The sequence below is a fragment of the Aulonocara sp. 'chitande type north' Nkhata Bay genome, linkage group LG3 (genome assembly GCF_057382095.1).
Source record: "Aulonocara sp. 'chitande type north' Nkhata Bay isolate Kocher_YH1m ecotype deep benthic linkage group LG3, A_spYH_male_GT1.1, whole genome shotgun sequence".
NCBI lineage: Eukaryota > Metazoa > Chordata > Actinopteri > Cichliformes > Cichlidae > Aulonocara > Aulonocara sp. 'chitande type north' Nkhata Bay.
The window spans coordinates 37,937,183-38,009,271 of NC_141346.1; the positions used below are offsets into that span (position 1 = coordinate 37,937,183).

Sequence of the window (72,089 nt, forward strand, 5' to 3'; positions counted from 1 at the left end):
CATTTGATGATGGACCACAGGTTCTCAATGGGGTTCAGATCAGGTGAACAAGGAGGCCATGTCATTAGTTTTTCTTCTTTTATACCCTTTCTTGCCAGCCACGCTGTGGAGTACTTGGACGCGTGTGATGGAGCATTGTCCTGCATGAAAATGGATGCTTAAAAACAATATATATTTTTATATTGCACTTTCTCTGGTCATAAGATTCTCAGGAACTAAATCCCTTTAGATTTAGATTAGTTTAAAAACAGTTCAAAGCACTAATTTCTAATAAACAGTCATTTCTTCTTCATCTTAGCAATCCCATCAGACATTATGACTTCACCTAACAGGAATCGCACAGGTGCTACTAATTACATCAATATGGCAGCTCAGTTCTGGTCACTTGCATCTACACCAGCATGAAAGTGAGACATTGAATCTAAAGCAGCTAAATGAAATTCAGCTGGGAAATAAATCTATAACATCTATGACCCAACAGTGTTGCATCTCATCCCCTTTTCTTTGCGTGATTTAAAAAAAATCCCTCGTGTCCTGTTGTTTCCCCTCTCTCCCTCTGGTCAGTGGGCTTCTTAGGAATGCAGCTCTGAATATTTTTACGAGCTTAAGCACGACACTTGTGTGAATCTTGTCAAAACAAGGAGACATCACTTAGTCCATGAGAGCTTTGAGAGCCAGGTGGGCTTGGGGCCTCCACTGAGGTCTCTGCCGTGAAGATTACCTACCAATTAACCTCTGACCAGACAAGGATGTCCCAACACTTATTTCTTAACCTGTTTTTCCCTGCATTAATTTAATGCACGGATCAGTTTAATTTTGGTCATTTTGCTGTTACAGATTTGGCGACTGTTCTGAGAGGCTCTCATAACCAAGTGAGACACATCTGTTTGGAAGGCGATATTTTTGTTTTGAGGGTGGATTGATTACCACGGGTCTTCAGCAGTTGGAGCTAGCTGAGGAGATTGACACATAAAGTCCTTCTGCGAGGCTGTTTTCTATCTATGTGTTGCTATCACCCCGCTCTTCATCTGCTCAGTCAAATTAATCCAACCACAACCTCAACTGCACGACCCCTGACCCTGCGCACCTCTTTGAAAGTCACATGACCATGCAGGTGTGGAGGGGTCCCTGGCCTGGCCGACCCCCAATTAGTGACCCTAATTAGTGGAGAGGCCCCCTGATGGGCTGCTGAGCTGCTTTATCAGAGGAGGAAGGAAGAGGGAGAAAGGATGGAGGGATGGAGAAAGGCGAGCGGGGGCAAAAAGGCGGGGGTGGCAGGACAGTGAAGCATTCCTGAAGATCTGTGGACCAAACGCACACCCTCATTCTCACACACACACAAACACAAACACACACTGTGCATATTAAAAGAAAAACAGAGCCAATGTGGAGCTGAAGGTTCATTTGTTGATGCACAACAAACAGCTTCTGAGTGGTGATGTGGAATTGATCTGATGCTCACTTACATGAGCGTGAGTGCAGACTTTGTAGCCGTTTTTCCTTCTTATTCATTTAATCTCTCGCTCAGACGTCTTTGTAAGACAGGCTGCTATCAGAGTAAAAGAATCAAATCAAGTTTAAAAAATCATCAAGATCACACAGTTTAGATTTAGAGGGTTTTTGTTGTTGAAGGTTTTCATTTGTCTGCTGAACTGTTGTTCCTACGTCACTGGTGGAGACGATGGTATCGTCTGTATGTAAACACACATTCTGGTGTTTGGAAAAAAAGGTCATCACTTCACCAAACTCTAGTTTTCATTAGAAACTTGCCTCAGTGTTTGTTTGTCTACATCACCAGGAGCTGAGAAACTAAAACTATGACACAGCTACAACTCACACTCCTGGAAGTACTTATGTTTGTCACATATAATGAAGTGGGGCTAAAATAAACTATTTATAACCTTTATGCCTCTTTAGTTTATTATTATAAAAGCTATGTATGACAAATTTAATGACAGCAACATCAACAGAACTTTCATTATGTCTTTTATATTCAGATGTCATCAATGGGCCATAGTCAGACAGAGTGTCCAGATTATAGAATCAATAGATTCCATAATCTAGAATGGGCATGCACAAGCAGTCTAAATATACAACTATATTTCCTACACATATAAGCCAGTGTAGTTGATAACAGATATTGCTTTAAGCCTATAAGAGTACTTAGGCTGTATAATGCAGCACATTACATATTGATTTGAATTGATATGTTATGTTTTGTTTGTGTTTGTGATGCTAAGGTTATTCATTTAACTGAAAAATGTGAAATTACTCTGTGAAGCACTTTGTTAAACATCAATCTGTGCTGAAAGATAGAAAAGCAGAGCTTCAGTATCACAGTCAAGGTTTGACTGCAGCTAAATTAAAAAGTAAAACAAGATGTGGGGGAAAAAAACGTTTTAGTTGACAGAAAAAAAATAAAGAATAAACTTAAAAAGTAAGAAAGAAAAGAAAACCAACTGAACTTTGTGAACTTACAAAACAAAACAAACAAACAAAAAGCAAAGTTACAAATGAAATCTTCTTAGTTTTAATTATCTTTATTGGTTTGGTAAAAATTTGTCGGTGTAACCAGCCTTTACCGAGGCCGGCATGTTTACATAACTGTGAGCCAGCTGCCTTTGTAAAGAGCTGTGTTTGTATTGAAGCATCCATTCTGCTTTGCCTAAATATTTCCACTGATAAAGTCTCTCCATATAATCATAATTAGAAAGAATAAACTGTAAGCTAACAAAAATAAAAATAAAACAAGCAAACTCACTCTGAAAACTAAGTGAAACTCAACTGCACTGAAAACAAAAACTCACAAAACAAATAAAATCAAAACTTATTAAAAAATGAAAATAAAACTACAAAACACAGAACTAAAACCAAAATAAATAAACCAAAATAAACACACTCATCATGTTAAGTGACTTTATGAAGTGTTTGAAGTGAAAATTCAGTGAAACAATAAGCGCACTCCTCAAACACCACGGTGAAAATAACATTTAAAAGTAACCAAATAAAGCATTATCTGGTTTTTAAAAATATAAAAATTCCCTACTGTTTAAAAACGTGTAATTTACACACCTCATCTACCTTACAAAGCTTTTGTACTACTTTGCCTTTGATGTTTAAATATTTTTCTAATGTTATTTTCTTAAAATCTTCACATTTTTTAAATGTATTATTTAAAAATAATTAAAGTAAGAAAAGTATGAAAAAAATTACAAAGTTTGTTCACTGATTCTTTTTACTATAATTCTTTCACTGTTCAGTGATTATTCGTTTGAACTAGTGCATTTTAATTACTAATTATTGATTACTATTACAGGCATTATTGGCTCAGTTAAGCTGCCACTGCACAAACTAAAATAAGCCGCTTATTAATTGTTATGAGTCAAACTGACAGTTTGATAATAGTTTTTGTTCTATTTATTTTTAGTAAAATACTGATTTTTATTTTTCCAACCATGTGTTTTTTTTTTCCAGGCAAATAAAGTTAAATGCAGCAATAATTATCCTTTAAATAGCTGTTGATAAAATTGCACCAATTAAAAACCATTAAAAACCAACAAGTTCAGCCTTGTTGCTCCTCCCTGGAAGCTGTTTATCACCAAAGTTTCTTCCCCCGCAGTTACTCTCCATCCCCGCCCAGCTCTGCCCTCCCCTCCTCCCAGCCCCTCTCTAAAACAGCCCACCCATCTGGTCTTCTTTCTGCTGGCCCTCTCGCTTCTTCCTCGCTCAAATAAAGGTGCCAATCACTATAATTGGCACCCTGCAGATCGATTGTCCCTGTTTGGAAAGGTGCCCCTCACCAAAGTCTGGGCTTACAGGGGATATATGTGGTATTTTACCTTCACGGCTTTGAAAGAATTACAACTTGTTCTTTCTTTGCACATAATTCTTCACACTGACATGTAATTTGGGGGACTTTTGGTAAGAAATAATAAAAATGTGATTCATGTGACATGTCTGCGTCCGCGTGACCCAGCGGTAGGTGCTACATCACAAAGGGTTCATAACAATCTTGGTGAATCTCAGACTGCCCTCTGTGAGGACCAAACATGTTCAGTATCTTTAAACTGGAAAAGCTAATCACAGCTATTTGTCATGACTGAAAGATCTTCTTTTTTCATTAGGGAATAAAAACGGGTTACAGGTGGGTGAAAAGTAGCTGTAAGTCCAGTTTTTGTGGGTAGAAAAGGGGATAAAATAAAATAACCCTTACACATTTATTGAATTATTCTATGATTAGATATTTTTCCTACTTATTTCTTGCCTTTTCCTTTATAAATATACGCTGGTTGTTAGGGCTTACCATTAGAACATGGTTACACTGGCTTTAATAACAAGAGCAATAATAATAATGCCAAAATATACCCTCACTGTACAGAATCTTTTAAAGCACTGCTCTTTGCATTTAAATCCGAGGTTTGTTTAGGGAAAACAGACCAATGAGTTTATAAGGTGTCAGCAGCACTCTTCCAATTCTTCCTCTAATTTGACCTTCTCCACTATAGTAAATATTTTTGCAATTAAAAACATCAGATTATTATTTCATACAGGCAGAATCACATGAGTCATTTCACATTTCGTGAAGTATATTCTCATCCAATTAATGTCCCAAGGACGTGCCAATTCAGGCTTTGTGCGCCACCATGCAAACCAAAACATAATTAAAGTGTGAGGAATTTAAAAGGCAGCACCTCCACAGAAAGGCCTGGAAAAAAAGAAGAAATGAGCCGTCCACTGCTTTGATTTGCCAAGCGAATAGGGAGAGGCCAAGGTTTTTAATAAAGCTGTAAGCAAGCTAAGGCACTTTCAAAATGCTCGGAGTGGATGGAGGAAGCTCAAGCACGCAGATGTTGGTCATGTTTGTTCACTGACAAAGACAAACGAAATAAGCCTCTGCAAGGACTGTGGATTACAAATACTATCACTCACAACAAACTGTGAAATAACTTGTTTTTTTTGAGGGGGGGCATTTATTAATTATTATTTTCTTTATATTCACTCTTTAAAGTTGCATTTTTGGCCCTGAGGCAGGCCAGAGAATGAGAAATAAAACAGAACACAGGAGGCAAATTACATAGACATATATTTATATGCATATGAATAAAAATACATATACATATTGTACAATATCTTGGCAGAGCGTGAAAACTGCTCTGTCAGCCCAGAAACAGAAAGTAAGCCTCTTTAAATAAGTGCAAAATGTTAATGAGACAAAGAATTGTAAAGCATATATAAAGTCTTTTTTTTCCGAACTTTCTTTCACATTTTGTTTTTCCTGTTAAAATCACACGGAGCAGACATGGAGATAACTTGTGCAAAGACCCATTTATATATATTTATATATAAATTTATATCTATGTACATACAGTTTGTTCATCATAAGAAGTAGCTGGTGCCATTAGCTTGACATTAAAGTACTGCTCAAAGAAAAGAAGTTAGGGCCTCTGCAGGACCTAGGCTGTGCATAAACCAAAGAGTAAACCAAGCAGAATCAGTTTGTTGTCTTCAAAATAAACGGAACATTTTTCTCACAATCTCAAAGGACGAGAGCCGCGAGGAGGCCCGCAATGTTCCTGAAATGGTGGTCTCGCTTAAACAAGTGCAAGATGTCACACACGCAACAAAAGCAACACTTCCACGCTTCAGCTGGAACGAGAAAAAGAAACTAAGACGAAGGCTTTGTTGAACTGATGCAAAGCTTTACCCCATTTCCTTCTGTCAGGGAGAAGAAGGGCCGTCTCACTTATCCGGCTGTCCCCCCTCAACCTGAAGCCTGCATCTAATGAGCTGAGGACGCATTACAGTAAGTCCAGAAAGCATTCAGTGGCTGAAAGTTGAGGGAAAATATGGAGTTTGAGATTTCTTTTGCAACCACTGAACATTTTCTGTCATCTCACATTGGATGGGAAATGAGCTAAGAAGTTCAGTGTCTTCTGTCTTGTGCAGCTTAATGCAAAACAGTAGAAACACTTTTTTTTAATATCCACCAAAAAAAACAAAAAAACAAGAGAGAGAGACAGCAGAGGAATGAAACAACCTGGCTGTGAGAAAAAGACAAATAAACGAAAAGACTACATTGGCCCTACACGAGAAGCAAGCCTCCTGACCTCTCAGCTCCATCTCTCTGCTCAATATTTGATGCCAGAGCATGTGAATTATGGATGGTGCTTATAGAAAATAATACAGTGTTCAACAACATCACAGGTGCACTGCTACAGAAACCTACGAGTAGATAACAGGGGGATTTTTTTCTTTCTTTTTTTTTATTGCATCGCTGCTGGGCTCTAAACACAGGAGCAACAACAAATCACCAGCTACTGGCTGCTGGTACACGGGTGCAAAAAGGCCCGGTGAGCTGAAGGTCAGAATCTTTCCTGCACTCAGAAAGAAATGTATGTGCAGCCAGAAACATGCCCGGCTGTTTTAAACGTAGCCCCGGCCTTTACTTACAGGCACTCTTTTTCTTTTTTTTTTTAAATTGATGTCATGGCAGTGTCCTTTTTCTTTTTTTTAGCACATGTCAGGCCATCTTCAGTGAGTGTAAGAGAAAGAGAGCAGGAAATAAAACTCACAGTGAGGTGAAATTTAGAAATGAATAGATACATGGGAAAACAGACGAGAGACGGGAGTGAAAAGGGGGCAATAACTCATCTGACACGCACAAATTGAGGGCAAACTGTTTCGAATAGCAGGCTCTCGCGGTTGATTCTGATTTGCTTTGGACAACAAGGAAACCTGGACAAATGGCATCTCATGGGGAAGAGAAAAATGAAAAATACAGGTCATTCAGCCACTTCCTTCCTTCTCATTCAGCCCTGAATGAATCAGACAAATGCTCTGTTAGTTCTAACACGAAGAGGGGAATTTAGCTTCAAATCAATCAATTAAAGAATGCAGCTGAAAGAAAGCTGCAGATTATTTCAGGAGGGGAAATAACTTAGGATGTATTTTTCCTGGCTTTAATTCTGAAAATCACCTTCCTAAGAAAATAAACTTCTCAGGAAGGGTGAGGGGGTGAAAGTGGAGGAAATACAGGATGATGTAGAAACGCCATAAAAACATAAAGTGCTTTCAATGAGTGGTGAACGCAGACAGGCTGAGGTAAAGTGTAACAGGAGGGCAAAACAGGGCGGCTGAAGGAAAATCAACAGCCTGAGATTTTCTCATGTAACGCTGCGGCTTACTGTATCCTGAAAAGGTTCAAAGAGATTAAGATTAGGGATGTGATGACCCGGTAAAACAGTACTTAGGTAGCTTTCATGTTGTTGTAACATTTCAAAAATAATAATTAAATAAACAAACCTGAAAAAATAGAAAAATTACACTATGGGTTATGAAACAGCAAATCCTACAGCTGTCAGGAAATCCAGCTGTAGGAACCTCTCAGAGCAACGGCCAGGTGTTTGGGGTGTTCAAGCGGATATCCTCTTTCATCCATTCATCATAGCCGATAAATTAAAAGAAGCTAATAAAAACTAAGGGATCATCACTACATAGCCAATGATTCTGCAAACAAAGACCTTCTTTTATCCTCTAAATGGACCGTTTACCTCGGTGCGAGCAAAGCAGACCTCGAGCAAAAACCAGAAAGTTTCCGGTACCAAAAATCTGCATATTCATCAGTTTTTTAATCCAAACTGCAGCTGCAGCTAACGTTTTTCATCATCAGTTAATCTGACAAATGTTTTCTCAGTTCTTCTTTTAGTATGTGAAAGGTTAGCGCTGCGGTCGCTGTACCATCACAAATCATCTCGTTTGAAAAGCTGAAACCAGAAAAAGTTACAGGTTTGTTTTGTTGTTTGTTTGTTTTCTTTTGCTTGAAAAGCGATGATAAACAAGTTATTATCAAAACTGTTGATTCATTTTAATGTGTGATGACTTAACGATGGAGATGCAGCTTAAGCGCAGAGATCTCTGCGCTGAGAGTCGGTGCTTATTCTTTACGCCTCTGAAAACTTTCTCGGTCTCAGCGTCTTGAAGACAAGATTACAAGGTCAAACTGATACCGCTGGCCCGGGTTCAAAGGTCATCTCTCTCAGCCCGACCTCCACTTACTTCACCGGCCAGAGAACGCACGTGAGGCACTTCTCGAGGCTTTATCTGTAAACGCTTTGGCAGACACTAACCAGCCTTCTTTTCAGCTTTCTTTTCATGTTAAACTGTTAGATCTAGATATGTGATTTTTGCACCATTTGTCCAGATCCTACCACATTATGTTTCATACACAAACACAACCAAAGAAACTTTTACAAAAACTACAGCTGGACACCAAACAGACTGATATTAAAATGCTACAGTTCTTTTTTTTCTTCTTATTCTTATTATTATCGTGAAAACACATCAACTAAAATCAAACATGGCCACGTGTACAGGAATAGAAATGTGTACATAAAGCTCTCTTTGAAATACCGCTCTTCTCATTTTTTGTTTTCTTTTTCTTTTTTTAATCCTGAACAGTAAATGAAGGCCTGTATAGAGAGAAAAATCACACACACACACACACACACACACACACACACACTGGACAAAAAGTGAAGAGTCGCTTAAAACCACTGCAAAGAGAGTGGTGATAAAAACATCTGCCTGTCGGAGTTCACGCAACATACACACATGGCATTTTTTTTTTTTCAAAAATCCACAAGTTTGTTTTTTTATGTGGGAGGGTGAAATCATCACTTCCTACCACATCAAGTCCTTTTCACCATTTTGTGTCAGTGTGCCAAACAGTGCAGTGGCACAAAATGGTGCTGTAAGAAAGCGACTTCCTCTCTTTTCTTTTCTTTTTTTCGCACTTCTATGAACCGGGCTGCTTTCTTGCCTCACTGCAGCCACTCAAGAGTCAAACAGGTGGCGGGGAGAGAGACTGAGGAGAAAAACTCTTCCAAAGACGAGCCCTGCTCCCCCAGTCGTCCCCTGAAAGAGGGGCATTACACTTAAGAAACTGTCTTCTTCCCACCCAGGTCTGCCTCCTTCCTGTCCAGCCGCATGTACGGCTCAAATGCTGAAGAGCCGCAGCCGTAGGAGGACGACAGTTCATGGTGAGCGCTCCCCAGGAGCGGCATGGAGAAGCAGAGGGGGTGAGGTGGCGGGACACCCAGCCGCGGGGAGGGCGAGGTGCCCCCCAGCGAGGGCAGAGAAAGCCCGAACGTCCCTCCTGGTAGGGAGCTGGGAGGAGTGCTGCTGCTGATCCCTGGAGAGGTGGAAGAGCCTCCACCCGGGCTGCTCAGCAGGGAGCCATTTGCTGGATGAGACGGAGGCCCCAGGAGAGAGTTGGGTGGTGGGGGGGCAGGGCCTGACAGGAGGCGCCCCTGCTCTAGGAGGCGCAGGATGTTGCAGGTGGCCAAAGACTCAGACGTGGAGGAGGAGCGCTTGTCTGAATCCTTGGTGGTGTCCTTCTTCTGTTTGGTTCTGCGGTTTTGGAACCACACCTTCACCTGCGAAGGCAAACACAGTCTGTCAGCGGTGGAGTCGGCAAAAATGTTACGAGAAGAACTGAGAGATGATTTTGCCAAGACTCAAAGAATAGGACCAAATAAATTTTCAATCACAGTCGTGAAAACCCTGATTTTATTGCACCTTTTCTTCATTTCAGCACTGGAACGTCTCCAGAATCATCACACTGATTCACTTCATGCCAAAAGCTACACAGCTCCCAAAGTCTGAGGACACTTTGTGACCTCAAGTGCGCTGCAACAGCAAAACCAGTCATAGCCTCAGAACTCCATGAAGAACAAACAGAGATAGTTTAAAATCAAGGCAACAGCAAATGGATCAAATCTGTTGTTTCTGTCTGCAGCTTTGACCACGATTTTGCCCACTTTGTGGCCCTAAGAGGTTTGAAACGCAGAGTCTCAACTGAAACACTGGAAACTAGAATGCAAAAGGAAAAATAAAGTGAAAATTTGAAGCTGAAAGAACAAAAACGCTCTCGAAATCGTTCAGTTTCATCGTTCACAAGACATCGTGTTAACTGCAGCCAAACAGCAAAAGCTTGGTGAACTCTGTCTGTCCTTGTCTGCCATATTTAATTAATGAAGTGCAGCTTTAATGTACAGTATGCTTAAAACTTAGGAATGGCTACGGGGAGGCTGATTGAAGGGAACATAGGGGTCACAGGGTCACAGCTCATAGAGAGACACCTCTGTAAGGAGTCACCCATGAAAAATGTATAACATCCTGACCGAGATACAGCTAACTCCGTGTTTCGCTGCAGGTTCACTGTATCGCAGAGTGTGGCGCTAAAACGAGCAGCGTAATAATTCAGCATTTCCAACAAGCTCTCGGCTTGGTCTAATCAAAAATGAATCAAAATCATCAGCAAAAGGAGTCTGAAACAAGTTCAGGAGAATTAGGAAAGCTTCTGTGGAACGAGACGTTGTTACTTACAAGTATTCTCGTTTGATCTTTACTTAAGAACTACAATTCAAATTAAGGTTATTTCACTTTAATTAAAAAAATAATTAAAATGTTGTTTTATTTTTTAAAATTTTAGCAATTAAATTTATTCTAGTTCATTAAAAATAAAAGTTAGGAAGCTGTATGAAAATTATTTTAAAAAGAAGAACTGGAGCAAAAAACAACTGAAATAAAATAAAAGAGACTTGGAGTATGTGGTTAAAAAAAACTGACTGATTTTCACCCCTGAGACATGTAAAAAGAAAACTTTTAAAAAGTTAACTAAAACTAAATAGAAACTAGGAAATCCCTCCTGGAAACTGAATCAAAAACAAAATAAGTAAATACATTAAAAGCAAAAATAACTCTGTGGTGTCAGATGTGATTTAGCTTAACAGCCTAAATACTAAAGCTGCTACGCAATGCTCCGTTTGTGCTATAAAAAGCAGTAACTAGAAGCAGCTGTTTTTAATTCTCGCTTCAGACTTTAAAGCTGTTTTGAAAGATTTCAAAGTACATCGACATATAATGTTCATTTACATATTTTCAGTTTCAATTCATCAGCAATTTATAGAATAATTAATCTACAGATTTATTTCTGAACTAAATGATAATCAGGAAGAAAAAGATGCAAATGCAAATCTGAGCAGTTTTTCTTTCAGCTAACTTCTTACAAGCAGCTTATTTTCTACAGGTGGTGTTTCCTTACATGTCATCCTACCTTCTGATTACTTCATTTTGTTGCTGAGGTTGGAAACCAAGCTAAACTAAACCAAAGAGATCTCCCCAGGGATTTACGGTATTAAATAATATTTGTTAATCATGCCTCGTTTATCGCCCCACTTCTTCTCCGCTCACATCTATACGGTGTAAATTTATCCAACATTACACAACAGACGTTCCTAGAAATCCAGTAATCTAATCCCTGGTAAGAGGGAATTCCTGTTACAGGAGAAACATATAAACCTGTGAAGGATCTGCAGCTCATGGTAAAAAATAAAAGAAAAAAATACTTTCATATGACTGTGTTGATTGCACAACAGCCAAATGACACATACGAAGGAACGTAAAGCTACGTGAGCGTAGATCCACAGAGAAGTTATGCGTAAACTGGACCCACACAGAAAGTGGTCACATGACCCATCGCTCTGACAGAGGGTCTCATAGGAACCTACAGGCTTAAAACACCATTTCAACTTCATTTCATCAGGCTCACTGAACATGTTTGGCCTGATCTTAAACCTCATTGCTGCTGAAAATCACTGCAGTCCACTGGTAGATTTCCAGCTGCAAGTAAGAAAAAAGGGGAGTCGTCATGACCTGGGGTTTGTGTTGTGTTTGAGCAGAAACAAATTAAGAAAAGAAAGCACAGCAGCTGTGTGCTGAGATGGACTCGATCTGGATGTCTTCTGATGCCTCAGGGGCAACTGACAATGTGTCTGTGGTTCCTAGAAAAGCTATTAATGACTAAGCCTGTGACTGTAAATGCAGAGAAGTTTTTAAAAAGATCACATAAAAAATTAAACCGACTCCACGCGATGGCCGCTGGTGCAGACATGACTGGTATTGGCCTGTTGCTTTAGTACTAAGAAGGTAAATGATCATTGTGGAGAGCAAAAGAGGAAATGTGTTTGCTATAAAGCATTGGATAACCATCCTTTGTGACTTAGCCATTAATTTGGCCTTTTAAATCAATCTGCATTTTTTACTTCTTAATTAACCTCCGAGGACCTGGCGTCCACATATGTGGACATCACATTTTGGGTTATTTAGACTAAAATACTCAATTTTGCTCTACTGATATCCACTTATGAGGACATTATACTGCCATTGTTCTATAAAACTTTTAAACGAATATCCTCATATGTGGCTCTTATGTTTCTTAAAAACAAAAAGAAGGTTAAAAAAAAGTTGGTAATTCTTTGTTTTTACATTCATTGGGCCCCAATGACCCCAAATATCAAAGACAAATTAAAAATGCGTGCCGTGGAAGAGTTCTTAGGAGGTTAAGAATAACCAGACTTTTTTGGCAAGTGTTGCACTTCCATGACAAGCAGATATCCTGGGTAAAATTTCAGTTTCCATCTGCTGATCATAAAAAATGCAGATCTGACCAAATCAAATCCCTAGAAATGTGTCCCATGCCACTGGAGGCTTCCATACATGCTCATCTAATCCCGATTTCTGTGAGATTATGGGACATTTAGGGGTCTAAGTAAGAACTCAAGGGCACTTTGATGGTTCCTACGTACACATTTCGATCCTTCCCAAGGACCCTGCGGTCCTTCTAGACTCTTGCTGAGAGACGCTTTTGTTCAACTGGTATCAGCTAACTCTTATCTTCCAAAACATCAGAGCAATCCAGTAAGGCAATAATCTAAAGCTGTTCATTTTTATTCAGATAGTCAGTCTGGCTGGTGTTAACTACAGTGTCACTGTAACAGCTACTAGTTCAAGTGAGATCATAGTTCCAGCTACTGACGTGACACAAATAATGAGATCAGAGAGGATCCAAAGAATCCCACAGCTCAGAGAGAAATACTGATGCAAGCACATCTTACTGCAAAGACCCAAACGAGGCGCGGGGGGGGGACGGGACGTCAGAGACGGAGATAAGAGGGGAGAAGAGGGGAGGGACAACAGGAGGGTGGGAAAAGCATCAGAAATGATGTGTGCAGCATCATGTCCTTCCTTATAGTCCAGATTTCGTCCTCGTTAGCTCACACACAACCCTCTAAGACCTCTCTCTGTATCTTCACGTGCCTGCCAAATATCCAGTTAAAGGCTTTCACTATGAAGCAAAATCCCTTTCCTCTACCCTCATTGACGTGGGCGTGGCTTCCTCTCCTGGTCACATCAGTATCCTCCTATCCACTGCTCCAAACAAAAGGAGGGAGGGGTGGAAAAAAAGCTTTCCGATGTTTTACAGAGGGAAAATGATGAGAGGAGAAGAAAGCAAAGCTGCCTTTGGTACAGCTACACTATTGGATGTAAATCATTTTTTAATGGGATCCAGGGTTCAGCGTGGAAGCAGAGATTACCGAGGGAGATCTGGATCGGGTGTGACCTGCATTTGCCCTAGACAGGCAGACAGGCTCACCCTCTGCACCACGCCCTAATGCAGTACAGGGGGCATGGTCGGGGCGAGGGTGAAGAGTTTAGGACTCTTCACCCTTGCACCGACCAATATCCATCTCATTGTGTTTTCAGCCCAGACGTCCTTATCACTACATCATGGAATAACAAGAGCTTCATAAATAACTCCTCCTCAAATGCCATTAATGATGAAGAAGAGCTGCTAATAAAGGATCAAATGTTTCTTACATTGGTTGAGCACTCGCACTGAAGCCTTTGCATTAAAACCTCACAAACACATGCTTTCATGCTTTGAAGAGACAGTAATTTACTATATATTATTGCTTTTATAATTATTATTAATAATTACAACTCTGTGGAGCTGTGGTACGCTCTAAAACAGTCTTTTATTAAACATTAAGAAGTTGGTTTATCTATTAAATGATATTTACAGGTGCAGGCAGGCTTTTTGTGAATGTTCTTGTGTGGAAATATGTCATTATGTATATGGCTATTTTGAAAAAAAAATCACATATGCATGTCTGTCTTGACCAGTGGATCTCTAGTTTAGTTTCCAGCGCGCACGTCACTTCTTCTCCCTGAAACCAGCCAATGCTGAGCAACAAAACACAATTTAAACAGTGATGGGGTAAATTCAGCCAGGTTGGGGTACGTTCAACAAAATGGAGAGATGATGAGGCCGCCGGGCACAGGTCAGATGGCCTTCACCGTGGTTACAGCCAGCTGCAAACAGCAAGGTGGGCAAACCGGGTTAGAGGTAGAAAGGTTAAGCCAGATCAAGACCCAATGTACAGATCAAGTGGGCATATGTGTGTGCACCTAAGCTTTGCTGTATCCAGCTAGAGATGGAGAACTGGAGATCATGAAAAGATTTATTTGTGTTTAGATGCATTTATGATTCTCAATTTCTTAATGTTTTTTTTTTGTTTTTTTTTTGCACTTTGACCCTTTTGTTGTATGCACTTGACCCCCCCCGCACGATTGAAATCATTAACTACAACATCCCAGCAGCACTCTCTGACTGTATAATGGCTGTGTAATGCAAAGTGAAATGCGGCGCACTTTCTACGACTCCTCCACCCGCTTGTTGCTCCCACTGTGACCCTGTTGAGATCCCCTGATCTCAGGCATGTGACGAACACACAATGAAAACACTTTTCCATGGAGATTGTACCAGGCGCACCAGGGGCCACTGAACCATATATAATGCAATGATGGATGCTCAACTGTATGTAGCGCAATGGGCCACTGGCGAGTCAGCTGTACTGTATGCGATGGGTTGGTAGCGGCTAGCTAATGGGCCGGACCAACTATCTATTATAAACTTACTGTCCTTTTAGTTTGGGGAAACTTACACTAATATCTATAAAACTGTTTCACAAAGATGATCAGTTGTATTTATGTCTCTGCACCTAAACTTAAAACTCACCTGTCCGTTTCAAAATAACCATCGTTATATTTGCTCACTTCTTAACCACTACCCTGACATTTGAATCATTTACATGCTTTTATTGTGAAGCCCCGTGGAGCGTTTGTTCTCAAATGCCTGCATAACCATGTTGTTTTAGCAGATGGCATCACGTCACACCGACCCTGGCCTCTCTCCATTGGCTCCCTGCATGTTTTACTTTAACGCACAGCAGAAATGCTCCTCCATCAGGGCCCCTCAGCTCTGCACAACCTGCCTGAGGAGAGACGCTTTAAACCGTCGAGGACTTCCTTAAATCACTTCTGAAAGCATATTTTGATAAACTCATTAACGCAGTGCTGTTGTTTATTTTCCACTGTCTTGTTTGTTGTCTCCACTGTTGCTGTAGCTTTTATAGCTTTTATTCCTTGAATGGTATTTATTAATATTATTGACATTTTGCTTTTCGCCCCTTTCCCCCCCATTAATGTTTGGCTTTCTGTTTTCATTTACCTCCTGTGTCCTGATTTTGTTCGTTTTTCAAAGCACTTAATAATAAGTCTTTTTAAAATGTGCTCTATAAATGAAGTCATTATAATAAAATGAAGTTTTTATGTACACACAGCAGAGGATGTGATCTCCTCATTGTTTCTGGGTATTTCAATATCACTTCTGTCGAGTATCAAAATGTGTGGTTGCAAAGAATCCCAGAATCTGCCCGTTTGAGGTTAAATGTACCAGATTCGATCATTTAAACACATTCATGCATGAAAAAAATAGTAGTAGTATTGTATTAAAAGTAAAATCACCTCAGTTTAGGACTAGAAATCATTTTCACCTGCCTGATATTCACATCTCCCCTCCAAACTGTTGTCAGCAACACATTTCACCTGACCTCTAAACCTCAGAGCAGCTCCAGGTTCACTCAGAGGTTAACCTCGTTTTATAGAATCGCTGTTAGACATGGCTGCCTAATCCTCCTTAGCACAAAAGCACTCGGGACTGTTATGAGGCCCACCTCTCTCACTCTCTCTCTCTGCCCCTCCTTCCTGTCCTCTGTCCAATGACTGCTCTCCGTTTAAGCCATTACCTCCTCCCCGCGCACACTGCAACGTTAGCGATACACCGCACGCATTCAGCAAAAAAAAAACTCAGCAGGTGTTTGGATGTGGTCCATGACTTTTTGTGCATGTCACCCCGCAGTCACTTGAATTTCCCATCGCCTTCGGCACATGGTCTCGTCTTGGCTGCGCAGCCTCGTGATGCCCAAATCTGTGACAGTTGTTATTTTTTTTCCATCTTTCTGGGGAATCACAGCTGGTAAAAGCAAGCTACAATAAAGCGCGACTCTACCTTATTCTTAGATTTCATGTCTGTGCATGCATCACCTATAGCACAGGGGGTCCCGCATCTCCTCTGCTCAGCGGCTTTCCTGTTAAAGACTTTAGAGTGTTTTAAATGAGCCAAAATGAAAGCATGTAAAGCCATCTATGCTACTAAAACACTGTCGTTAAGGCCACATTTTAGATACTTGTACTCATCAGTATTTGACTGGATTCATTACCTTCTAATTTATTTAATTTGCTCCGCCTCCACATTTGCTCCGTTTATCTGACTGCTTCCCAGCATTCCCATTTTCAACCACAGGAGTCATTGCAATTGTCAAACTGGAAATCTTACCCAAAAAATAAGGGCCACATGGGAGACCTTTGACCCCTCTAATTGTCTGGCAACTTGGGGTCAGCTTTGTGTGTGTCTGTGTTTGTGTGAGTGTTTGTGCACATGAAGTGAAAACCTCTTGTATCCAGTTCTGCTGATTTCCTATTTCCCCATAAGCTGAAGGATTACAAGTTGCTCCATATGTTTGTAAAATTACCCTCTGCTTGGCTTCACACACTCTTCACTCTGCCAGAAACTGATGAAGCAAGTCAAATCAATCTATGAGAGTGATTAGGGACAAAGGCGGCGAAGAATTAATTGCTGTTATGTTCTGATTACCTAATCAGTTGATTAGATAATCAGAGCTTCACAGGTTTCTTCCTGACCATCGCTAAGTTGGACAAAGTTCCCATTTTGAAGACGACGCTCGAGTTTTAGGTCACTGCGGAGCGAAGAGGAAAGAGTTTGTTTCTTTTCAGCACCAAGTCCAAACATTTAATCTGAAAGCACAAAGGCAGCAAGTGTCCGTCTTTCTGTCTGTCTGTCTGTCTGACAGCCTCCCTTCCTATCTCTTTCTCCATTCTGAGTGTTTGGACAATCGCCGTACTGTGCGGCCGCCTCTCTGCTACATCTGCAAAACTATACGTAATGGCCAGGCCCTCTACGCTCCAGACGATCGGCCAGACAACGTCTGTCTGGGCCGTCATGGAGAACAATACGCACAACGAGCACATTCACTGTAAGCAGACACCCGCAGGAGCACGGCTCGTCGTCTTGTCTCAGAGGAACATAGCTGTCTTTCAGGGATCTATCGGCATGTACGTAAAATCACTTTCTGCTCGTGTTATCAAAAAAGGAATTTTGTATATCTAAAGGAGGAAAATCGGATTTCCCATAGGGCTTAATCAGGTCCATAATACACCTCTCTTGCTATTTCCCACTAAAACATTGACCGTTAAATAATATCATGCAAAGAATTTTGCACAGTTGCACAAGCAAACGGTAACTTCAGTTTCATAAGAGGTCAGAAAGGTTCATCGAGAGCCACGTTTCTCTCCTTTTACCCTCACATAGTGCTCAACATAACAATTATTAATTCATTAATACATTTTATTTATGAACCACTTTGCAAGCTGCTAAGAGAAGCCTTACACAACCGGTTACAAAGCCAAAGTTACAGGTTTTGGGATCCACATTAGATCATCTGTGACCTCTGACCCCTCTGCAGTACAGTAGGCCACAAAACAAAAAGCAACAAACAGCATCATTTGAAGTTTTTACAGCCATTAAACTGCTCTCCAGGCTGTTTGGCATCAAGAGACAGTCCATCTGAGAGAAAAGACATCAGACAGGGCAACAAACAAAGCATGACACTCATTTTGGGTGACTTATACACCTGCAGCTACATCTGAGAGGTTCACTCTAACACTGGCTGTACACTTCCTTCCATCTATCCAACCATCCACCCATCTTCTACCACTTATCCAGGGCTTCAGGTCACTGGGACAACATGAGCCAGTCCCTGGCTACCGCCTCCAGCTCTTCCAGGGGAATAAAGAGGCATTCCCAAACCAGGTGGATTGCATGTTGGACATACCCAAAACACATACACACTAAAATGTGCTTCTTTTACAGAGTGTTTGGAGGCCAGCAGGGACAGAATCTGACTGGGCCAGAAAACACATGCAAATCATTCGTGTGCACACTCACCTGAGAGCTCAGTGAAGAAAACAAACTAAAGCAGACTGAATGATTTGTTTGGGATAAAAACAAGAGAAAGTTAAGAGCCGATCTGTGAACGAGCTCCACCTGCTCTGATCCAACACTTTTTACATGAAGCCAACTTTGTGTCCCACATACTAAACAATTTAACGGACAGCACACTGCACTGCACAAAACATAAGTTTTTTAAAAATATATTATCACAATATTCTTTTTTAATTCTCTTGACACTGAAATACCTTAATTTACACAAAAAATCTTCTCATACTCCCTTCTTCAATTTTTAAAATAAATAGGCAGTGGAGGCTGATAAAGAGAAGATATAGGAGACACTTTAGACTTAGATTTTACTTTCTGTACACGGAGAAAAAAAAATCTAAGGGTTTGTAGTCACAGTCCTAGATCCTGGAAGAGATTTATTTTGGAGATTTTTTACGTTTCTAACAGCCGAATGTTAAAAGATGTCTAACAGAAATCTAAAATCAGTGTTTATTTGCGGTGCATTCAAACAAATATGTTAAAAAAAGGTGTGCATTTGTGCTAGCATATGCCCAAATGTGCTCTGTTCAGTCAGCTATAAATTATCTATAAAACACGATCTCATCCCTGAACTCTCTTCCATTTGAGGCAGGATTACACCACAGCACAGAAACCATTAAATCCACAGCTTTCTGTGGAAGGGCTGCAGACAACAAAAGGCTGAGACAAAGGCAACCTGTACTTCATCTGGAGGGCAAACACACCACTCGAGCTAGTGGAGAGATTTAAAGAACACACAAGTTTGTTTTTCTTTGTTTTTTTGTTTTTTCCTGGCTGAAAATGTTGTACATGCTTTTATATTTTTTTTTTTACATTTTTCTAATGCTGACAGGCCATGTGTTTCGTCTGGAAGTGTGAGGTAGAATACACACGATAACACACACACATAATGTGTCCTAAAATACAGACGGTTACATAGACTTTCACTGAATCAACTGATTTCTCTGACTGCCATCCTAAAGCAACTCCACATGCAGGAACACACCTCCATAAACATCCATCAGTCCTCCGTTATCCAACCAAAACTGACCATGAAGGTAACAGAAATGGAGGCTTCATGTACAGTTCAGGCTTTGTGTGTGTGTGTGTGTGTGTGTGTGTGTGTGTGTGTGTGTGTGTGTGTGTGTGTGTGTGTGTGTGTGTGCTCCAGCCCTTCCTGCTGTGTTGTCCAGTAGCGGGGAGCCACCTGCCGGGATGAAGGGGGAGCTCTGAGCTGGTAACAGATTACAGAGTAACGCGTTACAACAGAGTGAGGGCCACGAGTGACCCCCTTTACACCTGCTTTGTTCATACGTGGACTCAAATGTTTCAATGAGGCTGAAGTCTTCGGTTTCTCTGAATTGTTTCAGTCAGAATAATTTAAGAAAAATAACTGTAACTGTAACCCTCATAAATAACACCTGTTCTCTTCTCTCTCACCCTGCTCTTTGTACTCTTTCAGCTCAATGCAGAAAAATCATATATATATATATATATATATATATATATATATATATATATATATATATATATATATATATACGAATAAACTAATTTAAAATTAACTTCTTCCACACTAACAGAGCTCCACCCATTTTTATGGATAAATGATTGCATATGAGAAGAAGATTTACGCTTTCAAACTCGGGCCAAAATCACCAGAATCAGATTTGAAAGAAAGTGCAAAGTTTACATTTACGTTTTGGAGCTTGGAACACGTGAGAATAATAGTTTTGATATTCAGATGCTGATCAACTGCTGGAAGTGACTTTTACTTCTTATTTATGTGTTTTCTATATTTTTATATTATATGAATCAATTATGGAAATTTGTGTGTTTGTGAGCTGATTCAGGGTCAGCTTGAATACAAGCAATACCGGGAGTTAGGGATTTTTTTAATTTTATTTTTTAATTTAATTTAATGTATTTATAAATGTATTATATATTTTTTTTATTTAGTCTTTTTCATTTCAGTGATCACTTGATACAAAAGAGTTTGGCATAAAAAATAACGATGAAAGATGTACAGAGAAATACGCACATTTTCACCATATTTTAATTGGAAGTTAATCATCATCTAAAAGTCGATCATATTCCCACCGAGTAAACAAAATCGAAACTACCCCAAAACATGGACTTTATTCTAAAGTGCTTTAAGCCCTGAGGCCTTCTGCTGTTTTTGCTTTCCAACAGAAATTGTTCACGATAGATAGATAGATAGATAGATAGATAGATAGATAGATAGATAGATAGATAGATAGATAGATAGATAGATAGATAGATAGATAGATAGATAGATAGATAGATAGATAGATAGATAGATAGATAGATGTAATTGAGTTCCTTTTAAACGTAACGCTCTTTAATTGTAGCATGAAAATCAGATTACTGCTCGAAAATCTTTAGAAGCGAACTCAAAACATCAACAAACACCATAAGTCACCAGAAAGCCAGAAAAACATGTCCAAACATCTTCCTTAAAGGGGGTCTGAAACTTATAAGAGCTCCTATCTTTCCTTTGTGATTGGTCGCGATTAGCCTTGAATGGCGCATTTGCCTAAAAACATGGAACCGCCACCGATAGAAAGAGGATAATAATGAGGAAGAAAACGCCTCTAATGCCAACTAAAAGCCTTTCGATCACGCTTAAAAGCTGTTCCCATAGCATTAAGAAATTTCGACTCCGTGGGTTTAATATTTCACATCAAAGAGATTTTTTTTCACTTTTTTTTTCACGTCACTTGAAGGCCAGACAGTTTTTCATTCAGCCAATCCTCAGCAGCAGGAAGCTGAGGCCCTCCCATTAACACCCCTATATGCAGCGCTAATGAGGGACACAGTGGCTGCTCTGTGTTTCACACACGTCCATCCGACCACCTTTATTTGTGAGGGCATGTTTTGAGGTACTTCACAATTGGTTTGCTTCGCGCACGACGAAGATGCGCAAAAGTGCTGCGTGTTTTTGCTTGCAACTAGTGCTTTCACGCAGGCGACGCGTCTCGGTACACAGCAGTGTTAAATCGACACTAGAGAGTGGGTCCACTCCTCTGAGTGTTAAATATAACACTGTTGAGTGTTAAATGAACACTTTTGACAGTGTTATATTTTTAAAAGTAACCTAGTCAGTGTTGAAGATTAACAAAGACTAACACTGAGCAGTGCTGATTTTCTAACACTGAAAAATAACTCAAAATGTTAGAAATATTCCAGTGTTTATATATATATGAAAAAAACATGAATATTAAAAAGCACACATTTGGACAGCAGAAGTCCAACTCACCTGTTTTAATCTTTAACATAAAGTGCATAAAGTGAAGTTACAGAGGATATAAGTTAATGCTGATTTACATCTGCGCCAAGCTTTTTATTGTTCTACATATGTCAACTTGTCCTTCAGCCAACAGTTTAGCCAGTTGTAATTTGTAATTTAGGGACAATTCTCTGAAACCAGCTCATTTTTAGAAGAAAAGAAAGAAACATAAAGCCTGCTGTGCTGCCGCTGCTGCTAATGCATAACTCCATACAGCTATGACCTCTGTGGTTGGGCAGGAATGAATGACGGGAGGTGGGTTCAGGAAAGAGTGCCATGAAATGTCACGATCTATTTTTTTTATGTTACAAAAACACCAACCCCCACCACCACCACCAATCATTTTCTGTAGTTTTTTTGTTCACTGTGTGCTCAGCCTTGATTCTGTGTGGTTTCTTACCAACGTACAACCAAATAAACTGAATTAATAACTATGTATTTACATTTTAATTATATTTCTCTGCGTTTGCTGACAATTAAAACTTTTGAAAAGACAAAAGACATGCACTTTGATCGTAACACACAAGCAGCTAATGTGCATCCACATGTGTCACGGAGATGTTGACTCACCAAGAGGCTGTGGTTTGAAATTCATCAAAAAATGCATATATACCTAAATGTAGGCAGAGGTATTTTAAAAGCTCCAAAAATGGACTTGTGGTAGATACTTATTGATCCCATCACTGTGAAAACATGTGTTCATACTTGGCCTGGTTAGGCCTGCGGGCTTTAGGCTCATTCCAGGCCTGTATCAGGTTCAGTCAAACCCATGGGGTCTATTTGTGGATCATTCTGCTTCATTTTATGCACGGGGCGTTTAAAAAAATGAATGAATGAACATCCCTGTGCTATAAACCTAATTAATATCTTGAAAACGGACATAAATAAACAATTTTCTGTGGAAAATTATTCTGTGCTTTGCGACTCCTCGTTTCCGATTGGTCGAGGAGCCAATTAAAGATTCTGCGCACACCTGTACTCACAATTAGGAAAACATCTGTCTGTCGCTAATCGAACCCCCGCTTTAGCTAGCCAAGTGTAGCAGAGGGCTGTGATGTTATTAAAGTAGCCTTTGTTATTAGATAAATTTATTGGCTAGGAACCGGCTACTTAACTTAGTAGCTAAGTGCATAGTTGGAGAAAATTTTGTCACGGCTAATTATTTTTAAATATTTATAAACCGTTTTGTTTTGTTTTGTATCATTTTTTAAAAGTATTTTTGGTCCAGAGCAGCTAGCTCCGTTTTGGCCTTACCTGCGTTTCCGACAGATTCAGTTGTCTCGCGAGCTCCGTGCGCTCGCGCCCCACTACGTACTGGCACCGCTGGAACTCGAGCTCGAGCCGGTACAGCTGTTCGGCCGTGAAGGAGGTCCGCGTGCGTTTGGGCCGATCCAAGTCCAGGCCCTTGGGCAGGACGATCTCTCGGATGGTGCCTTTGGCGTCTGTCCAGAAAAAGAAACGTCGATTCGGTTAAAGTAAGTGTTAACGTGAGGCTGTGGTGGTTATAACATAGCAACAGATAGCTGCTGAAAACGAAACAGAGAAAAACAGCTAAAAACTAGATTAATCGACTTTCCAGCAGCTGCAGACTTCAGAAACAGAACTATAAAGATACTAAACCGGCCAATATACGACTTCAGAGAGAAAACACGGAGGCAAACAGACTCTGTTATCAGTAATGAGCCTGGGTGTTAGGTGTTGTAAATGATGGCACATACTTTTAATGGTATGTTAGTTGGCTCTTCATAACAAGTAACCGAGTCACTGCCTTTAATCCACTCCCTGACGTTTCTTTATTGAACCAACGTGCCATGTTATCATTAAAACTGAATTAGTTGGGTTTAAACTTGCCCTGCGCCCAAAACGCAGGGACATACATGAGGCTTGTAGAGCTGAGGGCCATGTTGGGTTAACGTGCGTAAAAGATAAATAAATAAATAAATTTTAAAAAAACCAAATTTGTGTGACGCATTGTCAAATTTATGGTACTGCGAGTATTTGGCTGTTGGTCAGTTCCTTTAAAAAAATTAAGTGTTGTATCACTTAATTTCTGCCCTGGGTCTTAAACAGAGCTACTAATGTGTTTTGTAACACTGCGACTCAGCTGCACAGAAGCTCTCTGAGCATCGTTTCCACTCCAAGCACCAGGACTGCGCGCCGTTATCTGCCCCGAACATTAGTTAGCGCGCACGGTTTCTATGGGTGGCAGCTTTCCTGCTTTTTCCTTGTGTTGACTTTTAAGTATTATTGTTTCATGTTTGCCATGACTTTTTTCCCTCCCAGAATAATGAAAACACCGGGAAAAAAATAATAATAAATAATTTCATACATTGAATCAGACCTAGTGGAGAGCCGAAAATTAAAAAGTCCTTGATAAAAAAAAAAACCCACCCGTATTTCTTAAAAAAGAAAAAATTAAAAAGTTTGTTTGTTTTGTTTTGTGTTTTTAAACCACGTGTCCAGCCCGTGTATTTGTGGTCTCACTGTAGCTACGAATATTTGTTCGTATTTATCACAACGAATGGACGCACCGGCCAGACATGATCCCGTCGTTGTCCACGGTTTTTTCAGGTCATAAAATATGTACTCCAATAAAATATGAAGAGCTTTGAATAAAATATGAAACAAAACCGATTGAACTGGAGGCACATAGTGTTTTCTACGGGCAGGACATTGCTAACGGTAAGAGAAACGCATAGTGTGCGTAAAAACAAAACTCGTTTTTTTCTTTAGTTTGTTTTTTGTTGTTGTTAAGCTGTGCAGTTACATGGACTTGTTCGGCTCCTATAAATGTCAAACACCCTCTTCTTTGTAACGTGGAGTTGAAAATGTAAATAAAACACAGCAGGTAAGTTAAAATGAGGATTGTTGCGTAAAAGACAAAAGGCGGGTTGTTTTTGCGTTTTGGTGACAATTAGAAGCGTCTGTGAAACGCCGTGAATTCATCAGTTATGGTCCCTGCACGCCATGAGCTGTACTGAAAACGCATTTCAATCCCAGCCCTACCAACAGCTCAAACACAAGTGTTTGGTTACCCCCAGGTCCCTGATGCATAATGAGCTCTCCGTCTTTACGCACACATAGTTTATTTGCATAAAGTGTAGCCAGGCAAGAGAAAGGAAGGGGGAAAATCTTCTCTTCAGAGAGGCTAAATCTACTTAAACACAATCATACAGTACATACAGTTTAGATATGTCCTTGCTCGAGCAGCTCGAACTGAGCAAATATTTGCAAGCAGAGGAGGAAGCCAGCGGCTGTTTGCAGACCTGCTGACCTCTCGATGACCTCGGTGGCTCCGCGGAAAAGCCGGCCTCAGCTCGAAAAACAAATCCTACCGACGTTTAACCACACACTATCCCCACCTAAATGGCCTCACAGATCTGTCCTCCAGGCCTCTTTTTCTTCTCAGATGATCAAACTGAGGCAGCACAATAAGGACCGTATGTTCCAGCACTAGGGAGTGACGAGTGCTGAGGATTCACAATGAACACCTGACTGCCAGATCTCTTAATACAGAACTACGTTTGATTCAGTATGTCCATAAATAATCACAAACACTATTTTACATACAGATAAAACGCTCGAATAGAATCACCCAACAATGTTTAATTATGTGCAACAAAGAGTCAGAAATAAAGAATGACTCTGTTATTAATAAGCCGTGTAGGTGCATTTCTACAGGAGCACAGACGGTTTTTAGACCTCTTACATGGACATTTCTCTCCCTCTTCCTGCCATAGCCCTCCTAGTGAACTGTAGTAATTTTAATATTCTCTAAAGCTAAATATGCTTTTTTCCCCGCTTAGTGTGAGCCATGACAGCGCACGACAAAACGCTCGATGAAAGCTAAAACTAAACCAGCCAGCAGCCACAACATCCTCAGCTTTCTATAACCTGAAAACTGATAGGCCGACATACCGAGTCTGCCCACAGCGGTTACACACTCCTGCGAAATAGATCCCCATCGAAATAACGCTCAGATTTTATTTTATTTTTATTGTCCTCTCTCAATGCAGAGAAGCTGACGTTTATGTTTTTTCATAAATGAAATGCATTCTGGGAAAAAAAAATCCATGCACGAAACTCTTACAATGGCTCACAGTTTTCAAATATTCTAAATATAAATCAATATTTTAAACGAGGTTAAGACAGTTATTTCATAACTCAAATTATATAATTTTAATTTAATTTGCAGCTGGCCTAAAATATGTCTAACTGCTGTTTTATGTATGTTTGTGTATTTTACATACATTTAAAAAAGTACATCATGTACTTTTTTCATATTTTTTTAGCTGTCATCGGAACACATGATTTAAGTTCTCTTTTTATGTTTTCCATGACTCCGAAAGAATTACCAGCAATCATTTACGAACTTTAAGGATTAGAAACGGATGTATTTTATTTTATTATTATTTTTATTTTCTTCTTGACTTCATATTTTATCGGAACTTATTTTCTCACGATCTTACCCAGATTTCTGACCTCCTGCAGGAGAGTGTGGACTTTAACACTTAATGAAATATTATGTATTAATATTTGTAATAATATAATGTTACTGACAGAAAAGGCAATACACACACACTTATGTGTGTTTATTTTGTGTGTGTGTGTGTGTGTGTGTGTGTGTGTGTGTGTGTGTGTGTGTGTGTGTGTGTGTGTGTGTGTGTGTGTGTGTGTGTGTTTTAAAATATATATCAGTTCTTTTGCACAAACAGCGCGACTTCTCCCTGATTTTAAGTTTTAAGCCTTTCTTTTACTTCCTGCACCTCTCAGCTGTGATTTGAAGCAGCTGCACTCACTATCGCTTAAAGGCAAAATATCCCTGCTGTTAGGAAAATATAAGGCATCATCTCACTGAAGCAAAATGTCCCTGTTTTCATTATTGATTGGACTAATTAATTTTTTATGCTCTCACACGAACAAAGGTGCGGCCACAATTGATGCAACCAGTATTAGTCGATGATTTGTCTCAGAGGTTTAAGTTTGCATAAGTATGCATAAGTAAAAATGACTTAGAAAGCGAAGGTGTGTTTACTCCCCTACTGTTGCTGTTTAAAACTGTTATAGTTAAAGTGCACGCCGCCTGTTGTTACTACAATAGATACTTTTTTTTCTTTTTTTCTGGGTCTCTCTTCACCAGATGTGTCATGCTCACATCATACGCTTTGTTTAGAAGTTCAAGTGTGTGTTTGATAAACTTTCACAGTTTTGACTCCATATAAACACAAGTGTTTCTTCTTTTTATTTAATAGTTTGATATGATATTTAAAACATTTCCAGGAAAATTCTTACCACTGTCTAAAGTGTGTATATTTTATTTTAAATGCATTGCCTGGCTGCACTGTGTATCTGAAGTTAGTCTATAATCTAAACTGTTTTTGTTGTACATCCACTTAATTTATTTATGATACTCGTGCGTAAAATTTGACAGATCTTTGTCTGATCAGCAGTTTTAAGCACAGGACTAATCTCTTCGTTTTGTCCACTCACCTCTTACTAAAATTCTCCGGCAGTAGTCAGGGTCCACTCCCAAAAGTTTGTCATGCCCGTCTTCGCTGGAGGAAGTCGGCGTGGATGCTGATGTTCCCGGGGTGTCGGTGGAGCTCTGAACCGGAGACCGGTTCCCTATCTCGGAGCGACACTTTGTTTCCATCCTGTCCGGACACAGTGGGTTGGGACCACAGCGGTGGTTCCCATCGCCCATAGTCGTGGCCTGGTCAAACATCTACAAGTAAGTTACAATCTATAAGATTAGCTTTATCTCTCCCTCCTTACGTCACTTCCACTCAGTCCTCTCTTTCTACTTTCTTCACCTCTTTGAAAATGTTCTCCAGAGACGAGGAGAGCATGCCCCCCTCTCCCTCCAAAATAAAGTAGATCCAGTTACAAAGGAACCATGTGGTCCTGCAAAGGGACCGTGGTGAGCTTCAGGTGTTGCTGCATGACGTACGGTCCGGAGTCCAAAACCGAAGCAAGAGTTAGCCGGGCCTAGGGGGGGGTGAGAGCGAAAAAGAGACCTCGATATATTTTCTCTAACTATACGAGGTGCAGGAGGAATGCATGGTGCGGGCTGCAAGGGGGGCAACAAGATCTACGGAGGAGCGGGGAGGTGCCACTCACACACTGCTCACCCACATAGAAATAAAGTGTGAGGAGGCGCTGAAAAAAACCCCCACAGCGGCCACAGTTCACCGTGCAGAAGTCAGGAAGGAAAGTTTCTCCTGGTTTGTCCAGCGCAGCAGCCTGTTCACTCCTGGTCAGATCGGCTGCCTCTGCAGATCCGTGACTGCATGTTGATGATGATGATGGTGAGATGGTCACATAAGGGGGTCGTCCTTCTCCTGCTTTTGAAAGGCGCACAAACAAAAAAATGTCTGTGTTGAGACCCTTCTAGAGGGTGTCGGGTAATGGGGTCACATTTGCTCGCAGAGTCTCGAGCACTCTTGTTGGTTTGTTGACAATTTGCTTTACAGCTGAAACATCACGTCTGAGCGGGGCGGCTCGAGCACCCTGTCTACATCAGAGCAGGAGAGACGGTGCTGTGTGGATAGCATTTGTGGTGACACGGTGCACTTTACAGAGGCAAGAACCAGACGTCATTTCCTGCCCGCACAGAGTCGCTCTCCCATTGGTCCACCGGCAGGGCATGTTTTCACTAGAGGATAAGCGGCGCTGTGGACTGCGATCAGGCACAGAGATATGAGACGATTATTTTTTTTTCCTGCAGTATTTCTCTGGAAACAGCCCGAAGAAGCAATGCACGGGTTTCCCTACAGCATCAGCACCAGCTCTGACTTTTTATGTGTGTTTTTGTGTTGTTGTACGGCTGAACTCTGAGCTCCTCACTGCGGTCCAGAAAAACAATGAGTGCAGATGCACAATGAACAGTTCTGACCCAGTAAGGTAAAGCCTGAATTATTCTCAATATGTCTCAGTTTAGCTCGATTTTTTTCCCTCACTCGATCAGAGGCACTAGCAATTCTCAATGGAAGCCTCTTAACACCAGGAAAAAAATATATATATATATATATTTGAGCTGTGCAGTAAAATATATGCTTAATTTCCTGCTTATTAAATCCTGGATGTTCTTATCGGTCTTTGCCACATATTGGGAATAAACAGAAAGCCCCCTGCCCTGCTCGCATGCTGTGAGCGTTTCTAAATCTATTCTTCATTCACATGAACCTTCGAGTTCCCTTTTTCTTATTGAAATCAAAATATTACGATACTAGTCGTTTTTTAAAACCGAAATCATGATTTGGGGCCATTAAATAAATTTCTATATTACTAGACTGTGCTGTGCGTTGAGGACAGAGTCGCTTCAATACGCAGAACCTCAAAAACTGAGTTGGATTTTTTTCTGAGAAAGTTGTTGTGCCCCTGAATGTTGTTGTGATGAGGCCATAATTTTGTAAAAAAAATAAATAAAAAACAAAGCTCATAGCTAAATAAATAAATAAAATACATGTATTTTTTAAATGTGTGGTATCTACAAAATATTTTTATCTGCATAGCTTTAGTTCAGAGATTGGATTTTTAGCTTCCAGCCAAAAGCAGCTGTATCCTGAGGATGGATGCAACAGCAGCAAAACACGTGTTTTGAAAATTTAATCCGGTGCCATAGTGTCACAATCTCCACTCTGAAAATGACCAAAGAGTTAAACCAACTGTCTGAATAGGCTTTCCGGTTATTTTGTCCACCCCCTTAGCCTGCACAGAATTGTCTGGTCTTTTGTTTATGATATGGATGGTAAGCACACTGCACGCTGTTAACACACAAATCTGTCACAAGCACTGAGATGAAGCAGCACAAAGTGAGGTTACAATTTGTTTTCCATTGGAGATAAAGCGGCTCATTGCCAGCGCCACTGTATATGCGCGGAGTCATCTTTTCACCGGTCTATTTTCTTCTGCCAGCTTGATGTTGATGGTGCAGCCTGTAGTTTGTTGTGATTGTGAGATAATTTCAGTCGCGGGCGCAACTGAAACATTGGATGGAATTTCCTCTTTACAGGTGAAACGTGTCTGAAAACAGCGCGGAAAAAGGGGGGCATTTTGAATGGGATTATATAATTATAGTTTTGCCGTGTGTTTTTTCTTATTTTTCTTATCCGAAGCCGTAATTACTGCGCACAGCCATGGGTCGTTACTCCTTTCAGCTGGCCTAATCTCACAGAGTATGAATAGAAACTGTCAATCAGACGCTGCACTCTGCGGAGAGACAAGAGGGGACTGATTGCTGCTGCTGCACAGCGACACACACACACACACACACACCTTCTTCCTCGTTGTCTCCAATGTTTTTGCCCTCCAAAAAACAGATTTTTCCCTCCATATTCAATTTTCTGAAGACTCCTCATAGCTTGATTTCTTTGGGTGTTTTTAGGAAACATTTTCATGTTTCTAATATGTTAACAAGTACAGATTATTTATTTATTTATTGGCTGCTACATTTGATGCCTAATTGTACCCCAGTACTTCCATTCAGGCCTGGCTGCCGACTGACACACCTGCTTGTTTAGGCTTTTTAGAGAGCGTTAGATGGATGGACACATGCATGATAGAGAGATCAAGACGGGGACAACCCTGTGTTGTTAATAAACAGTGAACGTGCACAAACAGTGGTTGCATGAAATTAAAAGACACGGCTGAATTTGTGCAATAGTAAACAGATCGGTCCTCTTCAAAAGATGCCCCAAAACAAACAGGAGATACAGTGTTTTGTTTCACCTTAAATGCTTCATATCAAAAACATTTACTGTGGCGATATAGGGAAGCACTTAAATGCTGGTGTACATTTAAGAAACATTTGGATGCTTTTTATATGTTAATACAGCATCAATTTACACGCGTTTAATACCGAAGTGGTTCTGTGTAATGTTTTTATTCTAAGTGCCCTCATTCGTAATTTCAGTTAAGATGTTTGTTTTTTTTCCAACATACTGACTTTCTTAAACTTTCCTTTTGCGCTTCATTTTATAGTCTGCACTCGTCACTATTCATTAAATGTCGCTATCGCATTGGAAGTATAAAATAATGCATAATAATAACAATAATCTTTTTTTAGAAAGTTTTTTTCCTTATGCTGTGCTGATCTGAGTTCAGGTTTATCCTGAAAAAACAACAACAACAACAACAACAACAACAAATTTCCCCCACTTTTGTTTTTTAGTATCATCATGGTGAGATCCAAATTTAATCTCCTGAAATCTCACTTACATTAAATCAAAGCGCATATTCTGCGTCACATGATACCGGTGTTTACAGCCACCCAGACCTGCGCACTGTTTGGAAAAGCTCGTGCCCAAAGGCCAAAAGAAAAAAACGCTTTATTTACACCATTCACCGACTGCCTCATCTGCGCCCCCACCACCACCACCACCGCCACCCCGTGTGCGGATTGCGGCCTCGTGGAGATGAATCTGATCAATCAGATCAATCAACAGAGATTACTGTAATCCCGGAGGTCAGTGGGAGGGCACACATCTCACACAAGCTCTGCGCAAACATGTCCACGTGTAAGAATCCATGTAACGATTTTTATTAGAATTGTTAGAGTTTTCACTTTAACTTCATTTAATGAGCAAACCTGAGTGTTGCCTCTGTGGAGCCATGCCAAACACAGCTATGTGAATATAAAAAACAAGTGAAGTTTTTATCACAATTTAAAGGGGAAAAGTCTCCCACTGGAAGATTTCAAACGAGGACATAAAAGGCTGCACGAGCCTCTTAGAAACTCTTTTAAAACAAAAAACAAAACAAAACAAAAAAACCACAAACAAAGTGCGTTAGATGTCACACACGAGCCTCCACGGAGTTCCTGTTTGTTCGGTAAATGTGCGCGTGCAGTGTGTGTGAATGCTGCTGCTCGTTAAAACGGACGCAGAGGAGCTCTGGCCCGTTGAAGGTTTCTCTACAAAGTTTTTACGTACAAAGTGGAGGAAACTAACTTTAACAAGTGGTCCACAGTGTGGTGGTTTACACAAAAAATCCCAGGTTCAGTCCCGGGAGGAAAAGACCCGCCAAATAAAACCTGTGGAGTGACGCTCTGTAGACAAAGTAGCCTTCTGTGTGGCTCTAAGGTCAAACTGTTTGAACGAAATGTACCTTTTTATAAATATGATTTCGTGTTGGTATTGAAATGCGCGATTACTGCTCTAAAATCTTCTTATTTTATTTATTTTTTTGCCCGTGGACTACTGAATATAATAATAAGCATGAGAAATACACAAATTTCAATTTTAGATTCAGTTCTCCCCGTTTAAAATCTGCAACAACAAAAAGAAAAGAAAGAAGAAAAATCAATATTTTTTTAAACGGAAGGAAAACTTTTGAATATAACGCCACACTTCAAAGTTACACAAACTACACTATCGTTGTGGTAATGTTTTAAATTAGAATTTCACTTGAAATTAAATGAGTTTAACTAATAATGAATTTAAATTATTATTATTAGAGTTTTACAGCATTTATTAGAAACACACAGAAAATTATCAATGTGATAATTCAGAGCGCTTGTCTGGTGTCCTCATACATGTTGCCTTTTGGTTTCTTCCACGGGATCCAAACACCGCTGCTGCTTACACTGGTCCAAACGTGACCACATATGAAAACTACTAAAGTTATGTTAGTTGTGCTTCTGTCTCCTCACCGAGTATTTAAAGAGCTACTGACTCCTGCTTTTGTGCACGTCATTATTCAAAGACATGAGTTCACTTTAACAACAGGAGGAGTCTCAAATGACAAAGAAAACAAGAAAGTAGAAAATCACAAGGTTATTAGTTTAAATGCAGATCCGTGCAGCTCTGCATTTTCCCCCAGACTACTTTTTTTTTCAGAGAAAGAAAAAGTTAAAAGCGAGCTGTGATCTCAGTCTTAGGTCAAACGGCTGTTTGTCCTTTTTTTTTTTTCTTTTTTAAATGATTTTTAGTTTGATGCGGCAGCATCGGGGCTGGCGAATCCGGGTTTAGTTCAGGACTACAGAGGGTCCCAGGAGCGCAGAGACCTGTGATCTGAACACTGCGGACTTTCTTCAAACTTTTCTTTTCTTTGTTTTTGTCCCCAAAGCCGCCCATCAACTGATGAGAAGAAAACAAATCTGAAGGTCAAACGTAAGCAAATTAGAAATGCGTCAGTTTGGTGTTGTGTGGACGTTTGTGGGAGGGTTGCGACCTTTGAAACTGCGACATTACGTAGTTGCAAGAGCGGCGGTTATTTAAGATTGGTTATATAATGTTTGGAAACGAGCTGGAGAGGAATAAAGGAGAGAATCCACAACATCCTCTCCTGCTTTCTCACGGTGCTGCGTCCGCTTTTATTTATTGATTTATTTATAGGAGAAATTCCAGTGTGGAAGTTTTAAAGCGGAGCGTAAACTCAAGAATCGGGAGTAATGGCACATCGTCCCGGTTATAATTTTGATGCAGGCCTGCAGGTTGTTAAACAACTAAACCTGAACACGATGAGAACTTTTGTTGTTGTGTGTGCACAGCCTGCCTGTAGATGTTGAGATAAAGTCTCTCTCTAAAAATATATATATTTATATTATTTATATTTCTACTTCTACACTTCATTTAATAGGATTGCTGTGTTGTCTGTTGTGTGGGTGCATGCTGCTCTAGGATTAATAAAGTTTCTCTGATTCTGAGTCCTGACAGACATATATGGAAATATGAGGTGGATGAGACTTTTTCTTCAACCTTTGTAATCCCATGTATTCAATTAAAATTATAATTGAACACAGACAAAAATATTATTATAATTCTAGATCATGATCCAAGAAAAAGAAAAGGAGTGTAGTCTGTACTGTTTGGGACATTTACAGTAAATCACTAAATCTGACTAAGAGGAGGATGTCATGAGGTTTGTGTGTTGGACAGAAACATGAACTGAATTCTTGTAAAGCTTCCATGAACCGGTTACAAGTACATTTTGTGTTCAGTCTCATGCGAAACTTTTCTCCACAAAGATCCTGTAATGTCGAGAACATAAAGTAACCCTAAATCAAGTGAAGACTTCACAATTCATCTAAATTTTTTAGAGGGTAAAAAACTTTTTTTTTCCTATCCACTGAAGTCAAATAAAGAAATACTTTGTGTAAAAGACTGAATAGACTTTCTGCAGGATATCTGTTGTGCAGTGACAGTGGAGACTGCCACCAAGCATCCTTGAAATGCACTGACAGCGGACACAAAGAGCAGCCAGACTCAAACATATACATTTTTTTTAATTCATTTTCAACATTAAAAATACAAATCAAACATACCGGGAGCAACAAATAAACTGCTACATTCCTGAAACCTATCGAGCACTTCAGCTTTACACTAAGATGGATCTCTGACCTATCGTGCACAAACAAACATCAAAATAATCTATCCAATCTTTACTATACCCAGTGCGCGTGGTCTAATAATAAGAAAAAAAATTACACGCTAAATTGAATTCTTTAAGGCTGAATGCAACCAACAACAGAACGAGTAACAACAAAAACATGAACATTAACCAGCAGGAAGGAGATGTTAGGACTTCTTTCAGAGGAGATTATCAAGAGACGGCAGTGCAGCCAGATCATGGCACTTGATCTTTTAAGCACAAATTTAAGTTAGCAGAGCTCCCTCTGATCTGCAGTTGCACTGTGAAGACGGCGCTGGGACAGAGAGGTGGTGGAAGTAGTGGTTTGAAACCTGCAAACTTCCAAAGTTTAGGTGCTTCCGGTTTATGACCCCAGATGTTTGAGTCCTGGGTGGCTCGGACTAACACTGGCTAAACCTGAAAACTGCTCGGGTGACAGGATGCAGACGGATGAACAACGGGGAGTTAAGAGACAAACGGGATGTGGCGATGAAAGGCACTTTTCTGAAGGCTTCATGGATTAAAGCAAGAGATTGGAGCTTGAATAGCTGAAAGGAAAAAGCCCCTCAGAGACTTAAATACCAAAGGATGGTGGTCAGTGTGTGTTAAAGCACTGCTTTAAGGGTCTACACATGGGCAGGAGATGTTGGTCCAGGGAAAAGTTTGGGATAAAATAATGAAAATGTTTTTAAAATGATTATTCGATAATAATATAACAACAATATTTAAACAAATTCATCAGCCAATTCTTTCACCCCAGTTTAACACCCTTAAAACAACTACAGGCTATGCACCGAATATTTGATTCGATCTTGTTTTGGTTACACATTTGTTTTTAATTTGGGGAAAACTGGTGAGTCAACAGCATCTGTAGCTCAGCAACAACAACAACAAAAAGAAGAAGAAGAAAAAGAAAAGACGAGACTTAAAACACGAGAGGTAAACGTCAGATTTTGATGTCAGCTCCTCTTAAATGGTAAATGGTCTGTATTTGTATAGCGCTTTACTTGGTCCTAAGGACCCCAAAAAAGAACGAGAAGGAGCTTTTAAAGTACACACACCTATCACACAGAGTGAAAACCAGCTTAGAAAATCCTGACATATGTCAGCAGATCAGTGCCAGATAGCAGGAGAGCAGGTACTGAAGCATCACTTTCCCCTCCCTCCAGTGTGGCAGCTGTACATTCATTCCTCACCTACTGAAACAAGCCTATGTTTTATTTTGAAAGGCAGACTGGGGAAAGTGAAATGTTTGGGGCAGGTTGGTTCAAATACAACAGAAATATTAGGTATACCTGCTGAGATGGGTTTAACATGAACACTGAAGATGCAGACACATTTTATATTTAGGTCTTCCTTTAAATAGAGAACACTGCAGCACAACTGGTAAAAGATGGCCTTGAGATTGGAGCAGTAACGGATGCAGAGTTCTTTAGCACCCCTGATAGTCACACAGAGGTATTGCATGTTAAACAATGTTCCTAATTCGCTCTCGTCCTCCCTGAATTGCGCAGATTAGAGCCTTAATTTAGGGTCAAGCTTTTGAAGTCGTAAATGAGCCCTTGTTTACTCCTAACTCTATGAATCCAGGCGGGCTTTGCACATCAGAAAAAGACTAAAACTGAACCACAAGTAGTTGTGAGGCTGTGCTGATTTACAGGCAGACGCTGCCCTCTAACGGATGAACAAGGAAAGCACAACAGTTGAAGACAGAAAAGCAAGAGGACTTAATTACATGTTCCTTCAGAGTGAAGGTCAGAGCTGAGGAATGTTTTTCACGTCTCAGGATGAAAACCATTTCTGAGGTCCAGTGAACAGTGAATCACACCAGAGGTGGAAAAGCTGCACAGCCCGTGGCACTAATAGTGTGTGTGTGTGTGTGTGTGTGTATTAACGGGCAGCTCAGGAGGTTTCTGTTTCTTTTTCTATCTGTGAAGATGGCAGGTGTGTGAACTTCTGTAGGCGTTTGTGGATGTGTGAAACAACTGGGAACAGAAGGCTGACATTTAGTCAAATCCCTGCCAGTCACTCTGCTCAGAGTCGTACTCGAGCTCCGGACCGATGCAGCGAACGCCTTCCAGCAGCATGGGGGTACCATGGTGACGATCTGGACAAGAGGCAGAGAGACAAAAAGAAATCGTTACTCTAATCAGCGCGATTCTTACATTACAATATGAACTGTAATGAGAGATTAATCAAGGCTGTCGACTGCTAAGGGCATGCTGGGAAATAACCTGCTTCACTAGCCTGAATTTACTGTAAGAGGCATTTAATGAAACTAAATAATCTAAATGTTAATTTAAAACAAAATAAATACAGATTCTGATCCTGCACATATTCAAGACTCTTGTAGCTTTCTTTACAAACCTAAATGTGATAAGTCAATAGTTATGTGGGAAATTTACATTTGAAAAAAGTAAAAAGACCTTTGATCATGTAGTACTATATGGCCCAGTGTTCAGGCATGAAACTGGTCTGCACATAAAAACTACAAATTTTAAATATGAACTTTAAGGCTTTTAGACGTGGAGGCGGCTCTTTGTGATTGAGCATAAGAGTCGATATCCGGCCACTAGATGGCTGCAGAGTCTAAAATCTGCAGAGAAACAAGTCCGAATTTCTGGACGTTCTAGTACCAGGAAGCCTTGTGCTGTTAGTTTAGAGTGGATGGCGTTATGAGAGTGGCTGTCCCAGCACGAAGCCTGAATGACCTAAAAGTAACAAATTTTATTTCTCGCTCAAATTAAAGAAACATTGGATATCTATAACTTTTTCTTTCTGATATCTCTTCCTGTGTAATCCCCCTTCCCACTATTGCCAAGTGCTCCCTCATACAGGACTGTGTGATTGCTGGGGTTTCCTCTCTAATACTGTAGTGTCTGTACCTTAAAATATAAAGTGCCTTGAAGTGATTGTCACTGTGAATTGGTGCTGTTTAAATAAAGCAGAACTGAATCGAATGTGGTCCATGAACTAAATCAATTTGAAACCCTTCAGCTAGACACAACCACTGAAAGTCAGGCACTGGAAATGTCTGACAGGAGTCAGTTATTTGGAGCTACATTACAATCTGACAATAACCTTTGATGGCATGTTCTGGTGCAATAACAATAAAACATCGTCAGCCTATTCCAGCCACACCTTTGCACATTATGAACAGTGTTTCACAACATCAAAGTATTTGAGCAAACAGAGGCAAAAAAGAGAGTGACATATTTTCCTTCCTTTAAGTCTTGTTGTAGAGCATTTAGAAGTGGAAACATGACCTGTGAGCACTTGGCTTTAAAAAGCTCAGGCATCGGTCTCAAACTCATGTATATAATCCACGATGTGCACACGGTGTGAGAGACACAGACCGAGCGGCTCCTTTAAGAGAGGCAGCCCCCTTTTTCACCCCCCTCCTCCTTCTCCCCTGAGGCATCTACTCTACTTCTCCACAGTCCCTCCCCCCACCCTGCAGCAGCAGGCGCATGCTTTTTTTCGTGACTGCAGGATACACATGCAGCAACGCATTGGTGGTTCAGTGGTAGAATTCTCGCCTGCCACGCGGGAGGCCCGGGTTCGATTCCCGGCCAATGCAATTTCTTTAATTTTTTTCCCCCCAGCCCTAATACTGCCAAAATTACTGCCAGAAGTCTGTCGTAGACTTTAAAATACACAGCTGAATGTACAGTTACAAAGCTTAAAATTTTCACAAGTAACACATCCCCTTCCCCTCTGGACACACGATATATGTCCATGAAATAACTAAACTACTCATCCAGGCCATCATAGTCTAAGGACCTTGGAAAGAAAAGCGTCTGGACTTCTTTAAGTTGCTTGAAGACGTTTCACCTCTCATCCGAGAAGCTTCTTCAGTTCAAAGGGTCAAATGGTGGAGAGTCCCAGATCAAACTACTCCCACACATTTGCGAGCTTGTCTGCAGCCACTCCTATTGTTATCTTACCTACTTGCAACATGTGAAACTCACTAATCTGCTTTCTAACAGTACATGTTTTGATCGTCACCGGTGAGTGGCTAAAGACTTAAAGCACTTTGACATCAGGTGATTCTTTTTACCATACTGTTTTGGATACACCGTTTTTTTAAGGTATTAAGAAATAACGTATATGGGCTCCAACAAACGACCACCTTAAGAATAGATGAACATAAAAATAACTAGCAGTTCAAGCTTTCATCAAATTAGATTAAAATATTGGGAATGTCTATTACAGTTTCCCTACAAGATAAAATCACTTTTTACATTTTAATAACTAACTAAAAACTACCATTAGGACGCTTCCTATCAGCCTCACTGGATATATAATAATTAACTATACATCGGATAACAACCATGTGTATTTATACAAGACTAAAGGCTCAGCCTGCAGCTGAGTTGTATTATACTCCGTCACTGATCTGATGTGAGCGGTACAGCTGACGTAGAGTTTAATCCATTGATCTGGTTTTCATCCAGGACTCAGTTACACACAAACATCTGAACAGATGTTCAGGCCACATTATGAGGATAAAAATAAACACTAAACAACACAGCCATCATTCATCCTCAACTACGCAAGTACCACGCACGCACGCACGCACGCGCGCGCGCGCACGCACACACACACACGCACACACACACACACACACACACACACACACACACACACACACACACACACACACCACGTTCTGCTATATTTACACAGACACAGATGGAAAAACACACTGCGCACCCCCTTTAACTAATTCTTTAACTAATTCTCCATCTGCTGAGAGAAACGCCACAGACTAATTCAGTCTCACTGACATGGATTGAAGAGGAGGATGCAAATTTATTATTACAGCCTCCGCGCAGCAGGACAGAGCAGAACAAAAGATTTATGGATTACAAGAGCCATATTGTTTCTGTCGTATCCCTCACCACAGAAAAGGGGACTTTTTAAAATGATTTTTCGGTTAGTATTTCTGAACATTTTTGTTTTTATTATTTTAAAAAATTTGACCACAAAAAAATTTAGCCTTTCTTTTTTAGTGGTTCATTGTGACTTACTTTGGTTGTTGTTTTAAAAGTTATTCAGACCCAAAAATTCAAAGTAACCAGCAGGTGGCAGCAGCACACCAGAAACAAGCGACCTTTGGGATTATCTGTTAGTTCTCCCTTTAAAACCAAAGAAGAAATGACTGATCATTTATAAATTAAAAAGTAAAATATAATGAAAATACACTCACAGGACACTTTATTAGGTACACCTTACTAGAACCGCGTTGGCCCTCTTTTTACCTTCAACATTGCTTTAATTCTTCATGATTCAACAAAGTGCCGGAAACATTCCTCCGAGATTTTGGTCCATGTTGACATGACAGCGTCACACAGCTGCCGCACATCCATGATGTGAATCTCCTGTTCCACCACATCCCAAAGGTCATGTCTACATGGATAAAAGCATCGAGCTGCTGCAATGTGACTCGCTGAGTAGGCGCTTTCATTGATGCGTCCTTGAACAGGTGTACTCAATGAAGCGGTCAGTGAGGGCAAATTCTGATGTTATGTAGTTTGATCATTTAACTTTATAGGTCATTTAACAGTCTGGGAGAACTACCAATTATATATTAATTATCAAATAAATCATTTATCAATAAGTTAATCAGGTATTTATGTATTTTACCTCATGTAAGAAGACATGGAGGAACAAACAAACAAAAAAAAACACTTTTAAGAACCACTTCAGATTTTAGAAAACCTGTGGAAAATGTATGATTTGTTTCCACAAGTTTATGAAATTTTATTAATCAAATTAAGTGATAAAAACTAAACCAAATGGCTCCTGGTCAGTTTGTCCTCTACACTTAATGAGGTAAATCGTCTTTGGCCTTCCTTCGAGGTTTCATGAGCCTTAGCAACTAATCTATGGAAGCCTTCCAGTCATTTCAGTTTAATAAGTTCCCAAATGATTAATGGTTTTATAATAGAAAGTCTCACGGGCATAGGTAGTCGTATGGTAATGACTGAAAAATCAATCAACTACACAATGCCTCAGCTATAAAAAAAAGAAAAAGGTATTTTATAGGATACAATGTGGTGTATTTGTAACTATTTATACAGAAGAAGCAGACAAGATTATATTATTACATATATGTTGTTAAACACAACCTTACCCATGACTCTGGCGTGAACTTTAACTCTGACGCAGACGTCGTCGTTGGTCTCGCTCAGCAGCCTCACCTCCTCACACAGAACTCCCTCGTGCTGGGTTATGTACTCGCACGTTATCTTCAGACCTCCTGGAGAGACATGCAGGACAAAAAAATAGCAACAAAGACAGAAAAGAGAGTAAGTTTCCTCTTTATTGGCACGTTTTACTAACGCACGCACATCTCTACTTTATCGTCTCTGCGTGAGATGTTTTTCATAAGGATAATTCGAGTGTCAGACAATCCAGAACAAAATGTCAACAGGATGGAAAAAAAACAAACACAACTGACTGATAAGCACATGAATATATACACACACACACGCGCACACACACAAGACAAACATAGTAGCACACCTGTTAACATAATCAGGCTGAGAGTAATATAAAGGGTGTGACGATAAACTGAAAGTAAAGGTCAGTAACCTGCTTCAATTACAGGCATGCAGTCGGCATGACTCCCAGAAACCTCTGACCCATTTCAGCTGTTTTATTGGCCAGGAGAAGCTCACGTTCATGCTAGCAGTTAAAAAATGTCTTTTTTTAGCCCACACAGGTGGCAGATGTTTAGGGTTTACCGACTATTGCGGCATGACGGGCGGCAGGAACACAGAGAAACACAGGAAAGCGTCTGAAAGTCAGATCTGTTCCTATGATTTATTTTTTTTTTTTTCAAAGAAGGATCTCTGTGCTGACATGAGCTGAACTGTCTGCTGCTGTAATCCTCAGCCATCTGGAACTCTGCAGCCTGTGACTGTGCTGCCGAGTTACTTACTTTTTAGCTTAGCTATGCTTTCGAAAAATATGACTGCCACTATCCTTCAACACAGTCCGAACTCTCTGAGGCAGCTTTCTTGTAATGTCTTCAAGTTGGAATAGTTCTTGAGGGTTCTTGAAGGACAGTCAAAGCTCTTTTTTGGATGTTTCTGCCTTTTATTATGTTCTCTGTCAACACACTGCGTCAATAATGTTGAGTTACGATGAATTATAATCTGTTTTTTAATGCTGTTGCCAATCAGTCGATTTCCAGTTGGAACTGCACAGTGGATCATTTTGCAGATCAACATTAGCCGAGGTGGAGGTGGCAGAAAGCAGATGTAAGATTTTCACTGGGAGTGACAAGAATGGACAAGATTAGAAATGAGTGCATCAGAGGGATGGCTCAGGCAGTTTGGTGGCAAAGTTAGAGAGACAAGACTGAGATGTTTGCATATGTGCAGAGCAGAGACAGAGGATATATCGGACAAAGGGTGTTGAAGATGGAGCAGGCAGGCAGGAAGAAAGGAAGACAACAGTTGAGGTTCCTGGATGTAGTGAAGGACATGCAGAGGGTTGGTGTTGACAAGGTGAGGTGGAGGAAGATGATCCACTGTGGCAATTCCCTAAAAGGAATCGGCCGAAGAAGAAGAAGAAGCATGGTGTTACTAGCAATTTAATGTCTATGACAACAAAGAGTATAAAACCTCAGCATTGGTGCCCTGGATGGTTTACCTGTCTTGTGATCATTCACTGGAGATAGGTGAGATAGTTGGTCAGTGAAAACGTGTTACAGAATATGAAATGTCTCATTTTCCCTACATTTTGATATCAGGTCATCTTCGAGCCATGATTCCTCAAAGCAGTTTTCTAATATGATCATAGTCTGAGGTGTTCAGTTGGGAACTTTTTTTTTTTTATGAGATTTTGATATAAAATGACCCAAATGTATTGTAAACACAGTACCAATGACCTTTATACCACAAAAGGTCTGCCTGACTCACAGTTTAAACAGGAAACTAATGACTGTAAACTGCAAATGCAGCTTGTTTTACATATACTGACTGGGAAAGAACAGGGCTTCGTGTCACTGAAAGTGAGGGCTGAAGGATGGCAGCTGATTAGTTTAACAAAATAACTATCAACATGTACCAGCTTATCTCACAGCTTTAGATAAGCATTTAATTGAGTTTTTAGCCTGTATTTCACCTCTCAGGCAACATACATGTGAGCTGTTAGTGGAAGACATTTCCTCCATTTAATTGAGATTATTGCAACTGTAGTAACTGCTCTGCTCCCAAATTACAGAACGTATGATAACTCATCTAATCTACAAACATTTCTTCTGTAGCCAAGCCTCTGTTTTTATTGCAACACATTTTGTAGTTAGAATAATGATAAAGGTACAACTAACGTCAATAGCAGCCTGCATGCAGATCATTCTAGTAACGCTACTCTGTGTTGTTATTATGGTTTTTTCTTCTTAGCATCTGCTTATTAAACGCCGGTAAGTCTGACAATATTACAGAGTCTGGTCACTGACTAAAGCCGGATTTATGCTCCTGCTTTTGTCTCTGTTAGCTCTCAGAGAGAGGGATTATGGGAGTTCAACCAATGCAGAGGCTACAGAGGTACACTCGCCTGCAGTCCTCCAAAAACAGACAACACAATGTAAACCTTGTGCGATGTACTCTGGAGAGGCTACAAAGCTTTGTATAGCAGCGCACAGGCTAACAGGGCATCATACGACTCCTAAAGGGATCAGCCAAACAAAGAAAAAGAAGATGATATTATGGTTTTAAAAGCAATAGGAGTATAAAACCACAGCATTGGTACTAACATATTAGACTTTAGGCCAGCCTGTTGTGCAGTCCTTATGCTATATTCACTAATCTGTTACTACTGATTTGGTTTTATTACCTAAAGCGAATCTAAAATAATCACATCTGACATAAAGACTGCACTACATGAAAAAAGATTTTCCCATTTTTGACTTTTTCAGTAATCATTAAGCTAACATGTTACATAAGACTGATCATGATGGACAAATCCCAAACCAGTGACCTAGTTTAGCTCAAAGTCATCAGTCAAAAGATGCGACACAGACAGGCATTGATCATTTGAACGTAATTACAAATTTACATTATTATTACTTTTCACAATTTTAATGGAAAACTGTTTTTTGTTTTTCCATCGCTCGTGACCTCACCCTCTTGTGCCGGTGTGATATCAGTGATCCGGAGGTGTGGACCGGGTAGCGGCGCTGGACACACATTTTTACCCAGAGCTGGGATCTCAGGCAGGGTGAACACTATTTCATACCGGTGCTGTGTCTTCAAGAAGCCGACCTGTAGAGAGGGAGAAGAGGTTTTAAACAAGAGTCCAGCACAGATTTAGAGATGAAGGCAAATCATTTTGTTTTCTTTCTCCTTCCTTTATTCAGCCACATCAAAGGGAAAGAAAGGTTAGCTGAGCAGAGACGGTCTATATAGAGAAGAAAGTGGTTGAGCCGTGCTCTCACATTTCATAGTGTAAGCCTATTACGGGTACATAAAAATGATTTATTTTATGGATACATATAAGCGCTCCACTACCGGGCTGAGTTTTCCTTGAGAGAGTCCTCTAATTGAAATGATTATCTGTGGCTTCAGTGATTGTAATCCCATCACCTCTGCCAGATTTTCATTGTAGCCTGATGGGGAAAGAAAACCAAATTACCCTCTGAATTTCACTCAACTCCAAAATCATTTTAGTGATGTTAATCGCGCGTGTGTGAAGCCTTCAGCACTTATTCTTCTACTCAAGTATGAAAGCCATCAGCTCCAGCACCCAAACAACTTTAGCACCCAATGATGGTAGACATTTAGCATAGCCAGGATCAAGTGCAAGAATTGCAACAAAAGAAAATTAACACATTTGTTTGATTTCAGTACTTTTGAAACAAAAAAAGGCAAACAGAGAATAATTTTATGTTTTCAAACGTGAGAAATTTAGGCTTTTCCAAGTTCTAATACAAACAAGTTCCACATATAAACAACGCACATAGCATTCAGCAACGTGTAATTGCCTGAAACTTGCATTCCTTCCAGTGGCCAGGGGAGACTTTTCTAACTAAAGTCTATGGGAAAATTATTCTCTTCTAAAGTGATTTATGATCTTAGTAAAAACACTCCAATGACGACCTTATGCTCTTTCAAAGTTGAGCTAATTTCAAATCTTAGGTAAAACAGTATAATACTAATTTTTGCAAATGAAGGTCCAATTTGGTGTAAAATAGACAATAATCCTATACATATAGCATTAGTTCACAACAATAGTCATCTCAAGGTGCTTTATACTGCAGCATAAAGAGGTTAAAATATTACACAACATTCTTTTTTATGCAAGTCACTACAGCATGAGCATACAGTATCACTCGGTTTCTAAGTCAGATCCAATAGTGACTCATTACATATAATTTAACTCTATAAACCAGAGAGTGTAGATCCATCTTCTTCATATATTTATTCTTAGGTTTTATTATATTAAAATACGAATGTATTTATGATTTAGACAGCTGCTCAGGTACCCAACAGTTGATTCTGTTCATCTGGACGCAGCATTTTCAGTGAGCAAAACGTTTCGGCACTCATCCAAGTGGCCTCTTCAGACTGTAGTGACTTGCTTAAAAAAAGGATGTTGTGTAATATTTTAACCTCTTTCAGACTGAAGAAGTTGCTGAAGAAATTATTAGCCCTGCCTTTGGTGATTGTAATCCCATCACCTCTGCCAGATTTTCATTGTAGCCTGATGGGGAAAGAAAACCAAACTACAGGGAGTGCAGAATTATTAGGCAAATGAGTATTTTGTCCACATCATCCTCTTCATGCATGTTGTCTTACTCCAAGCTGTATAGGCTCGAAAGCCTACTACCAATTAAGCATATTAGGTGATGTGCATCTCTGTAATGAGAAGGGGTGTGGTCTAATGACATCAACACCCTATATCAGGTGTGCATAATTATTAGGCAACGTCCTTTCCTTTGGCAAAATGGGTCAAAAGAAGGACTTGACAGGCTCAGAAAAGTCAAAAATAGTGAGATATCTTGCAGAGGGATGCAGCAGTCTCAAAATTGCAAAGCTTCTGAAGCGTGATCATCGAACAATCAAGCGTTTCATTCAAAATAGTCAACAGGGTCGCAAGAAGCGTGTGGACAAACCAAGGCGCAAAATAACTGCCCATGAACTGAGAAAAGTCAAGCGTGCAGCTGCCAAGATGCCACTTGCCACCAGTTTGGCTATATTTCAGAGCTGCAACATCACTGGAGTGCCCAAAAGCACAAGGTGAGCAGGTCAGCCACTAATCAGAAGGTCGGTGGTTCGATCCCAGGCTGCATCCTGGCTGCATGCCAAATATCCTTGGGCAAGATACTAACCCCGTGTTTGCCTACTGGTGGTGGTCAGAGGGCCCGGTGGCGCCTGTGTCCGGCAGCCTCGCCTCTGTCAGTGCGCCCCAGGGCAGCTGTGGCTACAATGTAGCTTGCTATCGCTAGTGTGTGAATGTGTGTGTGAATGGGTGGATGACTGAATGTAGTGTAAAGCGCTTTGGGGTCCTATGGACTAGAAAAGCGCTATACAAATGCAGGCCATTTACCATTTACCATTTACTCAGAGACATGGCCAAGGTAAGAAAGGCTGAAAGACGACCACCACTGAACAAGACACACAAGCTGAAACGTCAAGACTGGGCCAAAAAATATCTCAAGACTGGTTTTTCTAAGGTTTTATGGACTGATGAAATGAGAGTGAGTCTTGATGGGCCAGATGGATGGGCCCGTGGCTGGATTGGTAAAGGGCAGAGAGCTCCAGTCCGACTCAGACGCCAGCAAGGTGGAGGTGGAGTACTGGTTTGGGCTGGTATCATCAAAGATGAGCTTGTGGGGCCTTTTCGGGTTGAGGATGGAGTCAAGCTCAACTCCCAGTCCTACTGCCAGTTTCTGGAAGACACCTTCTTCAAGCAGTGGTACAGGAAGAAGTCTGCATCCTTCAAGAAAAACATGATTTTCATGCAGGACAATGCTCCATCACACGCGTCCAAGTACTCCACAGCGTGGCTGGCAAGAAAGGGTATAAAAGAAGACAAACTAATGACATGGCCTCCTTGTTCACCTGATCTGAACCCCATTGAGAACCTGTGGTCCATCATCAAATGTGAAATTTACAAGGAGGGAAAACAGTACACCTCTCTGAACAGTGTCTGGGAGGCTGTGGTTGCTGCTGCACGCAATGTTGATGGTGAACAGATCAAAACACTGGCAGAATCCATGGACGGCAGGCTTTTGAGTGTCCTTGCAAAGAAAGGTGGCTATATTGGTCGCTGATTTGTTTTTGTTTTGTTTTTGAATGTCAGAAATGTATATTTGTGAATGTGGAGATGTTATATTGGTTTCACTGGTAAAAATAAATAATTGAAATGGGTATATATTTGTTTTTTGTTAAGTTGCCTAATAATTATGCACAGTAATAGTCACCTGCACACACAGATATCCCCCTAAAATAGCTAAAACTAAAAACAAACTAAAAACTACTTCCAAAAACATTCAGCTTTGATATTAATGAGTTTTTGGGTTCATTGAGAACATGGTTGTTGTTCAATAATAAAATTATTCCTCAAAAATACAACTTGCCTAATAATTCTGCACTCCCTGTACCTTCTGAATTACCTCATCCAAGTGACTTCTTCAGATGGAAGAAGTCACTTGGATGAGAAAATGTGTCTCCCACTAAAAACACTACGTCCAGATCAACAGACTCCCCTTTTGGGGATTTATTTAACTGGATGATTGAGCATGCATCAAGAAGCTGCTCAGATAGTTTAGGAAGTTTAAGAAATTTGAAATTTTGTCAAACGTTTTCATTCTCTGACAGTTTGTGCACTTAGCATGAGGCCACAATCACCATCATCAAATGCACTGATGGGAGTGGAAAGTTCTGCAAAAAATCTACTAACCACTGTGACCAGATTTCTACAAAGAGCAGCACAACTCAGCAGGTCAAAATCAAGCGGAACCAATGTGGGAGTGAGTACTGTACTCGCCAAATTGTTACAGGGTAAGCACAGGTTTTACACCTTAGGCCTAGATTATACTTTGCAGGATATGAACACAGTGAGCTGGAGACCCGACGGTGGAGTAGTCTTTTCTGTTATACACGTTTGATTTCTGCTATATTGGGCCTCTCTTCCTCCCACCACATTCCACATTAGGTTCAGTTCAGTCTGCCATTCTGATAACCCTCTGCAATAAATTAACACCCAGTGACAACTATCACAACCACAAAAGCTGTAAAATGAGACATGCATTTTTTCAGTGATAAATTCAGTGTTATTTGCAATAACTAGCCTACCGCTCTCCTCATGTTTGTGTGAATCATTTGAATACCCTTCTCCCAAAATTGTTGTGCACTGAAAGGGAAACCTCCACCCAGTTTAGTTTGAAAAATATTCCTTGTGCCTCTTTATAAAATCTGAGCAGCAGATCTTCAACACCAAAAGAACATTTTGCACTGATGCTGCCCACAAATCTGGTCCATAGCAACCAACTGAAAACATAAAACTTGGTAAAAGATCTGTAGAGTCAGTCAATTATCCTGCATTTTATGCTCAAACCTGAGATAAAGAGTATTATAGTTGGCATAGTAAGTGCAAGACAAAGCTGCAAAAAGTTAGTGTGGGATGATATAGTAGTAGAGATATAGAAGTAGCAGCCTCATATTAAGCAAAGAGAAAAATTCATGAGGGGGCGTTATCACAGCAAGTGGTGAAGAAAGCTGTGCAGAGGAGACGAGATATACAGATACATCGAGAGTGAGAGAGAGAGAATGAGACAGCAGGGCCATGCAGGCAAGGAGAGATAAGCGTAAAGACCCTCCAGCTAAAGCTGCAAACGGCATTTTCAGCCCCACGCGACCCCTGGTTAAAGCAACGGGCAGAGCAGAGGCTCCAAACAGCGCTACAGAGACAAGAGGGAATGCTGAAGGAGCGCTGCAGAGAAGAACAATCGTTCTGTGAGTGTAGTCCCACGCACGTCCACACACTGTGAAATTCAAATTTCAGGCTCCACATTAAAACAACAAAATAAAGAGTTTAGGCAGGAAAAAGCCCAACCAAACAGTTGGAAGTGAAAAACTCAGCGTGAACCATTTCAGTTCATAAGAAAAAGAAAGCATTCCTGTTTTTGGTATTACAATATATCATGTGTAACACTGGAAGCGTTCACCCAAAAACAATGGTCCGATTCAGCTGGCTGACAAATACCACACATTTCAAGAACTCGTCACCCCACTTCACCAAGACAGTTCAGTCAGTACTTATGAACACACAACACTGACTGCTGACTACATGTAGAAGCAGGGAACGCTTACTTGGAAGACATCACTTGTGAGAACAAAAAAAAATTCTCCGTAGACCGAGTGAGCCACTGACTTGCAAAGATTGAGCTGTAAGCTATTTGTCTGGTTACATTTGCTTTATAGCTGCTGGCAATACTTACATAACACATAAGAAATTAATTTTTGCTGGACTTCAAAGGGCAACTCCATAGAGTCAGCTTCATTTATTCAGAGTGCCGACATGCAGCTTAAGCAGATTATACTAGGAGCACTCAATAACTCAATCAGTTACCAGAGTAACCAAGGTTACTGAACAACATATAAGTTTACACTGCTATGTAACCATTTCAGTCAGTGCTCTCACTATACAGGGAGTGCAGAATTATTAGGCAAATGAGTATTTTGTCCACATCATCCTCTTCATGCAAGTTGTCTTACTCCAAGCTGTATAGGCTCGAAAGTCTACTACCAATTAAGCATATTAGGTGATGTGCAACTCTGTAATGAGAAGGGGTGTGGTCTAATGACATCAACACCCTATATCAGGTGTGCATAATTATTAGGCAACTTCCTTTCCTTTGACAAAATGGGTCAAAAGAAGGACTTGACAGGCTCAGAAAAGTCAAAAATAGTGAGATATCTTGCAGAGGGATGCAGCAGTCTCAAAATTGCAAAGCTTCTGAAGCGTGATCATCGAACAATCAAGCGTTTCATTCACAATAGTCAACAGGGTCGCAAGAAGCGTGTGGACAAACCAAGGCGCAAAATAACTGCCCATGAACTGAGAAAAGTCAAGCGTGCAGCTGCCAAGATGCCATTTGCCACCAGTTTGGCCATATTTCAGAGCTGCAACATCACTGGAGTGCCCAAAAGCACAAGGTGTGCAATACTCAGAGACATGGACAAGGTAAGAAAGGCTGAAAGACGACCACCACTGAACAAGACACACAAGCTGAAACGTCAAGAACAGGCCAAGAAATATCTCAAGACTGATTTTTCTAAGGTTTTATGGACTGATGAAATGAGAGTGAGTCTTGATGGGCCAGATGGATGGGCCCGTGGCTGGATTGGTAAAGGGCAGAGAGCTCCAGTCCGACTCAGACGCCAGCAAGGTGGAGGTGGAGTACTGGTTTGGGCTGGTATCATCAAAGATGAGCTTGTGGGGCCTTTTTGGGTTGAGGATGGAGTCAAGCTCAACTCCCAGTCCTACTGCCAGTTTCTGGAAGACACCTTCTTCAAGCAGTGGTACAGGAAGAAGTCTGCATCCTTCAAGAAAAACATGATTTTCATGCAGGACAATGCTCCATCACACGCGTCCAAGTACTCCACAGCGTGGCTGGCAAGAAAGGGTATAAAAGAAGAAAAACTAATGACATGGCCACCTTGTTCACCTGATCTGAACCCCATTGAGAACCTGTGGTCCATCATCAAATGTGAGATTTACAAGGAGGGAAAACAGTACACCTCTCTGAACAGTGTCTGGGAGGCTGTGGTTGCTGCTGCACGCAATGTTGATGGTGAACAGATCAAAACACTGACAGAATCCATGGATGGCAGGCTTTTGAGTGTCCTTGCAAAGAAAGGTGGCTATATTGGTCACTGATTTGTTTTTGTTTTGTTTTTGAATGTCAGAAATGTATATTTGTGAATGTGGAGATGTTATATTGGTGTCACTGGTAAAAATAAATAATTGAAATGGGTATATATTTGTTTTTTGTTAAGTTGCCTAATAATTATGCACAGTAATAGTCACCTGCACACACAGATATCCCCCTAAAATAGCTAAAACTAAAAACAAACTAAAAACTACTTCCAAAAACATTCAGCTTTGATATTAATGAGTTTTTTGGGTTCATTGAGAACATGGTTGTTGTTCAATAATAAAATTATTCCTCAAAAATACAACTTGCCTAATAATTCTGCACTCCCTGTATAGAGCTTAATATAACTAGAAGTAAAAGTGTTATATACACAAATCTCCTACGTTTCTGTGGATTTGTTTGCACTTGGATGCACAGGGGTTCTGGTTGTAAGCAAGAATTGCTCATTTACATGTCCAAAACTACTAGAGCAACCTTTGCAATCACTTCAGTTGTATCTTGGTTCAGAAAAGGCCTTTTAAAGAGTAAAATGGGTGAGTATGATCAGCCCATGCAGTAAAGTTAAATAGGTTCCTTTAAGCTATGAAAACAGCTGGCAAAAAGTTGAAAATACATTAATGTAACTTACTGTAGGAAAGGGGTATTTTTTAGCTCCCGTTTTAAACCACCTCTTGTGATTTAGTCCAATATCAAAGATCAGCTCATTTTATGTTGCAGAAAAATGCTGTTAGGTACTATAATCGTTTTGAACCTTTGCAATCTACATTACAAACGTTGTCGCTTAGAAGTTGAGGGTGTAGCACACTTCTGATTACAAGGTGTTTGCACAGGTCGCCTAGTGCAACTCAGATTGGTGCAATCATTCAGTTTGGCAAAGGGCTGCAATCAATCTGAATCAGTCTGCGCCAATGAGCCAATCTCCTTTGTGACACTTATTTACATTAGGAAACTCGAGTTGGTTGTTGAGCACCGATTTCAATTTGCAGTTAAATCACCATCCTGCAGCAACTACGTCATGCTTGGTTGATTCTGGTTGGACTGTAAATGTAGTTAATGTAAATTTCTCTTTATGTAGTTGAAAAGGGATTTGTAATTCACCCGATTATCACAAACGGATTGCACATATTTGCCAACTTGACTCCATTCAATCTCAAAGTGATAGCGGACTGACCATTAACTCACCAAAGTCAATGTGAAGCTGGCAACTTTTTGCATGTGGTCACAAACCAGATCCCTGGCTTCAAAGCAAAGATTTAAAAGACAAGGAGACTGCAATTTGCACAAAGTCATGAAAATCAAAATACTATTTTCCATGCTGGGAATGTACCATTACAGTGTACAAAGAATAAATATGTCAACTGCACCAAAACTGGTTAAAAAATGTCCATTTACATTCCAGTACTACACGTCATTAACTTTTTTCTTGTCTCTCCCATATTTTGTGTTCTGCCCTCTTTATTCCCTACCTCATCCTCTTCTTTTCATCCTCCAACACATCAGAGTCAATGGTGTTCCCTCTCTAATGGTTAAAAAGTTGAAAAGGAGTTTGTCCTTCCCATCTTGTTCATGCTCATCTTGTCCTAATATTGTAGGGCCTTTATGTGGTCAGCAGTGTGGTTTGGTGGTGGTGATTAAAACTGTGCAAAAGATCCCAGATGGAGACAAGGAGAGACAAACTCAAGGGTCGCAAGTTAGTCTAAATAAATGGGAGGAAGGTCATCCGGTGCAGAAAGGGCAGATAAAGCTGCTGTGGAAAATGAAGCCTTCATTATACTTTGCTGTGGACACAGACAACTGCAGACCCAACCGCTGAGTAGTCTTTCCTGTTAGATTTCTTTGAAGTTTGCCACCTGGGGCGCTTGCACAGTTGGTGCATTGTAATGTAAATTCTAACGAGTCCGTGCGGTCACACAAAACAGGAAGGCGCACGTTCTCTCCCACTCACCGTCTGATGGGGAAAATGACGTTTCGTTAAAGCTGAAAGTATAAACAAGGCTTAAGAGAGGAGCCAACACTACCGCTTTCATTGTTCCTTCATTGTTCAATTCATTGTTTCATTTTCCTTACACAAAAAGTCTGTATGTAGGCAAAATCCTTGTGTTCACCGAATTACTGGAAGGCCCATCTCTTTTAACTCTATTTTGGTCTCCATCAGCTCCTGAGTGGAATAAATGGCTCTTTTGTAGGTAAATTCCCCCTGTGTACTAAACAACTACCACTTCTGCAGTGTTTATCTTGAAGAAGAAATCTTTAAGCGTCAAGAATCAGCTTTTGTTTGCAGATGTGTTACTACAAGAACAACCTCTAACAACAAATCACTTTTTAATATACTAGATGTATTAGTTCCACTTGAAGCTAAAAGCAGCTTTTCCTATTTTCATCTTCTTATTTTGTGTTAATCTTTCCAGCAGACAACCACACACTCTTCACTAATTAGCCTTTAATCTGGTTACTTAGTAATGAGATTACTGGTAATCTGCATGTAGAACCACTAATGTTATGCAGAGCAACACCTCACCTTATGCACTACAGAAACTAAACTTCATAAACACTTTAAATTTAAAAACGTGTGGCTTCTTCAGCCGGTCTTTGCAGCACTGACAGCTGCTCATTTGCATCACCGCGACTGAAATTTCTGTGCAGAAACACTGAATAGAAAATCTGCCCGACCTGCACCTGACACATGGACATACACAATTTGTGAAATGTAAATTACCTTCATCAGGGCTGCATTCATACAGCTGTTGGATACATAGCGCTTCCATCCCACGCACACCCACTTCCTTAGTGGTATGTCTGCAGGGATTGGCACCTTCCTTCTCACCCCCTAACCAGTTCATTAGCGATGCCCCCTCCACAAAACCGAGCTCACAATATTCTGGGCCTGCACTTACAGAGCTTTTAGAAACACGAGTGCACAAACGGGCCGATCTGTGACTGAGAACTAAGTGTCTGCAGTCCATCCACGCGCTCACACACAACTTTTAATCACAATGATCTGGCTGTGAGTGAGAGTTAACACTTCAAGAGGCTTAGTAACATGAACTGAACTTCAACTTGGTTTCTGGTAGGGCAGTTATCATCTGAGGAAAGCTTAGAATAGTCACACGCACATTAACAAACACACTTTTGTTACTGCAAAATTAAACGTATGCGCAAGTTAAAAAAAGAGATCTGTAATCACTCATCTGCCTGCTTTCCTGGGTGTTCGGCTGTTAGTCTGTTCTTTACATTGCTTCCTCTTTCCCACGTTGTCAAACTCAATGCTGACATCATTACCCTAGTCCAATCATCTTCTTACCAGCCTTCTTTTAGCCAATCAGCCTCCACTCTCTGCTCTGTCATTCTCCCCTTCAGACTTCAGACAACCCAAGCCTCCATCCTTACCACAATCAGTGTCTAGACTACGGGGGTCCTGACTAATAGCCAAATACATTAATTTTTCCATCTCAATAAATCAATAACTTTTTTTTTTTTTTTTTTAAAAACACACCTAGAGTGTTTTTAAAAAAGCAAACCCATGCCATAAAACTCCCATCACACAGTTTTTGTGCTGATGTTAATACAAGAGGAGAGTTGGAGTCCTGCAGGTACCGACTCATCAAAGCGTCAGTGACTTTTACACACCAGGAATCAGCAACCTCGCTCTGTAAATGGTCTTCCACTTTGTGCCCCAGTTGTTGTGGTTTTTAAACACTTCAACTTTGCAATAATACCAGGAAGGAAATCTCATAAACTGACTTGTTGCAACGGTCACATCCTATTACAGTACCATGGGCTTTAGAATGGCCCCTTCTTTCACAAATGTTTGTAAAGGCAGACTCCATAGCTAGCTGATGGGTTTTATACACCAGTTACACTTGTACGGTGGCCCTGAGAGGTCAAATGCACTGCAGCTAAAGTAAACAACAGTCAAAAGAAGAACACTGAATAAGGCAGACAAAACAGTCCTACTCGCAGCCTACCAACAGCTGCATCTATGAGGTGGCTGTACCTCAGGTGGTAGAGGTCACCTATTAATCGGAACGTTGGTGCTTTGATTCCCATCTACTCCAGTCTGCACACTACTTCAAGATACTAACCCCAAGTTGCTTGCTGATACATCAGAGCAAGAATGCATGTGAATGTTAGATAGAAAGCACATACAGAGAAGCTTTGAGTGCTAAGATGGAGTAGAAAAGAGCTACATAAGAACCATTCCATTTACCATCTATGGTATCAATTCAGAAATCCTAGGTGACTTTGCTTTCTTAAAGTCACAAGTTTTTCAGAAAACTTGACCTCTGGCCCCTGAGGTCAGATTCTCGTAGATGCACATGTGGTATCAATTGAAATTCCTACGTTGCTTTGATCTCGAGTTACCGATTTCACAACTTGGTTGTTGGTGTTGCCCACCTGCTCGCCCATCCATCAGGGTTACAACCCCATCTGACTTTTACGGCTGAGGGGTAACATGTAAAACCACAAAAAGTGCAAAGTTCCAGATAGTAATTAAGAGAATTACCAAAATTATTACAATTCATCTGTAAGGGAGACACAATGGCTTTAAATTTCATCTACATGAGCTGCTCATGGTTAACTAGTGAAGGCTGAAACCTGAGATGCAGGCTCTTTTTCCCAGAAAAGTTTTTCCCTTTAATAAACCTTGTTGGTAACCTCTGTGTTTTATAGCTCTAATGTTGTGGGAAGTAAGTAATTATTTCTCTGTTGTCACCATCATGTTGCTGCAGCCGCTGTATGTTGACAGGGGTGGTTAGGTTGCTATAAGAAGCCAGAAAGTGTCTAAATAAGCCCAAGTTTAAGTGTAAAAGGCAAGAACAAACTTGCCTATTCAATATAACCCAATGTACTCCTTACTACATATTCAATATTTTATATATACATTAAGATAATAGCTGCTGGCTAGCTGGCTAGTAAGTTGTTACCCAGGTGGCTTACAGTTAAGCTAACACAACGAGAGCAGGAAATAAGACTTTAATTATTTGAGTCATGAGTGGTAGGCACACAACAGTAGCATACATGCTGTTTTTACTCCTCCCGTTTTCATCCTGTATGTGCTTGCTGTTGGTTGAGCTTGAAGTTCCTGCTGTGCCTTTGAGAAGATACAGCGGACGGTCAGCTTCACACATGGATAAGGGTGTGGGGGAAAAAAAGTCCATCTTTGCTTGCCAATTACACTGAATTGAGAAAGTCGACCACTTTATCGTGTTTTATAACACACAACAGTTTTCATTCAACATTATAATATGACTTTGTGACTTTGGGGTTTGATTATTTTGGGACACATGTCTGGTATGCAAATTTTATGAACCTGCCCTAACACCAAGAAAATAAGAATCAAATTTATGCAGCGCTTTCTCACTGCATCCACCTCTTTGTTTCAGAGTTGACCACAGACACTTAGCCCGAAACAAGAATCTTCATACTGAAGTTTGCAGTTATGAATCTGGAAAGTTACACTCGGAAGACTTTAAAGGCACCGTTAAAAAAAACACCAACAACATGAGAAAAAGAGATAAACAACAACAAATCTGTGACACTACTTCAAAGTGAGATGTTATTTCAAGTTGCTGTTTATGTTATTTTAAACTTATTTACCAAAGAAAAAAGAATGTTGTAATAACAAAGATACATTGATTAGTGAACAAACATTCTCATAGACTTAAAAATTAATCCATTAAAATGACATTGGGGAGGGCACTTGTTTGTGGAAGCCGCCAAATTGCCCTACAATCTTGATTACAGTGTCCCAGATGGACATCACTCTTCTGCCTAATCGCGTTTCATTTATGTGACTAAAGACCAACTACATACATAGTACGCCTTATAAGTCACTTTGAATTTAAAGATCACCCCTGACCTTAGGTCAAAGGTGATCTTTAAATACTCGTCCACAAGTTTGAGGTGCTTGTTACACTGAAACTTGGGCTTTCTGGCTTATTATAGTAACTTAACCCCACACTCCCCCATCAACAGAGTGACTGCAGCAACATGCTGGTGACAACAGAGAATGAATTACTCACTTTCCACCATAATAGAACTACAACACACAGAGGTTACCAGCAAGGTTTATTGAAGAGAAAATCTTTTCTAGTAAAAAGAGTATCACTGCAACTCATATTTCAGCCTTCACCAGTTAACCATGAGCACATTTATGTAAATGAAACAACGCTTGACTCAAACACGAGTTTCTGGAGCCAACTTCAGTGATCAATTTTGCTTTAGTGGCATGATGAACCTGATGTTTACGATGAATGAACATCGGATGGATTGCCATTGAAAGCTCTCCAATATTTTTAGTAGATCAATTTGAATATCCTATCTCCCATCGTTCTCAAGTTATACTGTTCACGACGATAACACCCCACTCGACTTTTTACAGCTGAGCAGTAAAAAGCTGTGGGATTTGTAATCTTCAAAGATTCATGGCAATCCATCAGACAGTTATAAACACATTCCTCAAATTCATGACGTTGGCAGAGGAAAAGCAAAAAAATTTCTGGGAAGTATTTTTAAAAGATGTTACTGCTATTCAAAAATAAGTTGTTGAGACACTTCAGTTTGGGTCTAAAACGGTGCAATATGTCAAAACAACTGAACATAGTAACAACATTATGAATTCGAATCTAGCAATGCATCTCTACTGACAGATATCCCACACGTTACATTCACAGATAATAATGTTGAAAAGAAAAAAAAAGAAAAAAAACAATGAAATGAATAAAAGTTGATGAACAACCACCTCTATAACAAAGCAGCTGTAAAGAACTGTAAAAAGAAAGTAAAAAATAAATAAATTGTGCAGTTAGCAACATGGTTCATTATCATTACTATCATCTAAAGATCAAGCCTGTATGATAAATCACCCTGTGACAAGTGTCACAGGGTGATTTATCATTAATATTACAACAATGTTGGGCCTTAGGCACCTTCCTTTGTTGCGCTGTCCGATATCATTGTTCTCTAAACTTTAAAGCTGACAGAGAAGATTAGCAGGAATGAAAAGACTTTAATCTTGGACTCGATGTTTCACAGATACAACCTATCAATTCTGACAGAAAGCGAGGGGACGGGTACACCAGATCAAAGACCTACCTCTCTCTGTTATATCTGCCACTTGAAAACATGCCATCCAAAGAAATTAAGCCCTTATGTACTATTTCTGAATTTTTAAGCTAATACGCCACAAGAGATATAATCTGTGAAAAGTAGATTTGTTTTTTGAAAAAGAAAACAAAACTTAAAAATATTTTTAATCACTCCTTTTATAAATGTAGCCGGTTGGAGGCTTCTTGTTAGAAAGACATGTGCCAGAGAAGTAAGATCTTGTATTGGCAAACCTTTAATCAACCTTTTTACAGCCTTTGTTGACATCCACTCTGAAACTACACCTGCACCCCATGACAATAAAAGTGGAATTGAATTTGGTTCTCTGGTGTACGTGACACGCATGACGCAAACTGAATAACAGGCTGGAAGCAAACTGGTGCAGAGTGTTTCTTATCCAGAGCGTGTGATGCTGCCAGACAGCTGAGCTTAGGGTGATCATTTTAAGTAAGTGCCTCCGAACATTTCCAACGCGTCATCAGCGAAGCACCTCATGATTACATTAATTCATAACAGACAGACATATAAACAAAACACACATAATCACCAGACTAAAAATAGTCTTCAGTCTTCCTATCCTTCACAGACGGAGGTTTAACATCTTTATTGCTCTTGATAATTTCCCCTTGTCAAATAATTGCAGAGCATAAAAGAAAGAAGTAACACGTGTGCTTTTAGTGTCCCTCAAACCACCAGTACTCTTAAAAGGGAAAATGAAAACCTAGGAGCAAAATGGAAAAATATGATCAAAAAGAAACTGCCTGTGAGCTGCAATCGCTGATGAAACTTGGTTCAGTATTTTGTTTGTATATCATCAAATTATCACGATCACAAATTTCTGTTGAAATATGGCGATATCTTTTTGAGACTCTAGCCTACCCCTATTACTTAAACATTTACAAATACTAAAATTTGAGAATTACATCAGGAAAAAAACTACAAAATAAAATAAGTACTGACTTTTCATAGCAAGTTGATGTAATTTTTGACTCTACTTGTTACAAAAGCTTTATTTTATTTATTTTTTAATGCCACCTAATCTAACACGTCCTCTTATTAGCTCTCCATATCCACTTCTAGTAACATCCTCTAACTAAAATATTCACACAACTTAGACATTGTTTTGTGTCTACACTAATCACACTGCTTTTTATTTTGTAGACTGATAAGATAGATTGATCGATCTAATGTGTCATGTGAAAACTGAAAACAGTCTCAATCATCCCGAAGACTGAAGAAGTCACTTAGATGAGAGATGAAATGTTTCTCCCTCTCGACGTCCAGATGAACAGAAGGGGTTTTATTCATTATTTTAGCGCTCAGTACTGTCATCTATAGCACCAAACAACAACAGCATGGCACTTACATTGAAGGTGAGACAACGTAAGACATTTTTTCTTCCATTTATATAATACATGTAGCAGCCAGAGGTCAGTCAATAATTGTCCTGCATGAAGATTTTGATAATTACTGACTTTTATTATGAATCCCTAGAGAATTTTATTCATATTAATCCTCCTTCAACACTAACAACAATCTGAAGCAATTAAGTGGAAGTGGTGGTCAACCACAGATATGGAAGAGCCATACAGAGGCGGTATGCAGTAAAGGACAAAGGTGACTTTATTTTCTACAGAGGCTAAGGTCACTGAACATCTGCCATCCCTTGGTGTACAGTGTGTCTACCATATGGTGGTGGCCAGTGCTTTTTGTTGGGGCCTGCTGAGGAGAAGCTGTCCGCACAGCAGAGAGGAACAGTAGACAAACCTATAGAGGAACGGCCCAGCAGTCGGGTCTGAACTTGAAAAAGCTCAGCAGGCAGTAGAGAGAAGAATGCACTTGAAGCTGAAATCAGCTATGATCAACCCTGCACACCCACTCTGTGGCCTGAAGGTTATCAACAGCAGCACCTTCAGTCAAAGACTGACTGCACCAAAGTGCACATCTGATCACCTCAGGAGGTCCTTTATATCAGCTGCCATAAGACTGTTCAGTGCACAGTGATAATAATATGATTTTATCCACATGTTTGCACATTTGCATGTTAATCACCTACTGTTTTATATATACTGAAGTACTATTAACTTTTTTGAAAGCATTATTATAAATGAGTAAAGGCTATCTTTCTTACTACCATTCGTGGGTTCAATGATATAGAACTGATGAGAAACAGAGTAAAGTGAATTACCTCAACTGCCGTCTGACAGTCAGAAATAGCATCTTATATTAGACTTCCTGTAAGGCGAGACTGTGGTCTGACTGCAACTAATACAGACAATACATAAGAGGAGAGTGGTCTTCAGACTCTTTAGCAGGACACAGGAAGTGAGATAAAACTGTTCTACAACCGCACCGATAAAAACGCTAAAGAAAAACTTTACTTGATTTAAATTCAGCCGTCATTGCCTTCAAAGTTCCTTGTGCAACTCTGACCTTCTTATCTACATCTGGATATACTCTAAAGTCCATTCCCATGTTCACGTATCTTCTCCTCTGTGTCTAATCAGCAACTTGAAATTCATCTTAGGAAAAAGAAGGTTGCAGAGAGCCAAATTTGGCAATAGGGCACAGTGATGAGCTAAAATCATGGCCATATTTCAAGTCATTTGGATCAAATGTGACATGTCAGGATGTTAGAGCAGAAACCTCAACTTCTGCAGGAAGAAATTTCAGGGCACAACCCAGGAATGTTTAAAAATAAACAACAATCATACTTCTCTGACTCCTGACCTGATGTAGGCTCTTCCACTAAAACCTGCACCACGGTCGGACAGAGACTCGGCTCTCATCATTAGCGATCGTCCTTAGTATAAAAGTCAAATTGGTTTGAAGAATGAGTTCACGTTTGTGCTCAGCTGGTGGTCTGAACAAGATGTCAAGGAAACAATCTGTCAAGTCCTTAAAGCCTCACAGTGCTTCACAAGCAGAAGACAGGAATTTAGCTGTGGTGGGTTTCGTTTGGGGTTTTTTTGGTTTTCAAGGAACAAGTTGTGAAACTTTTTGACTGCACTTGTTATAAAAACAGTTAAGGTAAAAAAAAAAAATTAAAATCAAACTGAGCTACATTAAAAGACATCTCTTTAATCTTCAGTAACTATTAAGTGTCAAACTATTACAAGGTTAAACTAACCTTGACCAAAAAGTTGCCATCATCTTCTGGAGTCACCATGACAACGGAGTCATGTAGCTTTTCATCGAAATGAACGTGTGAAGATGCAGCGTGGGGTTCCTCTGAGAAGCGCACGCCTCCTGCCTTAGCACAACCTGAGGAAGAGGAAAGACGGAAGAGCAGCTGAAGGTCTGCTATGTACAAATATTCACACTGCATCCCTTTAAAGGGAGAAAACACACATTAAGCAGCCGGTTGTTTCCTTTAAGTGATGTAATGGAGAGTTGCTGGAGAGCACTTCACAATCACTCATGCGCATGCTTTGCTAGTATGCACCCTCTGGGTGCTTTAAAGCCTTGAAAATGCACACACAAACACACATCAGGCACAAAGATTTTATCCCCTTCAGATATTTACTTTTTTTTTTTTTTTTTTTTAAGTGACCATCTGACTGGGCCAACGCTCATTTCGCAGCATGAGACAAAGACACCAAACACATACCCAGAGTCTTAAAGCTATCTTTACCCACAGGATAAACAGGGTGATATCACATTACAGACACCTATATGTGAATCTCACTGTTACCTCAGTGTCAAAATAAAAGAGTTAAAGGTTTGCAATCTAAACTTCTGATTTGGCCTTAGATTTTCGTGTTATCATAGGACACACTGACACATTTTTATTTATTTTTCCTCTGCCCAGGCATTCATCCCCAGTGTGAGAGAATGGAAAATCCTTCTCCAAATAAGCAGCCCTCCACAAAAAATAATAATTCCCTGAAAAAACAAACAATTTGTTCAAAGGTCTCCTCCATAAATTTGAGCCCCTTTCAAAGCATCTCCTTCCCAGAGCCTTTCAACACCAGCTAAACAGCAAGACAGGGAGAAATAGTACAAAGAATATACCTAAGCAACTTTTTAAATATTTATGAAATACTCTATTAATAGGACGATATCCTTTAAGCCACCGTGAATGCTACTGCCCATAAAAACACTTTAAGTGAGTGATGCTGCAGTGTGTGAGTGCACGTCTGAACCCTCAGTTGTTATCACACATGAGCTTCCAGAGAGTGAGTCACAATATCAGAGATATCAAGTCAAGAAATTGTCCTAAGATGCCCTATTTTAACATGTAGACAAAAATCAGGAGATAGTCCCCTCAAGAAGCTGGAAATACTCAGTTTGGTTTCGGGTGCTGCCTTAATAGAGTATAAGGGAGTCAGCATACATCACGCCCACTCCATCAATTCACTAGATAATCACCAGTATTTATCTCACGTGGGCACAGTTCAGCATCACTGGGGAGCTTGCAGGTTAAAGACGGTTAACTGTTGTGTGTCCTTGTAGCTATGTTGTGATCCTCTAACACTGTGCAAGGCCATGCGAGTTTGGTTAATAGAGAACTCTGAGGTGGTCATAAACAGACGAAACAATGCAGCAAAGAAAGAGGGTGGAGTTTGCTTTTTTTTGTTTCTTTTCAATATAGTACGATTATAAGAATGTCTGTATGTTTTGTAACGTTCACACGAGGTCTGCAGCATTAAGACGAATCATAGCGGTGGAGCAGCAGTGCTATGATTGGTGCTAGCAGACTGGAGGCGCCCTCTGACATCTCCTGTGGAGTTAAACGATAGTTAATTACGGTTTACATATTTAAATATTCCTAATGTATGTTGGGCTCTAATGAGCGTAAGATCCCCAGCTCGGTCCCAGGAGGAGACACAATTCCCTTCAAGGTCGAATCAGGAAGGAGACCTGGCATGAAAAAATAAAAATCTGCAACTCAAACATGTGGAGCTACCTGCTGTGAATAAGGAAGCAGCCCAAACTAGCTTTATATACAGTGAAAACTATCTGCTGCTTCCTGTCAGTGCTTTGCAAGGATAACGGTCCTTTGTGTTAATATTCAAGATGTTAGTTTCTAAAGATAACAAGGAGGCGCACTCACAGCCGGTCACTTATAGCCACTAAATCTGAAGAGTTTGAGGAGTTGAACTTGAACTACTTGATCGATAGCTTTTCTCCAAAGAATCCCAGAAGGAAGTCAGTGCTTTAGCTGAAGTAGGACATTTTTTAACCACTTCTATTTCGATTAAACAGTTTCTGACACCTTAAGATGGATATACTGTGCTTCAGATGGCATGTAAGGAGCTTTACTTTCTCTATTTATCATTTAACATGTCATAATATTAAATACAACTTCAAACTAATACAATCTGCAATAATGTCATTGTTTAACCAACCTCTGTCTGCACAGTTGTATAGTAATGGTAAATGAACTGGTTCTTGTTAAGCACTTTTTTAGCTGTACTTGAGCACTCAAAGCCCTCTATACAATCTCACTCACAAATTCATACAAGCTCTTCTACTTCTGCTGTAGCATTCACACATATTCTCAAGGAAGTTGTTGTTGTTGTTGTTTTTAAAACTGTGTTTTATCTCCGTTTAATCTCTAAAAAAGACTGTTTGACAACAAGGCCCACATGTCTAACTTGGATTTCATAAAGCATTACTTCACCATGGAACAAACTTTGCTGGGTTACTTCTTTGGCTTAGGTGTGTTTATGTTCGGAGTCACAGTGTAACAGGCCCATGCACCACCACACTGAAAAGCTATCTGGGATCAGCATTATTAATTCAGTGAGCTAAATGTCACCAAAGTCACACTCACTCCAATCAAGGCTCATTTACAGCAGTCAGAATATTAATGTCTTTTTTAATACATTTTCTCATTCGTGGTGTGCAAGAGAGTAATTTAAACCACATTTTGTTTCTTGCCAAACTGACAGTTGGGGAGATTTATTTCTTTTTCTGAAGTCAAGTCTGAAGTTAAACTATCCTCACATTTACTGGCAGAGGGTTTCCCTGCCCTTCAGATCTGGACCAGAAATGTTACTTTAATTTAAGCACAGGGTTTTTGTCAAACATCCTCTGCCAAATTATAATAAGCCAACAGTTGGTGAAGCTGATACCATCTGAATTAATTACCAATCTAAGACAGTGAAGCTAGGCAATATCCTAGCATTTGTCTTGAAGAGCAGATTAAATCAAAAATAATGAATTTCTTATCTCACAGAAACAGGAAACCAATAGTAATCTGAAAATAAAGACATATCAGATTAATATAAGCTAAATTTATATAAAGGCCAGTTTCCTGACAAGTGAGCATATTAATATGCACAGGTTCAATTTGTGTAAGGTATAACTGATCCAGCTCATTTAATTATGTAGCACAACCTAAACCTACTTTTTTTTTTTGTTAAAGTAATCAAATAGAATTTTTGTTTAAGGCTAGCTCCTGTAAAAATAACCAAAGCCCAGCATGTGCAGCAGAGCTAGTAAAAAGAAATGAAATAAAGTAAAAACTTGGATATTCTACATTCATTAGGTAATATCAAAGAAAACATCACGTGCAATGAACTTGCAATTGTGTTGCCTTTGAAAGGTACAGGAACTAGAACTGCAACAATTTGGATGGTTGGATGGCACAATGAAATGGCAATAACAAGGAGACAGTCTACAGTTTGTGACTGTATGGGGTCAAATTGGTAATTTCATGTTTGCAATAATCTGTCAATTAACTCTAACAACAGGGCGAAAATATCAAATTTGTTGCTGTGTACAATGAAATCATTCATATTCAACTCATATTAAATCCTTTAGATATATTCAGATACTCGGTAAAACCTGGATCCGAAACTAAAATTCGTCTATAAATAGTGATGTAGTCACTGCAGGATGGCAAATTAACTACAGGAGTTTAAGCACTTAAAGAAACACAAAGAAATATAACCATAATACAACCACTCAAGAACCAATTTAGTCAAGTGCCCTATTGTAAGACATCGCAGACCAGTCGCACTCATCAGCACAGACTCACTCCAGTTAATCGCACTGTGTTGTGATCTGTTTGTGAGTGACTGCACTAAGTCAGGTCTCCATTGTTTGGAAGCAGCCTGGCTCCCAACAGGCAACCGGGGCAATCACCTTGTTATTGAACACTTGTTAACTAATTTGCCTCAGACAGCAAAAGAGTTCAATGCAATCACCGAGCAAACATCAATTTTTCCTTGGGGCAAGGAGGTTAATGTCAATAAAGGTTGCCGGCAGCTGCTACTTCCTTTTCAGTGGCAACGGTGAATTCATTTTAAAATGTCTTGCCTTAACAAGTAAAGAAGTCAAAAGATATGAAAATGTTCTTTCATCTTTTTCCAGTAGTTCTTCAACTGATTGGCCTCTACTAATGCTAACCGAAACTGGTATTGATAACTTATCTTTACACCAACATGTTGCACTTTCTCAGAAAGTCACTAACATTCATTTTCTAAACAGAAGCCCTCTAGTGTTTCAAGAAACTTATTTATGTGGAACTAGTCTCTACTAGAGCAGTTTTGCATGATTTACAGTTTAAAATAATCCACATTTATCCATTAGTGGGACTTGGTGGAGCCCCTCAATTCAACTTGTGTCTGACACAAGTTCTTTTAGCTCCTCTCCGTTTGAGCAAACCTTCCTCTAATTGGCTGTCTTTAACAAACAGCAGGTTTTAAGAAGATGGGTGGAACTTCTGTGGTCATATTAAGCGCTATATGACTGACATAGCCATGTAAGGATACCCCTCTCTATGAAATCATTCAAAGCCAACAACAGAAAAAAACTGTCTGCAGACAAGCATTTTCAGACATTTTAGGCCTAAACTTTGGTCTCACAGGGAATACATATACATACACAGACATCATTATGCAAAATGCTGGCTATGTTGGCCCTAACAGCAGAGATCACTATAACATCCATCCATCCATTCTCTTCCACTTATCCATGTCAGGGTCATGGGGGGGCCTGAAGTCTATCCCAGCTGTAGCAGTATAACTGAAAATATTAATAAAGCAATAAGTTGTTTTTATAGATACAAACGTCTGCTGTAAGAACGATGAGTACATATTTTTAGAAACAAGCCCCGACGTGACCGTGCATACCATAAGTGGCTCTCCAGTGCAATCCAGTATTCAAACTCATAGCACAAGACTGATGCATTTACCTTTAGTACATATACTAACACAGCCAGCTACATTTACACAAAGCACAGGCATTACTGTCACTCTAGTTCCATTTAACTTTTATTCAGACTCATATTAGAGATTAGAAGTGCTTGCTATCAGCAATCTGGGTCACAGTAATGAGTTTGTGGAGTTACATCATGTTCCATATGTGCAGGATCACTGTGTAGAAATAGAACTGGAAACTGAGGAAGGATGTTTCATATCCAAAGCTCTTTATATCAAAGAAAACAACAAGAAGCCTTTTAATATTAACAATATCCCATACTCGAAGTTCTAAAACAAGATAAGCAAAATGTAAACTAACTTTAAACTGAATTTATTAGCCTTGTTATCCTAGACAACGCTACCTTATAAGTCTCCAGATAAAGGATGAGAAGAGTCAGAGTATGTCAATATTATCCGTAAAATGAGTTTTCTTATCTGATCTGTGCCTTTTTATGAATTCAACACATACCACAGTATTAATAATGAGTCTTTCCCAAGTCACGATATTCACCCTGATACTTCCATATTTGATTTTAGGAGCACAGTGTTTGGCATCAGGTATTTGACTTTCAAACATTTTTCAGTACCGTAAATGTGCTCATTCAGTTCTCAATGTTACTATAAAAATACTCTAATGATAAAAGGAATACTACTTGTTTCATGTTTAGGGTAATTAGTTTAGGCAAAGAAAAAAAATAGAATAAATCTGTGACAAAAAATTCCCAATTTTAAATCCTGTTCAAATAAAAGAAATTATTGATGTATGCTACATTTTAAATACGTCAACACTTCAAAGTCACATTATAACGTCACAATTAAAAGGTTTATCTTTACATTTGGAGCAGTTCATATAGGACTGGGGAGTGTGCAGCTACTGGGATTGTCTCAATTGACAATGAAGATCAAATTGAGATAAACCATCATTTATAACCAATAACAATACACACATGAAACCTATATCTACAAAAAAGAAATAAATAAACAAAAAAATGCTGTAGCAGGTCCAAATGCAAGAAACTGAATAACCTCTGAATGATGGACCTGAAGTTTTTGGATTCAGGTGAGTCACCATTATTAAACCTGTTTTTTTGAACTTACGTGATTTTTTTTGTTTGTTTTTTACAAAAACCTTTTAATAATTTAATTAGTTCATAATTTATGTGCACATTTTCTTTTTACCTTTATTGAAGACACCCAGAGGTCAGAGAGGTTTTATCTGATATCATCATTTGTTTTATAGAACCATTACAAATGCATTTCTGAATCAGCTATAAGCTTAAATTCATCAGCTCCTGTAGGAGTAATGCTTTATACTGATCAAGAGCAAATCTTTTAACATCTACTAGACATTTCTTGTATCTTATTTTGGAGTATAGAGTACCAATATACGTGGGAAACTTAATAACATTTGAAAAATAGAGCCTAGAGCTCTCTTTTTCCTTTTTTATTCAAATAGAAGGTGAGTGGATACAATGATATAATGATCACCACACATAATTTAAACTTCAGCAATAATATGTATGCATTTTTTCTTTCTTTCTGAGAAGACGTAGCTCTCTATCAAATATTAAGCTTTACTATAGTCATCTAAATCACATGAGAGCACTTTTCACCCTGCTATAAGGCTTTTTGAAGGCTTGAAGTTCATACAATATGGCTTCATGGGAGAGTAATTACTCATGTAAAGGCAGACTTTTTGCAGTAAAGCAGCCTTTCACAGTCAAAACGATATGCTATAGCTTGAAAAGTCCGATTAAGAAATGTGCTTTTATCTACAGCGAGTCTACCTGAACTTTGACTCCATGTGAAAAAATTAGCAGTTTAAGAAAAAAAAATAATGGCATGAGTTGTAAATCTAAGAGCTGTAATGTTTTGCTCAGAAACTAACAAATGACTATGACGCTACATGTGTATTTACAGATCCACTCGCTGGCCACTTTATAAGGTACATTTGTTCAACTGCTCAGTATTGTAAATATGTGATCAGCCAATTATCTTGCAGCAACTCGATGCATTTAGGCATACATACTAATAATGACTTGAAGTTCAAATTGAGCTTCACAATAAGGAATAAAAGTGACTTTAAACATGCTGCTAGTGTTTGCTGTTTTTATAGCCTGGTTTCACTCAGTGGTGTGGTAAAATAAGTGTGCTGCTTCCATATTTGGTGGGGTTGGTTTTCTCATCTATTTTGAAGGACTCTGCTTTGTTGGAGGTTTCTAGAGTACCTTCATTTTTAGATACTAAATGTTTGGAGCCTGGCACAGTGTTTTCAGACACGCCCGGGCTTGTATAGCATCGCTATAGCAATGATATGACATTTTTTATATTATATTTATAATATTATTATCACTGACCATATGATATGGCCCAGCCCTGGTTGTTACTACAGTTAAGATTTACCACTGATATTTTTATGTCCCTACTAATATTTTGGGGGTGTGAAACATGGTCTCACAAATGCAAAATGTAAAGAACAATAATTAGAAATACAATTCAATGAAAAAGCAGATCGGCTGAGTTCAAAGGACACAAGGGGATGATTGAAGAAGACTTTTAAAGGGCAATGACTGCTCAGCAAATTAAGCATGATCATCTTAAAGAAACTGAAAGCTGCAATAAATACAACTAGTAATAAATAAGTCATAGGTTATTTTTTTTTTTTTTATTTGTTAAAGGAGGATGGATAAAGATGAGTGTTTGCCACAAGCTGGCGAGCCAGTTAGGAGTTCAAAGAAAGAACGAGACGTTTTTACACAAACAAATCACAGATGATACTGTTCTCACAGATGGAAAAAAAATGAGTCATTGAAATTTGACTAGCTGTTAGTACACTTGGACGGCGCACCTAAGTACAGGCTATGTGGGGTAAACATTATACATGAAGCCTGTTAAAGTTTTTTATTTTTTTTATTTACAGTAGTAACCATGCTCACTGTTTGGTTAGGTCAGGGTTTTCACTCATTCGTTTGAATTTAGGCTGATGTTCTTCACTATCTGTTGCCAAATCCCAATTTCATACTACAGCTATAGGCAGATATCACTCAAGCTAGTGTCCCAGCCTGAGTAATATCTGCTGATATATTATACAATGCAGCTGCCTAAATCCACAAAGATCCATAAACCTCAGAGCCACAGCAGCAAATAAAAGGTCAGCAGATCACACAGCCTCTACACAAACAAAACAAATCTAACAAAGCCACTAAGACAAACAAATATATATCTATGGTTGTTATCTGAGCTGCTGTTAGAGCTGTCCAAATCCCGCTTTAACCCCTGGATCGTACCAAAAATGCATCTGTAGCTCACAGCTAATGTGTTTACTTGTGTTTTTATGTAAACAGGCTTCTAGATTTTTATCAAAAAAGATTTTATAACCCTCTAAAATGCTAATCTTCTTCAACAGGGTGATCCACTCATGCCAAAAGTAATGCTGCAGCCATCCATCACCTCCATTGCTGATTTAAAACTGTAACTTCCAGAGGCCTGTACATCTAAAATAGCTCATTCATAAACACTTTTCAGTTTTATCATTCATCTGGTGTCATGTTCCTATGAATGCTAAAGATCTACTCATCCAGACAGACTTGGCGGTAATTTCTTTCACTAATGAATCCACTCACAAAGATCAACAAAGGCAATTCTTTCTTAAAGACACTCAAAAAAATATATCTGCCCAGATTGCCGACTTTAAGTTATTCCCCATATAATTTTTGTTACATAAGTACAATGTACTTACATTTAATTTAATCTGGTCAAATGAAATTCACTAGACCAAGCACATTTTTCTTAATGATGAATTATTTAAATAAATTAACCTTTGATTTTATATATTTAAGTTGCATTTGACTGAAAACCTATTTACAGATAACCTCTTTAACACAAGCATTTCGTGTGTATTTGAGGTACTTTCACATACAAGAACTGCATCAAAGGCGCAGATCTGAGCCAAACCCTAACCCTATCATTATCACAATACTGAGAGCTGGCACTGCTTAGACTGGTCTCATATCCCCGAGTTAGCACAAAAAAGAATGCAGCCCTGCTCAACTGGCTTATTTCAGATTAATATACATCTACTTATGTCCTTCCACTAATCTGCCTGTCAGCATGTCCCTTTCTGCTTTGCTGAATATTACTGTAGGCTGTTAGCCTATCAGTCTAATCCTGGTGGGTTTAGGAATCAAGTGCAGTGTTTGCAGACTGGACGTAAAATATCATTACCTCCAAAAATTGCAAAAAAACCCCCCCAAAAAACCCAATCAGCTGTTATTAATGAAAAAAACTGCAGTTAATAAAAAGATAAAAAATATTACCAGTGTCTACTGTTAACATCACACCAACTAACTGCAAGCTTCAATATTTGGTAACAACTCTGAAATGACCCACCTGAGACTCTCACATTTGGTTATATTACCACATTTAGTAGCACTCTTTGTGGGAAGAAGAGAAAAAAACCTTCAATTTTGCTTTCAGCACACTGCTGGGCATGGTTAAAGTGCGATCACACACGCTCATCTATGTCTTCCAGTCTTCTTTTAGCTTCTTTTCTGTCGCCTTTACATCCACTGACCTCGGCCCTAAGTAACACAGACGTGTCCAAGCCCATGAAGTGGTCCAAGCTACAACAAATATAAAATTTCATATGAAGACAACTGAGGGAGACTGATCCCGCTGATATGCAGCAGATGAAAGCGCACAGTAATTTACAAAATCCTCCTGGGAAAAGATTTTTAAAAAAACAAACAACAACAATAACATTTTGTGTGTTACAGATTACCACAGATACTCGCACACGGCAATGTTCAAAAGGACAAAAGAAGATGATTGAAATCTCCACAGTAAAATTTTTACTGCTTATTATAAAATACTTTTACTGTACTAAAGGTAACAACTTCTAAGACACACTCTTCCTGTGATATCTGAGCCAATCCAAACCCTGTAAAACCAGCCATCAGTGAACCTAACAAAGGTCTGCAAAGTGGTCTGTGAAGGCAACAAGTATCCATAACTACTGCAAAGGAGATTCAGTTTTCATAGAGATAAACACATAGTCATTGTTCCCTGGCATGCCTCACTGTACCATTTCTGCTTTTCAATCAAAAAAATAATTTAAGTCAGGCTGTGTCATGGCTGAAATGGTTAATCTGTGGTTATGCGTCATCATGAATTCTAACAGGGAACTAGTTACTCTATTTTTTTCCTTTCGTTTACCTTCTAATAAACAATGAATACAGAAGAAGTGCTACGTCAGTTAGCCAAATATGAAGCATCTAAAACTGTAGCTCATGTCCAAGATGAGTAAAACTGTTTTTTTGTTTGGGTTTTTTTTTTTTACGCATCTATATATAGTAATGTGAAAATGAAAGTTTCACACGACTACTCATCATTTCCTTTCCTATCCTTTCCTGTGAAAAACAAACCCTTACTTACCCTTTACTTACTTAAGAGGGCAAGTAGCAGTTTAGATATTCCTAATCAAATCTGTTTGATTAACTGATCATCAGCAAATGTGAGCACCTCTATAAAAGCAGAAGTTTTGGCAGTCTGCTGGTCTGGAGCACTCAGGTGTATGTTAACACAAAGCCACAATGTAAGCAAATTAGCCTCATGGTCAGACCATGTAACGCTCAGAGAACCTGCTCAGAAAAAACAACAAGTGCGACATTCAAACATTACAGGCCTCAGTGGCATGTTAAATGTTAAAGTGCATGAAAAAGTTAAAGTTCATCATATTAGACAAAGACTTAACAAGTATGGCTTGTTTGGAGGGGTTAGCAAGAAAAAGCATCGTCTCTCTAAAAAGAATAAACCAACTCGGCTGTAGCATCTGAACAGGAATTACAGGAAAATGTGTTTTGGAGAGATATGACAAAGTGGAAGTGTTTGGCCATAATACACAGCACCACGTTAGGAGAAAACCAAACATACACAGCACAGCACAACGCATACCAAATGTCAGCATGGTGGTGGAGGCATGATGATTTGGGCTTGATTTTCAGTCACAGGACCTGGACATCCTGCAATCACCGAGTCGACCATGCACTTCTCTATATACCAACGTATTCTAGAACAAAATGTGAGGCCGTCTGTGTGACAGCTAACGCTTAGCCCAAAGTGAGTCACACAACACGTACAGCGGCAAATCTACAACTTACAACTTGTGTGTACTCAGTTTTTCATATGACTGTGCGTGATTTCCTGTACCAAATGTATCAGCAAACTGGTTTCCTCTTTCAGTACCTCCCCCCCTTCCCAAATAACTTTATGCAAATTATTTTTGCAGTCTGTTGCCACACGACTGAGTTATTCAGTAGAACTTAAAAAAACAAAAACATTCGAATCTCGGGTTAGTGTGGGCTGCCTATATGTTGAATATTACAGCCGTTGCTGTTTGTCTGTCTGTCTCACCAGTTTAAAGTGGGCATTTCCTGTTTCTAAAAATTGCAGGCAATCACACCATCATCTGGCACATTACTACAGAATGACTTAGAAGTACTTTTAAAGAATGCATACAACAGTATACACTCACTTTTCTTTGCAGTAGCCATCTCACAGGAATGAGTCCAATACAGACACACTTAGTCACACACTGTCACAGCCTTGTCATCTCAGCAGTCCGACCTCAAAACAACTCTGCAAAAAAAAAGGAAAAAAAAGAAAAGTTAAGAAGTTAGGAGGCAATCACACAAGGGGGTGACAACAGAAAACAAGAGGAAGATTTACAAAGATTTACATGAGCGAAAAGTAAAAACAGTGAAATAATGGCTGGACTCCCTGTGCTTGTTCCTAAATGCTCAACCCCCCGTTAGCGTGTATTTCAGCTGAGAGCACAGCTGTCCTGTACTAGTCAAGCCAGGAGAACCAGAGACTCCCGACAGAGACTTCAATTAAAGGAAAACAACAAAACAGTCTAAGAGGATTAGCTAGGGGCTGAGGCTGCTGCTGCCAGTGGGCTTCGCACAGATGGAA

The 72,089-nt window shown here is 39.7% G+C and overlaps 2 protein-coding genes and 1 non-coding gene across 3 annotated transcripts in view; 1 reads left to right on the plus strand and 2 right to left on the minus strand.

Annotated features, from left to right (window-relative positions):
• Positions 1-7,710: 7,710 nt before the first annotated feature.
• Positions 7,711-28,149, minus strand: vax2 (ventral anterior homeobox 2). Its single transcript, XM_086279543.1, has 3 exons — positions 27,099-28,149; positions 22,863-23,050; positions 7,711-9,434 (listed from the first exon to the last, which is right to left on the minus strand). The coding sequence occupies exons 1-3, from the start codon at positions 27,331-27,333 to the stop codon at positions 8,934-8,936; spliced, it is 924 nt and encodes a 307-aa protein (XP_086135669.1). The 5' UTR covers positions 27,334-28,149; the 3' UTR covers positions 7,711-8,933.
• Positions 28,150-33,810: 5,661 nt separating this feature from the next.
• adisspb (adipose secreted signaling protein b) overlaps positions 33,811-72,089 on the minus strand; it is a 52,481-nt gene continuing 14,202 nt past the window's right edge. Inside the window, exons 2-6 of the mRNA XM_086279557.1 lie at positions 71,650-71,753; positions 60,095-60,228; positions 43,099-43,237; positions 40,099-40,224; positions 33,811-36,066 (exon numbers count right to left, since the gene is read on the minus strand). Of these exons, the coding sequence (XP_086135683.1) occupies positions 35,966-36,066; positions 40,099-40,224; positions 43,099-43,237; positions 60,095-60,228; positions 71,650-71,668 (519 nt within the window). The 5' untranslated portion in view covers positions 71,669-71,753 and the 3' untranslated portion in view covers positions 33,811-35,965. The remainder of the gene's footprint in view (positions 36,067-40,098; positions 40,225-43,098; positions 43,238-60,094; positions 60,229-71,649; positions 71,754-72,089) is intronic.
• On the plus strand, positions 37,469-37,539 carry trnag-gcc (transfer RNA glycine (anticodon GCC)). Its single transcript has one exon. It is a non-coding gene; the product is annotated as a tRNA-Gly (tRNA).

What these genes read in the sequence shown, in the direction of transcription:
- vax2 (XM_086279543.1), bottom strand. Translation starts at nt 27,333, where the DNA reads ATGTTTGACCAGGCCACGACTATGGGCGATGGGAACCACCGCTGTGGT. An exon ending in CCGGAGAATTTTAGTAAGAG is followed by an intron (nt 23,051 to 27,098) that starts GTGAGTGGACAA and finishes TTTTCTGGACAG; the next exon opens with ACGCCAAAGGCACCATCCGA. An exon ending in TGAATCTGTCGGAAACGCAG is followed by an intron (nt 9,435 to 22,862) that starts GTAAGGCCAAAA and finishes TTGCCTTCGCAG; the next exon opens with GTGAAGGTGTGGTTCCAAAA.